This window comes from Cimex lectularius, unplaced genomic scaffold (assembly GCF_000648675.2).
Source record: "Cimex lectularius strain Harlan isolate CLEC.00 unplaced genomic scaffold, Clec_2.1 scaffold278, whole genome shotgun sequence".
Taxonomy (NCBI): Eukaryota; Metazoa; Arthropoda; class Insecta; order Hemiptera; family Cimicidae; genus Cimex; species Cimex lectularius.
In genome coordinates, this window is record NW_019392792.1 from 134,654 (window position 1) to 206,742 (window position 72,089).

A 72,089-nucleotide genomic window follows, 5' to 3' on the forward strand; every position below is an offset into this window, starting at 1 on the left:
TTTAAACAAAGACCAAATAAAAATTTTATAAGAAAAAATCCCACATATCGGCAACATCCGGGATAATAGTCTAATGTAGAGGACACAATTATAATTAATTTCGGCAGAAATTTTTTTAAATTCGAATGCAGTTTTAATCATGAGATGAACCGTCATTAATATACGTTTTTTGATTATGGAATTAACAACTGGCCTAATCAGGACCATCGAATTGCGATACATAATAGAAATTTACCTATTTGTTTTAATGGTTTCTGGTTTAATGATTTCATCAATTCAAATGAAATATTATATGCGTGTTTGTAAATTTTTGACGAAAAGTTATGGCACGTAATCTGTACCTAAAGTTCGTAGATTTGATTTACGAAGAATGTCAAGTTCGAAAACAAAATAAACAATAATAGTAAAAAAAAAATTGTAAGCAATAAGTATTCTAAAAACAAACACGTAATGATATTAAAAAAATATTATCACATCGTTTAGAAAATTAGGAAAACCTTCTTTCAATTAATTAATATTTTTATGTAAGGTCTTGGTTGAAATGAGCTAGTCAATCGGGATACGAACCCACGACCTTCAGCTTAATACGCGCTGCTCTAACCACTTTGGCTATCGTGACTCCCGATCGTGACAGTAGCTTTTTCATTTCAATCAAGACCTTACATAAAATGATTAATTAATTGAAAGAAGTAATTTGGTCTATCAGACCACTAAATATAATGGATTAAGAAAACCTTTACTTTCATGCGTGCAAACTTGATTTTTTATGATAGGCAAAAAGTGAAAAATTCTTATTTGCCACATGAAAACGATACTATGACGTTTCAATGTGATCATGGACTCTTACAGATGCTTCCGATATTAAGCAACTATCAATCATCACGGTAGAACTTAATAGCACCTTATTTTTGTCGTGTTTGCAATGAAACATTTGCATGGAAATGCATGAACAAGAGTATATAGAATCATATTTTATTTAGATTTTTGAATTTTCTTATTTAGCTTAACATTTTTATGCTAAATATATTACTGATATTATTGTTTTTTCGAAGTTTTGGATCAATGGGCATGTATCTTGGCTTTATGTGATTGAATAACAAGGTACATTGTAATGCAGAATGGGCTAGTGGTAGATTTCTTCCATTCTATTCAGCTAAACTGATACATTGATGACGGTTAAAGCTATTATCTTTCATATTGTGAGTTGGTGTTTGTATTTATTAATGGCGTAAATAATTATAAATTGTTTTAAATAATTGATGAATTAGTTATATTCTTTGAAAGCTTGAAGAAGGAACCGACAGTTATTCTTTCTTTCAAATACGAGTTATCAATGATTTTTTATATACAATTCACCGACTATTACGTTTTCCATTGGCGGATATTTGATTTTTTCCAAATCGGACGAAGCTCAAAAAATATGGACTTGTAACGAATAATCCAAGAAAACTTCACTAAAAAGGCACAAAATTGAGCACCAATGCAATATGGAAGTTAGATGGTATGTATTAAAAAGCTGAAGGTTATGGCGGTTTCAAGTAGCTTTGGAGGAAATAGTAAATAAAACAAATTAGCTTTTTCTATTTCTAAGAATTTCATGAAAAGTTCAAACAAAAAATATTTCGGAGATATAAAATGAAATTATTATCAAAATGACCAAACTGTTGATACTCTCTGTAATCGATTTTTCCAAATGCTGCACTAATTTAACCAAATCTTGAGTTGTAAAATAAGTCCTTATTAACAAAGAATTTTTTAGCATTATTTTTATACATTCTGAAAAATGGCAAGGTATTTAATTTATCAATTTCAGTCAGGTTCTCATATTTTAGAAAGTGTTTTGTTAAAGAAAATAGAGAAGAGTAAGTAAGTTAATTTAACTTACTATCAAAAAATCTTACCGAATAATTTTACGAACAGACACTTCCAAAAATTGAAAAAAATTAACAACTTTAGACGAAGAAAAACCTGTAGATTTTTTAAAAATTTGTTTTTCTTTCCCCCTTTAATGCATCATAAAATAAGGCGAATTTTGCTCTTATAACATGTTCAACGGTTTGAATAACACCATAAATAATCAGGAATAACATGAGCAAGCCCATTTAAAATACATCTCTCTAAAATTAAATGTATTTTAATCAATTGATATTTATTCGTAACTTTTATAATTGGTTTTTTGTTTTCATACGCGTTATATTTACCTTTCCGGGCATAATAAATATTTAACCGTAAGTACTAAACCAGTCTACCCTACAGTGAACATTGACAGTTATTCAAACAGCGACATGACGATAGGCCCTGATGACTATTTCGATACTGTTACCGGTAACAATGACGTGAATATTGCGCGATAAAATGTCACAGGGGGGGGTCTTATCATTTTCTCAGTCGTAACTGTTGCGCTTAACAGGGTTTATAGTTTTGGTTTGACCCGTACTAAATAGAGAAACGGTAACAGTGGAATAAGTTATTCGGCACTGTGTCTGATAGGCGGAAAGGTTATGGGGGCATACGGGATGAATTATAGGCGAGATGTCCTGGCTTACCACGCGCTACAGGGAATAGTTTTATTTTATTGCACATAGATCGGCTGCCGTGAATACGAATTAGAAACGGTACTCCAATATATGCTACAATTGGCCGGTTCACTTTGGCATTTTTATCAAAAATTCCCGTTACATCTGTAACCACTTTATTTTATTTTTGTTACATGGCAAACAATAGACGTTCCGTTTCGATTAAGATAATAAAATATACTAATTAACACCGTAGATAATGTGACGTCCCAACCTCCGAACTGAACTACCGCAATCCGGCCTTCTGACGCTAAAAATGCAACAAAAACATGACTAAAAGAAAATGACAGCGTCAATGGGCCGGATCTACAGAGAGTCTCGCATATCAAAAGCAATGTCAATGGGTGGCCCTCGAAGGATCTAACTCGTAGAAGAATGGTCACCCTCACCCGATTAAATATAGGCCAAGCGAGGTTACATTACATAGCCAAGACTTACTTTTTTGGCCAAAGCCTGCGTATGTGTCAGCATGCAGAGAACGTTTGCTCGATGTGTCCAACTTAATTGAAGGGTGCAATTCCTTGATTGCCATTGACAATAATCCCGTCAATAATAATTCTATAATTGTCGGCCCCTTTCACCTCAAAGAAGCCGACTCCTCTTAGAAAAATTAATTTCTATCCCGACTTCCTTCCCCACCCCTTCAAAATCCAACGTAAGTAAACCAAAAAAAAATATATATACCTCACTAGCATCACAACACGACCCACAACCGTGACACACCTACACAGAAAACACACATTTTGAGTGGGTACAAATAGTTTAGTTAAACCTAAAATTTCTACTTTGTGTATATCATTGTATAAATTCATTTTCCCATCTTACATGTATTCGTATAATGTAACAATTTTTGTAAATCCCAGGCTTGAAGATGATCTAAATAAAGATCGAAACGTTGGCAAAAAAAAAGTTTTTCTAAACCTACATCAAACAAGACCGCATCTCACCATCTCGAAATAATAATTATGTTATTAACTTCGACAACATGGAAATGAGGCTTAATAGGCTGATCGGGGGGGGGGAGGAATCCAAATCATCTAGTGTTTTCCTCTGCTTGGTATTCATCACAATAGACGGGGTGTCATCTGTTGTGCGGAGTATTGCGTTGTATATACGTGTACAGGGTGACGTGCGATAAGTGTCGAAAATTTCAGGAGGTGTTCAGGTTTTGTGTTTTTTATTTATTTTTCGACTTAGGTCCACTAAGTTGCTTATCAACTTCAGAATTACTGATTGTAGAAAAATCTGGTTTGTGCTACCTGAAAGAACGATAAATTTGCTGTAAGGAAACCTAGTTACGTTGCAGAATTGATGAAAAAATTCTGTCCGATTAATTCAAACAACAAAAATGTTGGATTGTAACTGTTAATAACTACAAACTCCTGGAGCTTTACAAATTCCCTCAAAAGTTCTCTATTCAATTAGCTTCCAGCGGTATATTCAGTTTTTTAGATTGCGCTTCTGGAAGGCCCAAAAATTTTGCATTTTATTTAAAAAAAAACTGGTGTCAATGATGGGGCGGTACGCTTAAATTTTCCAGGTAATCCGTCTTGCTCTTGAGTTACGTGTCAATTCTTTATTGTTCAATTCAATCAGTTTGCTTTATGTTATCAGCTGACAACTTCCTCAGGCTGGTGATTTAAATTATGGCCTTGTATCCTAATGCACATCTTGCTGATATGCATTTCATTTACGGTTAGTGCAACGGTACTGCTACTGCTGCAAGGGGAGAATACCGAGCTCGTTTTCCACGTTGAGACATTCCAGCCGATCGCACCTTCCTTCGACTTCATCAGAGGCTGAGGGAAACTGGTTCTTTCACTCGAAGAACGAGGGAAGACAATCAGTGAATTGATGTAGATGAGAAAATTTTGCATTCTGTTAATCGTGATCCCGAAACCAGTACACGTGCGTTATTTTTATTAGTGTGTAGAGATTAGTGACCGTTAATCAATAGTTTTTCGTGATATCTGAATAACTATTTTTATAAGGTTTTTTCATTAATTTCTTTCAACACTTGGAGTAAAATATAAAAGCAATTCTAACCGTTTTTTGGTTCTGATTTCTGCTATTCTACCTGATTCATTAAACAAAATATCCATATAAACAATTGTACAAACTGTGGACTTTTTTTTAATGGCGGACCCTTTATCTGTATTTCAATTCGAGCGGCGGCTTAAGATTCGTCCAAGATTGTCGTCTAGATAGGTTGTCTAGATTTAAACTCTTTTCTTTCCATCATAAAAGCCATCGTGGTAGGGAAGCCGGACGGAAAGACAGCCGTTTTTTGAACGTAATTGAAATACGTCCCTTGAAAGAACAGGATCAAAGGGTCCTCGACAGCCTGTCCTCTACAGTTCCGCCCCTGGTAAGGAATCAATGCGTGTAAGGTCGGTTTAGTCCCCATTTTTATTCAATACTGTATCCGTTTTACATTCATTAATGAATTATTGTTTAACACGGTTTATTCTTCATTTTTTTGGAAGGGATTAATAAGGAAAATCTTTTGTGAAACTTTCCACTCTTCTTCTTCACTCACGTTACCTAGAGAAAAATTAAAAACCGTACAACCCTATAGTTTTAAGATATGTTTGAATTATATAAAATGTTAAGATTGAAAAAGTAAATAAATACTTTGTAATAAATAGATAAAATTGAAATTTGTAGTTCACTCGTTTCCGCATTTTAGATGCGTTTCATTATTTCAAATCTTCAGTGATATGCTTGATCTATTAATCAGTCTGACTGAATGACACTGCAGAAAAGAATAATCAAAAAAACAAACTAAATGTTTATAATCCAAACAACTCAATGAAAAATGGAATGACACACAATGTTAGGGATTTTTATTTCCTGATAAAAATCTCCCTTTCTTCCACTAGTACCTAAAAATCCTATTGTGGAATTAATCCTTCTTTTTTTCTAAGTCTCTAAAGTACACTACTCTTAAGGTTAGCAATTTGTGTAGGCGATAATATCACGTTTAAGAATAGGCTGTACCGGATCCGGGCAAAATTGCATCACAAAGGACATACTCCAATCTCTATGCTTTTTCGGCAGTTTCAAGTTTGCTAAAAAAAATCATAAAACTTGTGTATTTAATGGCTTCAAACGACGTTAATTTGATGTTAAACATTAAACTCTTTGTACTTCAAACATTTGCCAGATACCATGGACATCTCCACTCCATGCGATGCGTAGTGTACCTTCCAGGCAGGCTGTAGTTTGGTGTTGGTTTATAGTGCGTGGCTAAAAATGTATCGTAGTTAGGTCCATTACACACATTGTTCAATGTAACATTACACATTTTTTAAAGCATTTTAATAAAAAACATCCTTTGGTATGATCTTCAGGAGGTCGTGAAGAGAACGTTCTGAAACCGCTTTTTGTTCAATTTATTGTAATGATAGTTCCAGTATTTTAGTTTTAAATGTGCTAAATGATGGGGAAAATACTAGAATAAATCACCCAAACCTTACAAACAAAAGCTGTATTTTACGATTCAATAAGTCCCGAGTTCATTGGCCTACAATTATATAAACTACTGACTAAAAGTGTATACAATTGGTTCCTCTGTACGGTTCATAATATTTCCTTTCCAAATTAGAGAGGTGGGAATAAAGCTTGTAATCCCATTGGGAGCAGCGTGACATTTAACCCATTCGACTCATGTTTTGCATCCGTCGGGCTTAAAGTTTAGTTCCGACAGGATTCCAACACGTGCTCCTCGAAAGACCATTACAGATATGTTATTCCTCAGATTGTACTCTTAAGCCAGATGGATTAATGTTGAAGAATAAATGTGAAAAAGTAAATTTATCCCGAAGGAATTGTTTTTTTAAGCTGTCAGAGTCAACAAGTTCAAAAGATATATCAACTTCAATCTATTTCCCTCGTTACATTATATATTGTGTATGTTGATGTATATTCTTTAGAGATAAATCTATATTCGGACATGAAGAAGAAAAAAAATGGAAAACTAAATGGCGCGATATAATGGGAGTATTTTAATAGAAAATCTAAGGGAATAAGGTCGAAAATGGTGTTTGATTTTGTCCCCTATTTTCCATGATAAATAATCTTATATTTCTTTCGGCTCTAATATCTAATAACTAAAATTGATTTTCTAAAACGCTGTTTTTTAACTTGATGATTATTCTTTACACATATTTTTATACTCTGATTAAACCTTTTCACCCACCCTATTTTCAAAGGTACATTTTTTCACGCTATGACGGATTTACAGCTTATAAAGTTTATAACTAGAAGTATGAGTAATAATATATAACCATAAAATTTAAATTATATATCATATTAAATAATTATTAAATAGAACAATTTGCACAATCAATACAGCAATTAGAATAAAGCTTTATATTTCATTTAGATTGGTCTATCACTTTGAAGAAGAAAGTAAGTTAGTACAGTGTTAATTTGAAAATCAACGGTGGTCTATGCTTAACTTGTCATTCCTGCCTTGATAATAAAAAAATAGTAAAACACTGAATAATATTAATCGTCTGGACTTTTCATATAATCACTGTTTACTCAAAATGTTTGTCGTTTTATCACAAGTATGTCTTTTGGGGGATGGATAACATAAAACCATCGAGCATTAATTGTATCCTGGATAAAAAAGTATTAAAGGGATGACTGCGTAGGAACACAAACGTAAGTATGTTTTTGTTAAATTGAATTTTTTCGCTAATATTAAGAACTGATTGGAGATTTATGCAATTAATAATAAACTACACCGACAAGCAAAAAATTCCACCCAATTGATTTTTTTAAATTTTCTCGATAAAAGAAAATTCTGCCCTTAATTTGACTCATTGTTTTTACCAATAAATATTTGTTAATGCTATGTTTTAAGTTGGGAATATCAATTAGAAGTAAACACTTAATCCTTAATCAGAAACGAGGATAAAGGATTTTTCAATGTTTTGTTTTACGGAATTTAAAATATTTATTCAGTCTCATTTGAATGCTAAAGCAATAAACTTTTTAGCTTTAATCTTTGTTCTCGTAATTGCAATTTTTAAACTTAAAAATACTACTTCATCTGACGATGATGCGCCTGGTGTGGCACTTATTGATGTCGAACGTGCCATCAGGTATGCGGCTATTGACATCGTAGTTCCCTACAAAACTCTGCGAGACGCCGTTCGACGTTTTCAGAAAAACTGTGTCCTACCCTTACCTTACCTCATATCTGGCGCTTTTGCCCAGTGGTTGAATTTTGTTTCTCAAGCCATTTTTCCAGTTCAAACATGAGCAAAATGGGTGTCTCGTGGGAAAGAAGGTTGAACCTTCTTTGGTTATTTGATCAACCTGCTCTTTTCCTTTTGTGCCTAAATGTCCCAGAACACACCTTAAATTATCCTTGTTGTGTTTTCCTAGAGCCATTTAGCACTATAAGAATTTCCGGAATAGTTTGGAGCTAAAAACGAACATAGTCAGTGAGTGCCTGACTATCTGAACATTAGTAAATTAGCTCACTTTTTATTTTCGTTATTATCACCTTCTGGGTAGAGAACTGGATTTTTGTTTCTTAGCAAAGTGTTTAATAGATTAAAACTCTACATGGGCTGATCGGTCGCGCAGGTTTATTATAACTAAAGCCGTTTGTTACGCTAGTTTTCACCTTCGTTACATTTCTTGCTACCAAATTTGATTTTCATCTGATCCATTTATTTAAAATAAAAGGATAACCCATTAAAAATGGAAAATTAAAAATTGGAAAGTTTTAGTTAAAAGAGCAGTTCTGTTTGCGCTAGATATCACTCCGTACAAAAATCTCCTATTAGTATGTAAACTTTTTTCGTGTAAACGGTGGCAGTTTCCCAGAGTTTCTCCCGAATTAAATAGAACTGGAGAGATTTTGCAATTTGTACCACGCATAAAAAACCATAACATGAAAAGAGGGCGTATTTATGGTAATTTGTGGTTTGTAAGAGGTTGTAGGACAGAGGTGCTGGTTTCGACACGGGTTCCGAGGGGGAATGAGGCTATTGAAACATCAACCTGCCTGTTACTTGGCCAAGCAACCCTTCCATTAGATATTCACCAACGCAAATCCTTACCATTAAAGGAAGCCATCAACCATCCTTCAGTTTGTTACCATTATGCGATTAGAAACCGATTAACTCTTAACGTCTCGAAAGAATCTGTACTGGATGAAAACATATAAGGGTTAGACACTATTTCGAAACAGTAAACGTCAACATAAATCACCATGAGAATTTCTAACAGCCTTTAAATCAATAGCTCATCAAGAATTAGGATAAACGACAATTCAATGATAATAATGAGTAGGTCATCTATCATCGGTATCCATCTGTATTTGTGATTTTCATTGAATTTGTTATAATACAACATCAACCTGATTATTAAGAGTATTTACCAGAAGTTGAGTAAATGTTTATTGAGTCAGTTACTCCTTGTTCACTGAAAAGATTAAATGTTTACCTAGTATCTTCTACTATCGTCATACATTAATTATCTAAAGATGTTTTACTGTCGGTCATGCATTAATAATAAATCGTTATGAAATTATTTATAGGTATAAAATTGAAGTTCCGCAAAAATGTACTAACTAATACCTACCCGTGCATAATCACTTTAATTTAGATTTATCAATATTTTTTGGGCTAAATATATAATTTTTTACGTGTTTCTGAGAATAGACAGTGCATATGAGCTAGGTATGGTTAGGTTTTTCGATCAACCGCCAGGAAGCCGGTGTTTTTGAATAAAAGTTCATTTGTAAGGGCGTTAGGGTAAGAAGGAGAGGTTAAAAGAAATTTGAATTTAATGCTTTTATCTTTCAAGTAGCCAGGCTAAACTTGCGCTCCGTCCTCACACATTTTCTTCTCTTTACGATCAAAACGTTAAATTGTGCATATTAAAAATTGTAAATTCCTAACATTCTTCGACATACAATTTAAAAGTATAAAATATTTTGTTTGACTTATAAACCTTTTATCGAATAAAACATACTTAAAAACAATCTATACTTTAGTTATGCGAAATCTAACAGTTAGAAAAGATAACATAATTCGTTAATTTATAAAACATCTAGAAGGTAAGAACGTAGCACCCGTTAAAAAAAAAAAACAAAAAAAAAACCATTCAATTTTTTACATATGAGTTTGTTTAACTCCACTTCCTCTTGAATTTAATCAGCATCAAACTGTTAAATATTACCGTATTTAGGCAATTTGTCATGATCATTTAGGTATTCAAATTGTCATTTTTGGTACAATTTCATCAAAATCTATGTAGTCTATTACCACCTATCTTTTTGTCTCACTTCTCTAGGTATACCTGCTTTCCGTCATATTGAACATTTTTAATTTCAAATTAACCTTTTTCAACTACAGTTTAACTTTTCAAAATTCGATTCGACCCTTTCTTTGAAGCATTAAAGAAACCTAGAAGAGAAAAATAATTATAAAAGTAAAGAATTCTTCTTTGATTTGACGATTTAAAAAATATTAAATGGGTACTTAACACACCACATGAAAATTCATTACAATTAAAATTAAGGTCATATTAATATCACCCATGGACACCTTCTAATGAGGTTGAGATCATGATTTTTTATTGGAGATTTTTTTCTTTAATATAAAATTATTAGGTTCTTAAGGACCACATTTTTTAATATAATTTTATATATATAATTTTTAATTTTAAGTGTAATTAATATTCCTATGGTCTTCTAAGGGCCCACTCATTTTATATTTTAAAAAATCAAAATTCCATAATTTTTGGATTTGGATTTATAGAGGGTTCAAATCTGATCCTTCAAATCTCAAAAACCACCCACCCCGGGTGTTGGGAATCCGGGGGCAGAACTCCGACTTATCCGTCCTGCCGCCGAGGTTGGGTTCCAGGGCTATCAACAGGTAACTCATTTCTGCCCTCAACACAATCAGTTCCTCGAAACAAAACCCATTCACACTATTACTAACACTGCTCCCTCTGAATTTCGGGCGGCAACACACCCAGTTCGAAGCACAAGTTGGCTAAACTGCTTGTTTCCTACGTGCCAGAGACCGCTCGAAGAACCTGATAGTAGCAATCATAAAACAAGTTCAAGCATAGCAGCGAATCAAATTTTTTCAGGTACGTCTCCCTGCCCGCTCCCCACGTTAATTGACCGACGAACTGTAATAATGTTATCACTTTCCTTCTCTCCACCTCGACGGCGTAGATAGATGGCTCCATCTTAGTATTTGATCAAACGTGAAGCCGAGGAACCTCGCCAATTCTACGTACCTAATTTCAGCGCTTCTCTGGCAGCGATGTAGAGGGATATGAGCCTCCGCCTGTAACAGTAGTTGCACACGGTTTTTGAACAGAGAAGGCGAATCCGGTTTCGTCGGTTCTTCCAGCGACAACGTTTATCGCTGACTGCCCTCCAACCACCACCAGCTCTATCCTCGAATGGAAAAAACAGAGGTTATTGACGTACAATAACCGTCTGATTTCATGTGAGAGACTCCATTCTCTTGAACAACGTCCCTGGAAAGCACGGACTCCGACCTGACACGGAACCTTTGATTCCTCAGGAACGCGTCAAGAAACCAAGGTAATTGCCTATAAATCCGATGTCCCAACATTTCCCGAGTATCGCAATCTTCACGTCGTATCATACGTCTTCTCGAAGTCAAAGAACACGGGCAGAGCGTGCTCTCTATTCAGAAACAATTTCTGAATAACACTCTTGTCTTGAGGAGGCAAGCATGATCGACTGCAGAACGATGCCTTCATGAAACTATGTCAAACGACCGTTTATCATCGACTCAAGGAGTTTGCTCAGGTGCTCAGGCCGGTTGTTAGGGATAACGGTTTGTAACACGTGGCCAAGTTCTGGTCCCGGCCCTCGTTAAGGGCTGGAATGACCAGCGCCTCACGCCAAAGGACGTGTTAGGAGTCTGTATACCATATTTACTTAAAGAATTCCACCAGGCTATGATTCACACCCTGGGGAAGGTTTCGCGAAGAGGATACCGTCGCACCGGGGGCTTGAATTCCAGGTGCGCCCCAACGCAGCCTCCATTTATCCCTCTGTCAGTGGTCGGTTGTTCAACTGAGTCTCACCGCTTTCAAAATCAATCCAGATTCGTTCTGCTTCGGGTTTCATTCTACGAAAGGTGTTGGAGTAACCCGTGTAACTTGACACGACTGCAAAATGTCGTTCCAATTCGGCAGCGACATCCGAAGGGTCGATTACGTTCCCGCCTATCTGCATAGATGAAGTTCTAGTTCGACCTGAAAGAGCCCTGATCGAGATCTCATGACTAGTTAGGGTCGAGAGATTTTTTTTTGATGCCCTGCTTTTTCTTGAGTTCTAGAAATATTTTCCCTTCCTTTGTTTTAGTTATGCTGTCGCCTTGCATATTTTTGATAGTTCGGCGTTCAGGAGGAATGGCCATGTGGACTGAAAAGTACCCTACTTCCGCGCCATCAAATAGTATCTCGTCACATAAGTCTCGGGCAGAGGGGTGATCCCAGCGAATCGAGACCCAATGACGAGTTACCCAATTTTCTCTTTCTCTCTTTTCCGTTCCTATTTACTATGTTCTTTCTTTCTTTTCTTGTGCCCTGAAGACACTGGAGATGTTCGAATATATGGCTCAAGCGTCACAGCCGTCTCACTTTTAGGCGAGGCCGCATTTGCTTGTTTGCTTTTTGAGGAAGCGAGCTTTGTTTCTTCGTTTTCTGTCGTGTTCCCTTGTCGAGTCTCCGTGTCCCTTTTCTCTACTAACGGTGCCATCGTTTATATCGCTACTGGGGGGTTGTTGACTTGCACAGCCCGTGGCTGCCCCCATCATCTGCCCTTTCGGATCTACGACCTTTGTTGGTTTTTTGTAACTTAGTTGTTTCGACGTAAGATAATCCCTGCGGTCTAGCAAGCTGGTGGGCTCACCTGAGAGTGAGCTAGCACACCCCTCACTACTCGCTTTACCCAACCTGGGGTTTTGGCCCATGTTGCGAGAATGGGAGAATAGGGTATTCTAAGGACGGTAACCCTAGTGTGTGTATACTCTTCATATACTTAGGTCTGTGTGAGTGTTTTTAGTGGTATGTATTTTGCCCCCGGTTTGCATGTGGTTATTCTTAAACAGCCAGGAGGGGGTATCCCACCAGGACTGCCTACAATCATAATTTAACATTCTTTAGTATGAGGGTCATTGGGAGAGTTTTGCTTGAGACTGGGATCGATCACACCCCTCAGACTTCCCAAGAGCCAATCGGCTCTCGTAGCAGCCAAGGGGGGGGGGGGTCCGCACGCTTGCCGGAACCATGACATCCTGGACCTGGCTTGCAACTCCCCAGCAACATATGATGCAGATCAGGGTCTCCTAGTGGAGGTAGTCAGTCGTAGGCAAATGATTCTTATATTTTATGGAAGGTAGTATTTTACTAAAAGTAAAATTAATTTTCCACTCCTAGGTTTTCCTTTTAGTGAAATTCTGCTACAATTGTATTGAGCTGGTATTGAGCTAGAAACAAAAAAAATCGTTTCAATTTGAAAAAGGGTTTTGGAGAAATTTGTACCTAAAGGATAGAAATTTTAGGAGTAGCGATTGATGATTGAAATAGTCCCTTGCCGCCAAATTTACGACATAAAAACACCCCGATGCCCCACAATAAAAGAAAATAGTTTTCAAAGAGCGTTGGTTGGTATTGATTAATTCAAGAAGACATCCGTTTAAAACACCTCTAAAGATCGGAATCTTATGAACTTCGCCACCGCTTAAATTTTTTAGTGACGATATAGATTTTCTATTATAGCAAAACTTCAAATCCCCCGAAATACAATTACCGATCTGGCATCGATCTGTCTTTAATGGAGAAACATCACGCTTTTGCAAAAAGGAACGTTTGGATTGGAAAGTATATATAAATCGGCAATGTAAATCAAATTCTTGAGAAAAAGTTAAATACAGAGAATTAGTGAAATTAGGGAAAGATGATGGTGTAACAGGAATTTCCCGGATGTAAAAATGTTTTGTTGTCGTTAAAACAAGTTCATACAACTTCCCTGTCACAGATCAAAATTTGCTTCGTCATTTGATGTCAAATTGTATTCAGAAATAGTATTAATTGCTTCCTCTATAACCTATGACAAGTTTAAAAATCAAACCCTCAACAAATATGGCTTGGATGGGTAGAAGTCATAAAGGGGTTACCACTATTTATCCTTAACCATAACTAGATTGTATAATCATTTTTTTCCGATTCGATCAAAAATATGCGCTAAATAAATCTAATATAAATTTTGTGCTTGCATTGAGTGAAGCATTCGCAATAACTTATAAATAATATAATTGTAAAATATCTTACCTTATACATTCTTACTTATGGCAAACCCATAAGTTTTAAAATTCAAACATACACAATTACCTACAAACGAGGGTATATATTGAAAGTTGACTTGAAAGGGGATTAGAAGGTGGGTCATTGTGTGGCCAATTGTATTGCTAAAGGCTTCCTGCAGGAGTCACATAAAGGCAATTAATAAGAACATGGCTACACTAACTACAGGGTTTCAATTACAATCCTTTTCAGAAAGTTTTTTGTTCAGTAAATAGTCCACGTAGAATCACTTTTGGCGTTGACCAACAAATTCTTCATGCTTACGTTGTAAAAAGCACCTTTTGTTTTGTTATATATTGATTCGCTCAGTGCGGTCGAAGAGCCCCAGTGGACCCTTTAACAAATAAGATAAAAGAACAGTTAAAAGAGATCAACGCAGTTGGGAAGAAGGCCGTGCTGGCATGGGTTGCCGAAAATATAGGGATAGCCGGGAATGAAGAAGCAGCGGCTAAAGAAAACGCCAGAAGATCCCACGACGCTTACCAACCTTACACCTATTGATTTCAAATACAGTAAAAGGTGCATGAAAAAACCGCTATAAAAAAATGAATAATCCTGCCAAACTAGAGCAGGTTAAAAATGATGTCGTCCCTAGAGGAACGGGCGCCTAAAAGGGAAAAAGCCATACTGAGAAGACTGTGAATAGGTCGTTTAAGAATAACTCACGGACACTTTTGGCTGGAAAGTGATCGTTTACGTGCCCATTATGTGAGAAAAAATAACGGTCAAGCACATTTACAATTGTAGAAATTTTGACGTTTATTGACGTCTTGGGGCACAGCTAGCTGTTCCGGTATCTCAGTGTATAAAGATTTTTAAATGTTTATAGCGTTTTTGTTATGTCTGTGTGGAGTTTATGTTTATTTCCTGGACTGTACCTAATTTATTCCCGTAAATGGAATGGGTTCGACCCCGCCCCGGGAATCTCGAGTACTCCGTCGGAGTGAATGTGACCAAACGTCTATGCTTATTTTATGTCTAGTATCTATTCTGTAGTCACAAAAACGGATAATCAGTAACAGATCGAGACACTCAAAGGGCTGGAAGCTGAAAAATACGCGTGAAAGACCAGAAAAAGAAGAACAAACACGCTGAGGGCCGGCGAGCATATATATATATATATATATATATATATATATATATACACGCAAACAATTGCCTTATTGTAAATATCCAGTAAAAACCTGTTTATTATTCAATTGCATTATTATCAATATCAGATTTTATGAAGTGACCATTTAAGCAATAAAAACAAGAAGGCTAATTATAGCGTTTTTCACAGTTAATTTGCAAGTTAGTGGCTCAAATGGCTGTTACCAGCTCTCTTCTTAAATATGATGATAAAAGCTGCAGCATTTGCCGACTTAGTCAATATAAAACTCAGATTATACCTGTTCTGCTATGGAACTTTAATACTAGCTTTTCTACAAAAGCTCCACAAGTAGGTAGGTGGGAACAGTTTTTATCGCAGGGGAAGCGGGAAACGATTTTAACTTCAGTAACAAGCATGAAATATATCATTTTTCTGATTTCATTGGTTATAAACCGTATTGTTTTAATTTGAGGAACACTTTGCCGCCTTTTCATCGTAATGGTTTTAAAATACGTTAAAATTTGAAAATATAATCAAAATTAAAAAATATGACAGATAAATTGAAAATGCTTGTTCGTTTAATAAAATAATTAAAAACGTCTAAATGAAATTGTTTTACTTCTCAGAGGTTTTCATTTTTAAATTGGCTTGGAAATACAGTTTAACAATAAAAATATCCAATCTTGGTCTGCTTTTAGTTGCTGTTTTTTCTGGTCAGGTCCGGCATTAAGGTTACTGCAGTGGTTTCCCTTTGTGTTATTTCATCAAGCATATCGTTTTAATTCGTTTGACCAATTGTTTATTATTTATCACATGAAACAAATGAAAGATCTTGTTTTTCTTAATATTATACATGCACGAGATTGTACTAAACCTTTTCAATCTGCGCACTCTCACAATTGGATACATTTGATCGTCATTATCAAGCAAACTCCTCCAAATCAGACAAACGTGGAATCATAGACGGTAAAACTCGTGTATCATTTTCAATGCTTCAGCACCAAAACCCCGGCATTTGATTGTTTGTGAGAATGTGGTCATTTGTGTGAGTGTGGGAGTGACGTCTAATCGTTGTGGCGACAGAGGTCCATTTCTCCCCGACGAGTGTGTTATGAGAGAATGTGTGTAAGTCAGATAGTGTGTAAATGTAGAGAATGGATCTGTAAGTGAATGATAGTTTATGTGAGTGAGTGAATGTGCGTGTGTGTGGTGTGTGGTGTGTGCGTAAGTGAACGTGTAAGTAAACGTGTGCGAGAAGGAGTGTAAGTAAATGAGTGAGAGAAAATTTGAGTGAATGAAAATGTATGTCAATAAATGAGATTGTTGTGAAGGGGGGTGTCTGATTGGGTGAGAGACCAAGTAAGCGTGTGCAAGAATAATCAAGTGCGATAATAGGTGTGTGATTGAGAAAAAATTTGTGTGGTTGTGTGGTAATTGAAGAATGAGTGATAATGAGTGAATGTGTTGTGGAAGTTGGTAGGTGAGTGTAAGTTGTTGTTTAAATAAACGCATGCGAGAATGAGAGTGAATGAAGTGAGTGAGTAAGTGTGCGTACTATGCCTGTAATTGAGGGAGTGATTGTGTAATGGAGTGCGTATACGTGTGAGTGTGTGTGAGCGTCTGAATTTGAGTGTACGCGCGTGTGTACGTGAGAGTAAGGGGAGAAAATGAGGAAGAGAGAAATTATCCAGAAAGTTCAAGTATAGAACAAAATACACTGTGATGAGACCTGAGACAACTTAGAAATGTTCCTACCCTTGAATTAATAATGTGTCCGGACGAAACAAAGAACACAGGTCGTAATAAAAATTGTCGGGGGTGTTGGCATTTGAGGTAATTTTTATCAACTGGCTTTCGCTGTAATTGGAGTAGAAAGAAAATATAGTACAAACCTGAGAGGGCAATCTCCAATTAATCGTAAGACAAGACCTCTGGAAAACTTTACAACTTCCACCCACCGAAACAACCCAACTCAACTGTCTATCATCTACTTCCAATCAGTCATTGCTTAGTAGGCTAGGACTCACAGCCTAACAAGTCGCGAGGCCACTGCCGCTTTAATCTCCTGGGAGGATTATTGAGAATAGTGCAGGATATTAATGCTAGGACCACAGAATTGGGGTGTAATGAATGGGATTTGTGAAATTTTGTGTACCCGAATTTTCTGACAACTTTCACACAAAGAATGTTAACGTCATTGTGCGTTGTATAAGTGGTTATATAGGAGGGGGCCTATAATATATTTTGGATGATTTTGGTTTGGGAAATTCGTCGAAATCAAAAAAAAAAAAATAAGATCGTAGTTGGAATGTTTGGTTCAACCCCACAGTTCAATGCCGTACGTCCAAAAGGGCTTTATATCGACATTTTATGTCAGCCGTTTGTTGTGAATCGTCAGTTTTGATCTATTGTCTAGTAGTAAGTGAGTGTTGTGTAACGTCTATTGAGTTCCTGCTTTTGTAGTCTTGTAATTGAATTCCGAGTCTTTGTCGATGTACTATCCAAGGTAGCGGACGTGGTTAACTATAGTAAGGGAAATATGATGTTGGTATAGTGGTGGCATTATTACACGTCGGAAGGTAAAATTTATTTATCAACATTTAATTTTATTCTCAAATTTTTTGCCAAGTTTCTACGTGGATGAGTAGGGAATGGCGTGAGAAGACGAAATCTTTATGAGAAGGCAGAAGAGCAGTATCATATGCAAGTGTTGACGTATTGTGTCGTAACGGGTATTACTGGATGTACGTGGATTACAGGATGGACCAAGGGTACTACCTGTGAGACTCCAGTTCAGAGACGGTTGTTCCCGGGATGACTTGAAAGAAGCATCCGGCCAGGTAAGATACGATGATAATGAAGGAAGAGGAGGGGAATGATGCTCTTGAGCTTCCACAGTAAACTCGGATGCCGCTCCTACAAATGCCTTCAACTCAGGAGAGGAAAATATTGCGTCTATAACTCGGAGGCATTTGTAGATTGTGGAGTGTTGTTTGCGGAAGCCAAACTGGTGAAATGGGATAATGTTCTGTTCTTCTGGACTGGGAAGGAATCTTTTCAGAAGGAGCTTTTCAAGGATTTTTTTTCTAGAATAGGTAAGAGGCTTATCGGGTGATAGAATTGAGGTAGGTGGTTGGGTTGGTTGGGCTTTGGCATCATCTTTATGACGCTTAATTTCCATTTTAAGGGAAAATGATTAGTTCTTAGGACAGTATTATAAAGATAAATTTGGAAGAGGAGTGATTTTTTATTGGGAGGAATCTAAGGATTTGAGCTGTAATAAGTATCTTGGAGGTTTCTTTTTGGGAGGCTTTTTGATAATATGCTGGACCTCTGAACGATGAAAAGCTTTTGGTAGAAAGGAAAGAGTTACTGGTTCGATTAGTTCTGTTGTTATGATTTCTGTTTATTCACGACCTATTATGTCAGAATGAAGGCATAATATTTTCACAAAGTGCTGAGCAAAGAGTGAAGTTCAAGTGACTATGTTAAAGTGAAGTTTCAATTTTTGTGAAAAACTGTGATTTTAGCAGCTGCCAGCTGATAACTATAATAAAACAAATCACATTGTTATATCATTATGACAGCTAAACAACATTATTTTTTTATCAAAGGTAGATTAATAACAAAAGCATTCGCTTTCTTATCCCAGAAATTTTATTTATCTAGAGGTATTCCGTAAAGATAATATTTTATAAAATTAACGACAAAAATTAACACAATTGTTAGCATAAACAGAAGACTCTTTTTTTTAGATTATTTAGGCACTGCATATTCACTGTTTGGTTTATTTTTTCCCTCGTCGCTTTTATATGTACCTATTCATGTTTAATTTATAATGAAATATTGTAAACGCATTTGAATTGTCTTGCGGATAACTTTTGATATTTTTCCAAAGATCTCGTTGCAGAAGTTTTCTCATTCTAGTGGTTGAGTTATTCTTATTTGTTCCTCAATGAAATTTGGTTCAGTTAACATCAATATGTTTCCCACGTATGCGCATAAAAAAATTATTTTTTAGTAAGAACAATAATGTTTATACAATCCAAATGGTAGATAACACGGTATTCTAATTCAATAAGGTACAAAACAAGAAACTAACTACTAAATATGGTTTAATTTTTTATTTAATTATTTGTGAATCATGAGAATCGACTACGAGACCGTAGAGTTTGTCCAGTTCGTCCATGGAAGTTTGGTTCCAGATTATCAACAACTATATTTCTCTGTTTCAGCCCCTAGTGGAAAAGGTTACAAACTAATCGGAACTATATACCCAACTTCACAAGGGCGATGGAGTGAGTACTCGATAAAATTGTAAACAACGATCACCTCCTGACAAGGTGGGGAACTCTGATACAACCTGTGTAGAAAATGACATGCCAACTTGCGTCAGGTTCGATCATATTGATCAAATTCATCCATTAATACATATAATCAAACCAAAACATTAAAACTCTACATTTACAATGAAAAACACGATTTCCTTAAAATGAAACAGTTCCAAAGAGGTGTTTGGTACGAGGACAGTAGAAAAATCAGGAGAGAGTCTACTTCCTGTTTATACGATATAAAATGTTAACTACCATACGAGGCGGAAATGAGTGCATTACCGCAAAATTGATTGCCAGGTATTCAGTTTGGAAGAAAGGAAACTACACGATTCTTGAAAGAGATCAGATGTGGTAAACTAACAGAACAACTATGGAACACGGAGGAACGTCGAACGAGGAAATTACTTATGTGACCCTTGACTAAAAGTACAATTTGAGAAAACATTTTGTATAAGGCACGCTAGGAGATAAATCTCTTAAAAAGGAAGGCGAATGAACTCCTCTCTCTCACCAGGCAAGATTTGAGGTTTTTATAGTCCTCTATAACGGACACTGTGTACTTAACAACGACCTAAAAGTAAAGAGAGGCATAGCAGAGGAAAGACTTGATTATCATATTCAATAATATGATCATCATTTATACATTTATATATTTAATTGTTTATAAGTTTTATTTTTAATTGTGATCCAATTTTATTTGGTATTATATAAAAGAACTTTTTTTTTTTTAATATCAAATTATATGAAGAATCCTCTATTTTGATATTAAATGTTATACAATTTTTAATTTTAATTTTCATACTGACTTCAAAGTTTCAAATTATTTTGTATTCAACAAAAATTCATAACATTGCAAATATATTGTATATATGATTTGATGATATATTTCAAATCAACTACTAATTTTTTTAATGCCTGTAGCAATGCGTTAATTTAACATAATAAATAGTTAACGTCAAGTTCAAAAGCGTTAATTTGAAGTTAAAAAGGGTTCATTCAACAGAAAAATATATAATTACGGTAAGGTTGCTCCTAAGTCAGCACTAATGGGGTGGCGTGTTAGACCAACACTTCTGCACCACTCATATGCCTAGCGGGTTTAGTATATATGCTGTCCCGTTTAGACGCCCCATCACAAATATTATCTCTTCAAGTGAAACAGAAACATTTCTTCTTTACTTCTAGGTCATAAATATGTTAATTTTATGTCGTAAAAAAATATATTATAAAATTTTTACCGTTACATTTAATACTGATAAGAATACAAAATTAAACACGTTAACAAAACAGATTTACGCTCACAACTGGATTACAAATGTGTATTTGAGTTCGTTTTTGCATCATTTTTATTCAGCGTCAATTGTCAATTATTTGGTAAACTATTTGTGCAAATTTATTATTTATAACTAGCATTATAAAACAACAGTTTTTGTAATGTGTGGTATTTAGTGACCTAAGTCACATCAGACCGCATCTCACGATCTCCAAATAATCTTGTAATATTCTCTCAAGAATTCTGCGTAAATCTTGTCACTTACAGTGTTAATGTATAATCTTGGGCCACTAGATTAGATTAATGATAGTAATGTTAGTCTGTAGTCAATTATTTTATATTTTATCATTTCAATGGCACAAAATTATTGGATTTTTTAACATGAAATGTCCGATTTTTAGTTTCAAAAATTCAGAAAGTATATAGCGGTTTCTGTTGTTTACTATCAATTCTTTACGTATTATAATTAAGGAGTTATTAATCCTCCACTTTTGTTTATAATGATGAGCTCCCCAATCCCTTACACACTTTTTAGTATACCTCCAAATATGAACATGGAAACACGCGATTTGCGTTTAATATTCCTTTAAGAGATTAAACTGGGACATTCGGCAGCTAAGGCTGCAAGAAACATCAGTAAGGCGTGTGGGGAAGGGAGTGTAAATGAACGCAAGCGCAACTAAATGCAAGTGCAGCTACCGTGTCAAGACAATTAAGGAACACAGGAAAAGTCAAAAAGCTTGATTAATGGTTCCCTCATGAGCTCACAGAGCGACAGCAATTAAAGCGCCTTGAGACATGCCGTTGCTCGCCAGCAAAAAACCGAGCCTTTTCTTGAAAGAATAATCACTGATGAAAACTGGATAGCATAGACAATCAGCGTCGGTCAGTGGTTAAACATCGACGAAAGACTAGGACACATGCCAAAACCAAATTTACACCCACAAAAAAATTGATGGTGGTCCATGGCTGAAATTATTCACTACACCTTTTTGCCAAGAGATGAGACCATTACCTCTTCATCGTATTGCAAGGAAATTGACGAAATGCATAAAATATTACTTAAAAAACAACCTGTATTGGTAAGTCGGAAAGGTCCTTATCCTCCACGACAACAACAGGCCTCATGTTTCAAAACATACTGTAAACAAATTGAAAGAGCTTGGCTACGAAGTTCTTAAGCATCCACCTTATTCTCCAGACTTTCACCTGTTTAGGAATTTCGAAAACTTCGTCAAAGGAAAAATATTTGAAAATGATGTTCAAGTCGAAAAAGCGATTTTAGATTTCGTTTCGTTTGAAAGCTCAAAAGTCTTCAGTTCCGCCATAAAATAGTTTATCACGCGTTGGGAAAAATGTGTAGAAAATGAAAGTAAATACTTCGATTAAAATAATGTTGTTTTTATTTACCTTGGAACTTTACCTTGGAAGCGGACATTTCCTGTGGAACAACCCAATAACATATTTAACAAAGTAAAACTAAAAACGAAAAATTATTAGCTTCGTAGTATTATGTATTTTCTTTCTGTCAAAAGATAGTTGCATTTGGAGCGTCCTAAATGAGACACTTTTTATAATGTTATCAATCGATGAAAATATTTGTACTGTCTTATTAACAACGACACAAATAATATATTTGGTTATGAAGAAAAGGCCAAAAGGTCATATACCTGACAAATTTGGTTTGCTAACAATGTAATTAATTTTTAAGACGTTCGATGTTCTTTATTTCCGCTTTATATTCTATAAAATCATACAATTACCTTAGAAAAAAATTAGCTCTACAAGACTATGGTAGAAGACGATATTCATTATTTAGAATTGTTTGCACATTTTTCAGCACTCTCAGAAAAAGCACATGATATAATCAAAATGAATAAATCACCGACACAATTTATTCAATCAACTTGGTTGTTTCAAAATATAATTAACGAAAGTTAACTCTTTTTCTCTTATAATTAAATTATATTAAAATCAATAACAAGAAATTGTAAAGACTACAGAAAAGGTAAGAAGAATTTTTTATTTTCATATTCGTACCATAGAATAGTGTAAGTGGAAATGTTAATATCAGAAAAAGATTTAGAATTCTAATTTTTTCTTAAAGGAAAGAAATATTAAAATGACGCAACAATTAGTATGGATAAAATAAAAGTTGGAAAACTTCCAGTCATTTAGACATGTAAATGATCTATTTAAAAGGTCGGATTTCCTTCTTTAACTTCATTTGTTATTCATACTTGAAAGCTCTAGAATTTCTGTTTTAAATTTAAATTTTAATGAAAATAGTGTTCCACGTGCTATTGATTAAACCGAGCTTCAAAGGATCCATATCCTAGTTCAGGCCTAATCTTTATGCGAGTTTTTTTCAGGAGACAACCGGCCTTCATAACTTGATAATAAGTTTCCAAACTTCTACCATCAACAAACCTTTTTGTATTAGTGTGGGGAGATAGCCATAACTCAAATTTCTTTGCAACCTAGGCATTATCACGTCAAGTGAAAAGTGTCAAGTAAATTGCATGTTACGTCATTATCGGAATTCATATTTAACGAAGTCTTCTCGACTATTAGGCCTTCTTTATGGCAGTTCGGTTTAATCAATTTTTTAAAAAAATTTCATATTGAAGTAAAGAGATATGCATGCACAGTAGAACAGAATAAACAAAATTATTCGCATAATTTTTTTTATTTAAAGTTAGATTATCAAGATATTGGCAAAAATGTTTTATGTGACTGTTGCTATTGTACATATAATATGTTGTTATTACACATATGTTACTATACAATAAAATATTTACAAAAAATAATCATTCATCGACAGATTTCTTTAATATAGTGCTGAACATTTTCCCAATTCATCATTATATCATAATTTATGATTCCAAATATACATTCCAGATTAAAAATATCGATCAGTATGAGAGACATTGGGAATTAATGGTATCATTATTAAATATTATTTACCAACAACCGTAAGTGTACAAGTTCAATGTGTTTCATGGGTTAATTCAATGTTCTTTTCAGTCAATTTTAACTTTTTGATAGCCCTAGATAGCTATGATTTAAATTATCTTTGTTGTGTTAATTTTTTGTAATAGTGAATCGTTTCAGCAGGGATGATTCAGACCAAATCTTAACTCTCCATGGAAATTAAAAATCACACAAGTTCTACAGAAAGAATATATATGTATAATTTAAAAAAATTATTATAACAGTTTAGAGATAAATACCTTTCGAAGAAATTAACTTTTCAGTCAAAAAGTTTCATTTTCACATTTCTTTCCTCTTACCTGAAACAACATACAAGTATTGAATTATTACGATTGAAGTAACCAGAAAAATCAACATAAATTTGAATAAATTACTTAATGTTCTACGGATTTGCATGTGTAAAAAGCTTAATCTCTATCTTTATAATTCTATGATTATCTTTATAATCCAAACAATTCTATGAAAATTGTTGCACTAAGTTTGAGAAATATCGATTAATTACACTTCTATCAAAGCATTTTTCACATTCGTCCACACGGAGGAAGTTTCGCGGCCATTGGCCCTTTAGGCGTCATAGAAGTTTGTCGGAAAGGGTTTCGGATGAAAGGACACTAGAGGGTTGGGATGAATGTTTCCGGTTTTATGGTTATCTTTTGTCTATGACTTCTGGCGGTTTCAAGGATAAATGGGATTTTGATGTCTATGTATATATAATAACGATGCATACCAAGAAGAGAGCTTGGGCAATGTTTTGAAGGATATGGGGCTAGAGTGACTGGATTCACTGGAAGTTGAAACGGTTGATTGAACCGTACAGTTCAATTCCGTAGAAATTGGTTGCACTACTGTTATGTAAAGAGAGTTTATTTATATTTTAATTTTGATTAGTTGTCATGAAGTGTTTATAATAGTTAATATCGTGAGTTCAATTATATTCTGAATCGAGCGTTGGGTTGCAAGTAAGTCTTTTGTCGACGAAAGTCCCAAATGGTAAACGACATTGACTACTGGGAGAAGAAGGCTGAAGATTGCCAGTTATCTCCTGGGATTTCTGAAAGCTACTAATGGGTCAGGTTTTGCGGAATGCATGACGGTACTGTTTGCATATAGGTGGGTGAGGAATGTCTGCAATGTGTAGTGAATATTGAATGGGACAAAAGTTGCCGCCTTGTGGAACACCCACGTTGGGATACTGGATAGGGAAAAAGGGTGTTTTAATTAATACTTATGTTCTTACATTACTTAATATTTAAATAATAAGTACTAACCGGAAAGGTCGGATTTTAGGATGAGGTAATAATGTAAGCATCGGTGCCACTCTCGATGAAGGGAGTTCATCTTTCACAAACTATAAACATTTTTAGTTTGATAGGATATAAAGATGAAATTTCTTACCCGATATTTAGGATCGAAATGCCATTAAGATCTTATTTATTTACGCGCAGTTTAATACTGTTTCACTTTCGTTAAATGAAAAATGCCAGTCATGAAGGGAAAATATTCACGGTTCATAGCGCCAGAATAACGGCCCATTTCTTAGAGGTTCAACGATGGGGATGAAAATTGGATACCGTATAACAATACAGTTCGGCAGCTATAATGCGGAGAGACAAATGATCATTAACCGTTTCTTATGTGCAGTTTGTGAACGTCCCTGATCGTTCCCGTCCGCCAATTCTCTAGAATGTTTGTGTGAGATCCTTCCACTTGAAAAAATTCATTATTGACTTAAAACCAAATGGTAAACATAGCACTATTTTCAAATGGTGTTCGTCATTTTGTACAATATCGAATAAACTTGACGAATCTTAGGTTGCGCTGTTTGAACAAGGCTAATAAACAATCCTTTCATGAATTAAACAAATACCCACAGAACATTTTTCTTGTATTAAAGATTACACGTAGAAACAATAAGACATAAATATATTTTTAATTAAATATATTTAAAAAATATATTTTTTCTTATATCATCGATTCTTTGTCTAAAGTTAAACTTCAAGTGATAGGATAACGTTCATTTAGCACAAGAAATTGACCGACCGGTCCGCTATATATATTACGGTGAGCAAGTTATGAATCACTGGAAAGAGGGGACGTTGGTCGGAGTTCATGTTCATTAAAGTAGGAGTACTGATAAATGACACTGTACAGTGATTGATAGCCAATGGAAAATGAAGAGGGAAACTAAATCGGGCAGCAGAGGTGGAAGCACGCTCAGGCTTTGCCATGGGATCGCCAATGAATCATAAACAATGTATGAGGACAAGTTGTCAACCTAAAGCCCATTTCACACCTCGCATAAAAGAAATTACTTATCTTCCACCATTACGGATTCTCCGGTCTAGACTAGAGATTAATTTCGCAGACTTAATGTTACGAACGGCAATCCATTTTGTTTAAATGTTTGATACAATTGTTATTATATATTAAACGAATGCGACCACCAATTTTATTGAAAATTATTTTCAAACGCTTGTTCAAATTTTTTTTTAGAAACGTGTCAGTATGTCCTTGCCAATGGACACTAGGGTCCCATGAATTAAAAAACTGTATTTTAAGTAATTTTTGTTAAAATGTATTTTTTTTGTCTTGGTTGCGAGTGTACTTCAATGGTCCTATATATTAATTGCTTTATTATTTTAGTTCGATAAGAAAATGATACAAGATTTTTGAAGTAAAATTAGATATGTTAAAATTTATAATAACCAAAAATGGTAAGGAGAGTAAAAAACAGTTTCGCTAAAAAAAATAATTCAACTTCATTTTCATAACTATTTAAACCTTTTAAACACAAAATTTCATAGAAATAAAGAAAATGACATTTTTGACTGGATCCTGACGTATTCGCTTTCTTTGTATCCGATGTTCAGCTCAGTAACTTAAAACAGAATTGTTTTTATTCAAAATTGAAGGGTTATAAATGCTCGAAAGATGAATGTCTCTTGTTTAAGACTATCTCAACAGGTTTATATTGTATGTCATTATAAGTGAAAAAATAAACAAACTTCATCAAACTTTTTATTTCATATCTACGGTTATAATTTATGAAGGTCAAATTTGTGCTCTTACATGTAGTTCATAGAGTTGTAAATTCATGTATGTCATCTATGTCCTTTAAATAGGAAGAGCCGATTTGCCACGATTTTTCTTATTTGAAAAAAATCTGAGGCATTCGACGGCGAAAATTTGTGAAAAAAATATTTTTTCTTTTCCACAAAAAAGTATTCAGGTTTTTTGTAGGTTCAGAAAACAAATATAAAGCTTGTTTTCATAAAAGATTATTAAAACTTATTATGCTTAAACAAATTAGGGCGAGCAAATTCGGGCTTCCATTGGAACTATACATAATTACTTTGTGACCAAGCGGCGTAACAAAGAAGGTCAATATATTTATATATATATGTATATATATATATATTTTAGCTAGAAACATTTTTGAAGTTGCACTGCATTCAGAAAAACCGCTAAATACAAATTTTTCGGAAAAACGAAACGTAAAATTTTTGCATAAATTCCATCTGAAATCATTTGAATCATCATAATTTTTGATATGTGAGATCTTGGAGAAGCTGGATATGATTGTTGTATTGGGTACCTCATATGTTGACTAACAAGAGAGGCTCCAAACGTGGGATGACCGATTGTAATGAAACGACCAACATGGAAAATCATGAGGGCCTCACATAAACCTCGTTCACGAATCCTTAACAATACAGTAAAGCATGACGCTCCTTCATTATGTACAAAACGTAAGAAAAAATGAAAAAAACTATAAACACACAATTTAACAACAATTCAAATGTCTATTACAAAAACACTGTACCGAATAATTCGGAAAAATGTAAAACAAAACCTTTACCACAACAAAAAAAAATTACAGCAACAAGGGTGATGTGAAATGCCGAAACACGTCATTCCGTCTCGCCCAGTTAGAATAGTCACACCAAGATGATAGGTAAGAGTCAAATTAACTTCAGGGTTAACCAATTGTTTTGTAATTCAAATGTTCAGGATATAAACAAAATTACATATTTACTACCTTTAAGATAATACAAACGGCAAAGGATTCACGCCATTCATAATAAGTAATGAATGACTTTGAAGGTTATCGAATCTCACACCAGCAATAATAAAATATGAAAAAGCAAAATGTAGTAAATTTTATTCATACTGAATTTAAAAAATACATCTTCCCTGAAATCGTAAAGACAGAGATTTTTCCGATTTAAGACTAACCTCCTAGACTAATATCCTGATTATTTTACAATGCATTTCGTATATTTTATTTTTTGATTTAACATCTTTTAGGTTTTACTGTTTTTCCAAATCTATAAATGAAAAAGTGAACATAATCTACCGTTACTGTTAGTTTCCAAAATTAAAATTGGGGCTTGCTCACACTGAAAAGTTTTGTTTTGGTATGTTTTATGAAGAGGTGCTTCTTTCGTAATTTCGCAACTCAATAGATATGAGAATTGATCATTACGCGGCAGCCAGCAGTGCGCTTTTGTGGGTGATAAGAAGCTGACATCTTGGGTTGAATCATGTCGAGCGCAAGGAATTACGGCAGATTTTTAATCCAGCCTAATACCCACATTGCTTGCTGAATAGTTTAGTTGACGTTGTCGAAAGCCTCCAGCCGCGTTCATGAGCCGCTTTAGCGTATTGGAATATTTTATTCCAAGAGGTTTGGTTTTATCCGACAAACGCTGAAAATCCAATGAAATTCTTTACTCCCCCTTGCACGTCATCTAACAATCTCGTTACCCTCATTACCTTTTCATTAATCTCATTTCCTTTTACTTTCTTAATAGTGTAAAAGCATTTGAAAAGGAGAAAAGCTTATCATTTTTTTAATTGCAGTTATTTTAACTACATACAATTCTGTAACAAATAACACTGAGAACTAATTAGTAGTCAGGTTTGTTAAAAACCTGGAATAATAACAACCAGCTCTCTTCCGTAAGTCGAATACATTTCGGGACTCAAATATCCCCTCTTCAGCGATAAATGAAAATTAAAATTTAAAAACTTAGATACATTAAAATGTGAATGTTTTTCAATTGTATAAGAAATTGGATGTTAACCTTTCACCAGCCGGAAAGGATGTGCTCCAAACATGCATCACAACCATGCCGACTAACAAAGCTATTGAACTTATTAACAATAAATCAAACATTGTTTAAAATAGTACTGATTTCATTCTACAATACGTTTTTTTGGTATATTGAAGAAAAGTATAAATAACTCATATTTTGTGTTTGACGAGATGGTGTACAAACAAAAAGGGGACTTCCCAGGGGAGGCAGCATGTCCCCTATGGTGGCTGATATTTATGAGAACGAGCTTCTGCAATAGTTTTTATCAACAACAAAGTTGAAAATACAATTTTTAAAGAAATATGTTGATGAAAACATCTTGTAAATACATAGGAGTGATGTTCTTTGATTTGAGGGAGCTGAGATTAGATTTAAATGTTAAAATTTACAATTGAACATAATAGTTCCATACTTTTCCTTGATAGACCATAATGAAAACAACAAACTCCCTCAAATTTATATAAAAAACAAACAGGTGAAGAATATTTGTTCAATTATTAATTACACCACTACTATCCAAATATCAATTTAGTCACAAATATTATCATTTTTTTTACATTAAGTGATAACATAAAATGTATATCTCATAAAATAAATCTCGAGGAAGGTAGTAACTAATTATATATAAACAACTATCCAGATAATTTGGTCAAAAATAACAGTACGAAACAAAAAACTATTTGTTACAATAATGTAAAGATTGTCAAATTTGGAGATAAGGAAATAGTGGATGGTTGTAGTTATTTTGGCTTCATAAATGTATCAGGTCTTAGCGAATAAATAATAAAAGTAACAAAAGAACATTGCTTTGTTCAAAAACAATAAATATCATTACTATATGGGTAAAAACATTAAAATGTTGATTCCAAGAATAACAAATAAAGTATAAAAGGATGTACTACGAAATGTAGTATACAAAATTATGTGATCATGTAATAAATCATATATTCGTAATACCGTACAATTTGTAAAGAACAGAATGAAACAGCATTTTGCAAGTATTTGCAATAAACAATTAACAACACGGTTATCTCTATATGCTGTACACCAAAACCATAAGTTCATATTCGATGCGGTGGAAATAGTTGCAAAAGAGATTAACACAAAAATGATAATTTGGCTAGAATTGATTATATTAATTTAGAGAAAATAATGTAAATTTACAGCTAGTTAAAGATAAAATAGGCAAACAATATAAGAATATCTTGGATTTTTATAAAAAAAGAAAGCCAAAAGAAAAAAGAAAGGAACAGTTGTTAGTGTTGTTTATGAAATTGGATAATGAAAAAGGAATTGGAACGCCTCAGGTAGTGGTAAGAATCCTCCCACAATGTACCATGATGCATGTTTGGATAACATTCTTCCAGGCTGGCGAAAAGCTAACATCGAATTTCATATATTATTGAAAGATATTCACGTTTTAATATATCAAACTTTTTTAAATTTTTAAATGTTAATTTTTATTTATCGCTGAAGAGGGGACATATGAGACCTGAAATATATTCGATATGTGCAAGAGAACTGGTTGTTATTGTTCCAAGTTTTGAACAAATCTGACCAGACCAAACCATCATATTTGAACAACAACTTTAATGAAAAAAATGGATACATCTACAACTGAAAAATAAAATATATTATATAATATAATAATAAAATATATTATTAAAATATATTATATATTTTAATATTACAATTAAGAACCAGAGAGAAACTACACATTGCGAGAACTCCATCAATTCTACAATGTGGTATAATTAATTATAGTGCTATAATTAATAATAACTATAAGAAGTAAATAATAAGTAATAAAAATTAAATTTAAAATTTATAAAGGATAGGACCAAGTATGCTTCCTTTTGGGACGGCGCCAGTAGGCCAGATTGCGATATTTGAGGAAGTAAATGGAATCCTGTATAAAAATATTGACATTTTGAGAAAAAATTAAACTTTGGGTAAAAATATTAGGGCTAAATACAGTTTTTAAAATATTTCAGGTTTGAACCATTAGTAAAAACCTAGAAAGAAAGCTTCTTTTTTTAATCCTTGTGGTTTTTGCTTTAAAACGGTTGCATTATTTGACAAAACCTGCTTTTCTGCACCGTAATGTTTTTTTACAAAAGACATGGCCGGATTTTTTTAAAAAATCCTTCCCAAATATTTGGGTGTTGAAAAAGCTAGAAACTTAAAAATACCGCTTAGTCACGATTTATTCCTTCCCACTTTTCCTTTTGCATGTTACCGCAGGAAATTAAGTGTGTGTGTGTGTGTGTGTGTGTGTGTGTGTGTGTGTAAACATAAGAATTTTTATAAACACTGAATATGCGTTAATCTTTCAAAATATTGGTGCATCATTTGTTGTATGTTTTTCGTTCTTAGCAATGAAATGTTCTTTGAGATTTATTCAACAATGAAGTTCATAAATTGCAAACGTTTAACTCCTTATGTTTGCGCCGGAATAAATAGTTTTAAGAACTAAAAAATGTACTTGTTTAATATTAGAGATATTTAAATGTAATCATTATTTTGTTCCGTTTTGTTTATAAATCTATTTTCAACATTTGTTAAAAGAATCATAAAATTAATACAACTGACATTAAAATGCGGTTGGCCCTGCAGACAAACAATATCAAGTAGGCCCGTTTTTTCGCTTCGAGGCAGTGGCAGTGTTTATACAATAGAACCTTTGAACTGTGTGCACATACGTTGTTTTCGTTCCGTTCCCTAACGGATTAACCGTCTGTCGCGAAGTGAACACCTATTGGAAAAAATTGAAAACCTCAGCGAAAGCATCACGCACGTCACCTGATACCCGACCATCTGACGACCACCGAGTGGCTACCTCGATCTGAACCAGTTCGAATAAATGAAGATTTGCTACCTCCCTCAAAATATTAGCTGAGTAAATATTTAAAAAAAACTTCTGTTTTAGCTTTTAATAATATTGTGTTTAGTTTACTTTGTTAAGATAATTTTAATATTCCCCTGGCCCATTGTTTATGTTTAAGAATTTAATTGTAAATGTAACAACACCACAATTGCATGTATAAGTACAATTATAGTATTGATTGTTCCCAAATTATTTTTTTTACTAAATTATCTCCTCCAATTCACCTTCAAGTAAAGAACCCTTACATTCAAATTTGTGGGAACGGATTGGGAGGTACGCTAATAATTGCCGTAAAGCCCCTCCACCAACACCTTACTTTTGACATTTAACGCTATCTCTCCCCCGTTTTGGAAATGTAAAAAATTTTCACGTCCTTTAGACGCCGAGGTTCTGGTTGAAAAATGCTACCCTAACTTTATTCTTCATAATTGAAAAGGATACTCGAATAAAGAGAAAAAGTGCAGAATTTTAATTGTCAGAGGTTTTTGTTGGTGACAGCGGACAGTAATTAACTCAGCGTGTTCAAAGAAATATTTTGAAATTATGATTCTTTATATGTTTAACCAATTTACAGGTCTTGTGGTAGTTTATTTCCAGGAATGTTTTACCTTGCGTGTGGGGTGGGGGTGTTTGTCAAGCCTGAAATTCTTTTGTTGCATTCAGTGAGTGTGGTCAATTAATCTCGCGTTTTCCGCCGAAGGCAACTAATGTTTTGGTTAGCTTGCATGGACGGCCGTTTCCTTATTCAAGCATCATCGACAAAAATGGACAAATTAGCACAGAAGCCCATTTTAGCCTGAGTAATATTTTTCGGTCATCGTGTCAAACTAGTGTTTACTAGTTTACTAACTAAGAACTAACGATTCGACCAAAGTAGATACTTAATACTAAAGATTTTTATTATTTTTTTATTTATTTACGTAATAAAAGAAATACTGATCTATGATAATTTCATAGTTGATAAAAAGTAATTCCCGTCATACAGGAGAGTTTAACGTTGGGTGTCGTGAACGAGACGTCAAAAATAACAACTGAAAAGGCTGACGATGAAATGATTGGCGTTTAATTGATAAAATAGCAGTAGCAGTATTTGAATTACTTGGTAAAACAAAACAATTCGGTTGGCTGCAATACACTTATATCTTAAAAAAAGATTGAATTCTGAGTGGAGGATCCAACAATACAGGTCATTATGATCAACAAAACAGTAACAAATTTAGTACGGACATCAAATCAAAAACAATTAAACTCGGTGTTGGTGATGCGATAATCCAGGTCCATATCACGAAAAATAAGTAGCAAACATTTTGGTGCTAAAAATATATGGAAAGTAATATTTCTCTTCCAACTGATAAATAAGCAACAATATTTGATTTACGTGATAAAAAACAATTCCCTTGGCCGAAATCACTTTTGGCTTCACGGAAAAAAAGATTAAATTCTGAGTGAACGATCCAATAATTCAAGACATTATGACCAATAAAATGTAGCAACTTTATCCGTGTTGAAAAAAAATCAAAATACTACTAATAAACTTCTTTTTTTTTGTAGTAAATACTTGCAGTCGTTATAATTTTTATGTTTTGTTATATATGGATATTTTTAAAGACAAATTTAAGATATTGTTTAATTTTAAAAAACTGAGTCAAACAAACTTAGCAAAAATGTAGCTATGGAAACATTGTTGAAAATATTCAATTCAATACGGCGCATTTCTTCCTCTTGCGTTGATGACTGCTTGCATTCAACGTGCCATCAATTTTATGAGGTTTTTAATGTAGTACTGAGTAGTATTTTCATACTCTTCCAACAGCGCCATTCTTCGCCATCACTGGATATGACTGGGTACCTTTTTACCTGATTTGACAACTCAGGTATTCGATAGGGTTTATGCTTGCTCCAAACTTTGGATTGAATCCCGTTCCAAGTAGTCACCAATGACCCTAATTGTGTGGGCCCTTCCATTGTCACGCATAAAACTGAAACCCTCGCCAATTAGTCGCATATAAGGAACAACTTCTTCTGATAAAACATCTTCAATGCATCGCGCTGAAGTTAGAAAACCCTCAATAAAGATCAAGTTTGTGCGACAGTCCATAGAAATGCCTGCCCAAATATAACACCACCACCTCCATAACCTCTTCGGATGAAAATGTTGCGGAGATATCTCACTCTTTTGTTCTTCTCCACACCATCCCTCATCGTCAAAAGACCTCACCAAAATCTTGACTTATCCGAAAACAAGATTTTAGTCCAATCTTGCTCAGATCAATTGATGATATGTTGCTAAACTAACTGAACTGTCAATGTTCTGGAACAGTGGCAGGCAGTCCGAATGCAATCCTGCTTCTGAAAGGCTTCGCCTTAAAACGCGTAAACTGACATTAACATTTCTAACTTGTTGAAGAAACTGAACTATAAGATGCGACAACCTGATCCTTCGTGAGTAATCTCTAGTATCTTGGTAGCGATGGAAGACCTTTCGGTCAGTGGTTCTGGGAATGTTAAGCACCGTAACACATTCGCATGACTTCTTCCATTTTCCCACAATGTTATGATTCTAGCGGAATCTGTATTACATAAAACCATCAACCAAACAAATTTGAAACTTACAAATGGTACAACTTAAAAAAACCAAACCATCAGAACGCAAGAAAGAAGCTTCACAGAAAGAACAACAAAGAAGAGATGTACTATTCAATGAATTATTCAAAAAATCCAATGCGAAACACAAATGAGAGATTTTAACTGCGTTTTATTTACTTTTAATCCTTTCAAATTGGCCAAATATTGTTGTAAAATAATCAATGGAGGATTGTCCAAGAGATAATTTAAAATATTAAGGGTGGCCATTTTTTACTTCTAGTAGTTAATTGTGAGTTGGTCTGCGAGTACGTGAAAAATTTTGGCCTGTCAACTCTCGTGAGTGTGATAAACATGAAGCTAGAAAAATTGTTTGAGAAAGAAAAACCTAAATCTTGAACAAAAACGCCAGGTATGAGGCTATCTAAGAGATTCAAATATATTTTTCAAAGGAAATCGAGCGGCCTTCTCTCTCACTCACTCTCTCTCTCTCTCTCTCTCTCTCTCTCTCTCTCTCTCTCTCCGCAGGCAAAATTTCCAAATTACAGGTTCTATCTGTTGAATAAATAAAAGGTCATGGAGTCTATTTATATATCAATTGTTGAGTCTTACGTTTTATGATTTTTTGAAAGCTGTGATTTAAATATTTCGTTATAAGTAAGAAAGAAGAAAAAAATTGAAGTTAAGGCACTACCACATAGTCATAGATTAATTTGAAAAGTCTCGATCAAATATTTTAACGAGTGAATTTATAGTACAGGCGCAAAAGAAATTATTCCTCCAATAGCTATAAACCTGCTTCAAAGGATTCAATAAAAGGTAGTTCAAGGATCGAAGTACTGACTATACAGAACTAGTGTTGTGTGACTATACAGAATGTGTTGCTCTACTAAAAAGTCACTTCATTCTTTCCCAGTCAATTTCTTTATTAATTTTATTTACAAAGTCCTGACATATTTAATACCATAGAACAATTTCGCTTTAGTACACAAATCTGTATTTATCTTATTTTTCTGAAATGTTTTATTTTTGTTGGTGTCCATCAAAGTTTCAGCATACTTTGTCCAAAAAAGGTAAAAATTTTCAACTAGAGTAAAAATTATTAAAGACATATTTTTTTAAATAGCGACATTGGTTCAAGAGAATTCAGGTCCATATCACCAAAAAAATAGAAGGAAAATTTATTCGTGCAGAAAAATGATCAAAAATGGATAATTTTAAATGGAAGAAAAATAATGCTTTCATTATCACCTAAAATAAGTAGCAAATTTATTCGTGTTAAAAACGAATATTAAATTCTGAGTGGGGGATGCATCAATCCAGGTCATTATCGCCAAGAAAATAAGTACAACATTTATTCGTGCAGAAAAAATGAAAAATAACTGATTCTAAATGGGGAATGCAGTAATCCTGGCCATTATCTCCAACAAAATGTAGCAATATTTTGTGTTGCTGAAAAAAATCAAAAACGATTAAATTCTAGTGGGAGATCTTACAATCCAGGTCATTATCGATCAGTCTAGAGATATTTTTAACAGTAAAGCTAACAAATAAATTTCATTCTTGCATTTTGTTTTAAGTTTAATATTTTGTACCAGCATTGAGGGAATGTGTCATAGACTATAAAGATTTATATGGAATTGTTGGTATGGTTCTGAAATTTGATTATTTGGTATCAAGTATGAAATATTTATTGCACCAGAACGAACAACTCAACGTCACGTTTAAGTTTAGCCGTGTAAAAGAAGGGGCGGGCAAAATAATATAGAAGTCCCTGAGTACCCATCTGAAGTAATCCACTTTTCCCCTTTTATCCTCAGTACGTCGGGGTCTTAGAGAGACAATTTTTTCTAAGAGAAAAAACGTAATATTTCAAGAACGGTTTTAGTGTATATCACTATATAATGTTTACTTGATTTGGAAATAGCTATTTCCTAGGTCCAACATCAAAACGGGTGCCAGATATGTTATTCTAATTATGGATCGCCACGCCTTTGTACACGCGCGGGAGAATATTTTAATTTCTTGGACCTTCCTTGAACAACCAAAATCCACTGACAATTGGAAATTCCCAATTGCTGACTTAAAATAACCTATAATTTTTCAATTAACTACTTGAAACTCCTTTGAAATTATTTTTTAAAACATGTTTTCATTGAATAAGAAGTTGAATAATTACTTTGAAATATGAAAAATTTACACTACAATCAATGCAAAAATTTGGGCAGTCAACATCACCCGAACGGCAGGAAACCTTCTATAGGAGTTTAAATGTAAAAAAGAAACAATTGCCGACTAGTTCAAGTTAAATAACCCCACTTGGTGGAATTACCCCAAAGAAGAGAAGCCGGTTGGTAGTCTCGTATAAATTTACTACAGACAACCGGTCACAATTACGTAAGTTCTTTTTAATAAATAGCCCTAAGTAATAATCCTAAATAAGAGGTAATTTCCTGATTCATCCTGGTCGTCACGGACATCAATAATTTTTGTTTCCACATCAATTTTATAAAGAAAAGATGAAAAAATATTATCCAAATTGCATAAACACAAATGTTTTTGGATAACAACAAGTCTAGCGAGGCATAGACAGGTAGCACGATGATCCACGCTAAGTTAGTGTCCTTTTTTAGCGATATTTAAATGAGTGGGGACCAACTAGAAATTGAAAAATCCGCTCTTTCTAGGGGTCGGACCTTAATCGAACACTCGGTGAAATGAATCAGTTTTTTTTCATCGCTCACCGCTTTATTCACCAAATTTATCTTACGAATTTTCGTTCTGCTAGCGCCCGGGTCAATGAAAAGTTTGACTGTCTTAATTACAGGGTTGCTATATGAAAGAAATAACGACTGTTCAATATTTGTCCGTTTTGCAATTAATAAATTTTAATTGCAAAAAGTAGAATTTTGAACAGTTCTTCATTTCTTATTTCGCATTTTTATGCAAAAACGGTTGAAAACAAAAATTAGCGCCACGAGCGGGACTCGAACCCACGACCTTCTCGGCTCAATACGCTGTTCCTCTAACGTCTTGATTTATCCTGATCTCAACTCCCCGAGACTTTTCCTTTCAACGGTATTTCCACTTTACCGCCAACATTCAAACCTTGTAGCATCATTACGATGTATGACTAGCAACGGGAATTGTTAACAATTAAGGGTAACATACAAAAATGGGAAATAATAATTAATAATAAACAGATAACTAATTAAACAGATCCATTTAATTTTATTCTCTTTTTTGTGAAAGAATGAATAGAATAGAAATTAAAATATATAACTGAATAATAGTGCATATATAATGTAAACAAATATTTCTATTAAATAGAAAATAAAAAATAATAAATTTAAAACGCGCATAGCTCTTCTGTAAATATCATTATTTTTTGTAACTGCATATAAACTGCAAATGAAGAAAACATTAGGGTAAGGGTAATAAGCTCAATGCTGGGAGGGGATCGCGGAACGTTGAAACTTGAACGGAGAGCTGCTGGAGCGGAGATCGTTTGGCATAGTGAGACTGGCTGGAGAAGAAAACGAGCTGAAATCACTTCTCAAATGCCTGAGTGGTGGTAAAGTCAAAATTCAAAATTAACTTGTACGTGTTGGCAACCAACCCAAGATATGGGTGCCGGTAGCTCGGTGGTGGATTTGTTGGGGGCTGTACCAATAAATAACGGGCGCCACCCTATTTTTCCCGGAAATAGTGACCCGATGAAATAACCAGTCTGGTTGGTATCACAAAACCATAAGATTTGAATGAAAATTCGAAAGACAAAATAAAATTAACAGAAACTTGTATTAATTAAATAATAATAGATATATCTTGCTAAAATAAACAAAATCTGACATGTAGAAAAACAGCCAAATAGAAGTCTTTCCCCCGTCGTACTAGACATTCGGGATCCTCTGTTGCTCCACGTCGATTTCTCCGGTTTCCTCTGGTTTTCGCGGACTCCCTCGAGTTCCTCTGGAGTCCCACGACCCGACGAAAAAGTTTAGAAGTCCGGAAAACGATTTTTTTTCCTCTCGCAAGCTCCTCTCCGTGCCTGTTCTGCCGTCCCTTGCCTGTCCTTGCCGGCCAGCCCCTCTCCTCTCGACGAACTTTCTGGTGGGCTTCTCGGTTTCAAGCGGCCCCTGTTTCCCGCCGTCGCGAATTTTTTTTCTGTTTCATCGTCTCGTTACAATCTTTGAAGACTTGTTATCGCAGTGGATAACATGACCGGTTCATCGCTCTCTCAATAAACTCTTTTGATCAGCTCGCGAGTGGAACCCCATCAGTAAGTATCAAGGTTAAAGTTCACTGACGTCTAAACTTATATCAGACATATTTGTTTTATAATTGTCTATACGAGAAAAAACGACATTATTTTGTAACGTTTCACCTCAACAAGCAGTAATAAGCATTTTAAACATAAAAGTTCTTAATCACTCACATAATAAAATGTGACGGAGAATTGTATTTACCCTTTTTCGACGTACATGCAATGTTATCATTGATGTTATGTTAATGTAGCACTAGTTATATCTCCGTTATTTAACTTATTGGATTTGCTTTGTTATTGTTGGGATCAAAATGGGGGATGGTTGGAAGGGTTGGGCTTGTAGTATTGTTTTGCCCGCATCCCTTATCTGTCCCTATGTCAGACCAAGCTTAACTCCTTTGTTTCATATAAATATGCACCGGATACTCCTAAACCTATAATGTATTAATCGCTAAAACTAATACCATATGTTTAATAGGGGGAAAGCTTCGCAATAACAATTGAAACTGCTTTTTTCTTCAAGACGTTACCTTGATGTGGAGAATTCATGAGTGAAAAAGTGGTCGACATTTCTAACGTTGAAAAGAAAAAAATATGTTGGTGACTCGTTCCTAATTGTAAAAAAGAGCGAGTTGGTGGACATTTTCATCATTACAATTCACAAAGGAACTAAACGGGGATTGGAAGCTTCCTTTTCTAGATTTGCTTGTGATTAGGGAAGGAAAAAATCGATAACCAATATACAAACAATTATTTAAAACCAACAAATAAGGTGTTACAATATTCGTCTGTTCATTCATTCAAAATGAAAATTAATATAGCATATAACCTGTGATGTGGTACTAAAATATAGTGATATTTGCTTCCATAAGGAAAACATAATAAAGTCGATGCTAATAAATGTCCGAAATCATTAATAAACAAGTAAATGAACAACAGAAGGAGAGTAACTACAAAATAAGCCCCATCAGAGGAAAATTTTTTTATCAACCTAGAAACATCAACCTAGAATACAAATTAAACCGCTTATTCGATACAAAAATCATTAATAGAGTATGTAAATTTAAAAGCAAGACAGGAAAGACTTCTATACTAAACTGAAATGTAAAGAACCTCTGTTAAAAAAATCTATTGTTGTGTATTGCATAAAATGTACTAAATGTCCCATTAATTATTGTGGCCAAAGCAATCAGTACGTCTCAGAGCGTATTAGGCTACATCTGTATGACTGTAATGATGTTGAAAGGCCAGGAACTTCAATATCAAAACATAAGAATACTTCGATTGTGATAAAATTGATATTAAAAGAAATAAATTGTACAATCATCAAGATAATAAGTTTGTAATCTAATTGTAAGTGTAATTTATAGTAGGAGTTTGGAAGAAGATAAGCCCCTCTCCTAAAATCTGAACAATACACATTTGTAAAAAAATAAAGATATGAACTGAAAATTATTTATATATTTATTTAATTAATAAAAACAGGCTGTGATGGAACATTAGCATTTAAGGGGAAAAAGAGGTGCATCCATTGTGGCAGTGTTGTCCCACAAATGAAAAACCTTACAAATATTTTCTTTCTTTAAATATTTACAATTTTGTAGCATGTTACAAAATAGAATTTGGAAAAATTACAATGAGATTGTTCAGACTCAATCTATGTATTGTTTAAAATTTGAAGGATTTACAAACCCAAATGTCGTTTTAAAAACAGGTTTTTTTTTTACTAATTTTATTAATTAATTGCACTGCATTGGGAATATTTCATGCATTCCTTTGATCCGGATCGGGTGAACTCTCAAAGATCCAGTTCGTGATTTTCAATCACGTTATTATTTTGGATTGATAAATAAGTTAGTTTTTATTGTTAAATTTACTTTTATTTGATTTTTGATTTAGATCTATTAACATTTACTCTGTTGAAGTTTTGTTTCAAATTATCCTTTATCTAGTAAACAGGGCGGTTTGCTATTGTATAAAAAAAGAATTGGGTGAAAGTAGACTGTAAATGGAACAGAATACTGCAAAAATGGTTTTCGAACCTATTTCGAATCGACCTCACGGAGAAAGGATGTTAATTTTTTTAAATGATTTTAACACAGAAAAACAAATGGTCTCTTTAACCTAAGCTATTACTTAAGCATTTTTAAAAATCAAAATTGTGGTCGCTTATGAAATCTACGTATGTCTAAAAAAAGAGTCATCTAATGAACCCTTTCAGTCTTTTCCAGCCGTTTCGCCAAATTATTATATTAAACACAACTTCAACCATAGCAAAAGTTATTTAAATGCACGACAAAAAAGAAAAGACAATTTAGGGAGGAATGTGATAATTTAAAATTTTCTCTGGACAAAACAAAACGGCTTTTGGTAAAACTAGGTTGGAGAATGAGTGGTAGTTTAAGGAAGATAGCCCTGCTTTTAAGCCGCGCTTCTAAGACGTTTACTTACTATTGAATCACAATTGTAAAAGCTATTAGGATGGAAAAAGGAAAAGGCGAGGGAAATCCACATAAAAAAAAGAAAATCTTTTTAGGGTAAGGGGGCCTATTGGGCCTAAGCTTTCACCTCTGTCTCCTCATCCTTAGAAACCGCCGTCCCCCACGTGCCCACAAAAATTTGCATTTTTTCTTTCACATCCTAAAAAAATAAACACAGATGACAAAGTCCCATATTTAAATATTTGCTTTCCTTGGTCTAATTTGATCTCTGATAGTCTGCCTTCCTTCAAAATTGTTGCCTTTTCGTTTTCTGTCAGGTAAAAGTACACAAATAAATTTTGATCCTGTTTTATATCAGATAGAGCGAAATGTTTAATATCATTTTCAAAATCAGAGAATAGAGCAACAAACATTTCATGTCAAAAAGGTAAAATATATTTTTTAACTCGTTGTAAGTTAAATAGGGCGATTACCTGTATTCGTTTTTAAAACGAGTGTTTTACACAGAGTTCCAAAAATCTATAGGAATTTCAGGCTGTGAATAATGGGACAAAAACGCGTTAGAGATTATTTTTCAAATTGACGAATGAGGATCCATAAATATAACTGTACTTTTACAATAAAAAATCGGCAGTTTTTCAGTTAGTAATTCTTTCGGGACATTGCTTGAGCGTTTCTAGGCACGCTGAACACTTACAATTAATAAGCCCGATAAGCCTAGCTGCTTTGCCGGGCTTTTGACTAACCCAGACTAGATCAGCACCTCTATTAAATAAATAAAGCACCAGCACTAAGCTAACTTAGGAGGATATCGCCCATGATCATATTGTCTGATTTAGTTTGAATAACATTAAGAAACATAAAATGTTGAAATTATCCATAAAAAATATAGAGAATAAAAATTTCATTACTGTTTATGTCCATTTATTTGATAAACATGTTAATGAGCACGCTTCCGACTCAAGTGGAACGTGCACCTCTCGGAACGTTGTTATATGAAATTTATCTATGTCCACGTAAAATAAATTCCTAGAACATGTGTAAGCATTGTTAAGTCGCACTTTCTCCCCCTCCAGGAACAACAGTAAATTATAAAAGATTAGTTGCATCGAGATATCTTGGTTGTTCATACTTTTCATTCTCAGTATCATTACGTCTCCATTGTAATTCACAGTTGCAGTTAAATAAAATTGTTTTTAAAAAGACTTTCGTTGAGTACGAAGAGTTAATTGGCCCAGTCGGTAGGACGGCTAACATTTGGAACGAAGATCGAATTGTCTGTTTAATAATAATAATAATTATTCAGAAATCGTGAGATGCGGTCTGGTGTGATGTAGGTTTCAGAAAAACATTTTCTTTATCGTGCCAACGTTTCGATCTTTATTGAGATCATCTTCAGGGCTCAAAGTGTTTGTCTTCTGTGTAATTGTACCATTCTTGCGTGTCGTGTTGAGAGTGCCGCACTATAGAAGAGAATATTTACAAATGGTGCCAGAATTTACTGGTGAACCAGCAGTTTTAAAGAGATTTCTAGAAATCTCTCAATTAATTAGATCGTTGGTAGATTTAAACAGACCTAATCGGTTTCAAAATGAGTACATATAATCCTGCATTAGGAATACAAGTAAAGGCGAGGCATCAAACATATTAGAGTATTCTAGAATTACCAGTTGGGCAGATTTAAAAAACGCGCTCCTAGATGGTTTTTTATTTTTTCTCCTTATAAGTAACCCTTTTTGTTTATTCAACCTGCTCCCATTGAAGTCGTATTATTTGCTTTAACAATTAATTATTATTATTATTATTAATTATTATTTACTCATAAACACCTGCTAGATGCTTATTTCGATCAAAGAGATGGATTTTCTCTTCAAATTGAAATAACCCAATTAGTCTAACAATCAACCGAATCACCGTTTGCTGTTTTCAAAATATCCACAATTTATTAAATCTACAAATTCTGGGTTGAAAGTGGGCCTTATCAACAAAGAAAACATCTAAATAATAATGTTGGAAGTAGAATTCGCTCCGGCAAAAACAAAAATTGTACATTTATTTAATAAACCCCAAAAAAAATCTATAAAAACAATTTGAAAAGTCGTATAATTCAAAAGTCCAATATTACCTATACTTTGTACATGTCATAAATGACATATATGAAAAAAAAACTTTCGGTAGTTTTGAAAAATTTTGAACATTCTGAAATAGACCACTAAATAATCACAAAAGTTTATTGGGCGTTGAAGAAATAGAAGATATAAAAAAACACAATTGAAAATTATCACATAAATAAAAGAAATCATAGAGGTCTAGAGGAAAAATTTAATAGAACAAATAACCTGTACTATTGGCCAAATTTGAAAAACTCCATGCAAACCTTCAACAATACTTGTGAAACTTGTCTATTAGCAAAATACGATAGAACTCCCCTAAAGCTAACCTTTAATAAAACTCTTACACCTAACAAACCATTCAAAACCAGTGTACCCAAGCATATTTATTTAAATCGAGTCAAGGTATTGAAATTGTAGATGCAGGTTAGCAGTAGGTTTTATGACCACTATCCGTTTCCTACTCCAATCGTGCACACAAGAAATTCAATTACGATACGTACCCCTTTTGAAATTGTTTATATTTTGTGGTAAAAATGAACACCGGTTTCCCGACGTCCTTCTGTTGCTTGAAAAAGCTCAAATCGTCATTATTAAGTAAGACAAAATAGAAATACAATATCACATGAGAGATTATAACAACAAATATCACAGCACAGACACCAAGGACTAAAACTGTAAAAAATAAACAAAAGCCATGTGAAACTTGATGAAACATTGTTACTACCAAAGAAACGGTTCTACATCGACGATAAAATATTTTTTATGACACTAGTTGCCGATATAGGTATACTATGTTACATAAATTTCATTATACAATATACAAAATCGCGTTTTGCCGAAAGCTGTGTCTTTTCAAAATTTTGACCTGTTTTTTCTCAATTCACTTGACATATTTTAATAATTTTTTTCCTTTTACGTATACACATAGTACTACTGTAGGCTGACGGGATGTTAACAAACTTTGACAGAAAACATGATTTATTAAAACCCTTTTATTCATCAGAAAAATGAAATTTTCCTCCTGTCGATTTGTGTCTAATGATGTTAGATAACAACCATAAAAAGTTGTTTAGACTACCTTTTACGCTTTCTGAGAGTATGGGCCGAATATACTTTTTTGGATGGTTGTTCGGAAGAACCGCTGATTCTTCAACGAAAAACCTAAAATTCGCTTTCACCACTATCAATGCATCAGGAATGTAATATTTGAATAATAGCTAAAGTTTGAACTGGTTTGAACCAACGGTCTATTATTAATGGAATTAAATATATGTCAAAGAACCTCTGAAGGCAAAGCCCGAAAGGCTTAGCAAACGCTTTAAATATGAATGGATTCTGGTTCTTCAACTTCATTTAAAATTAATAAAAAATGTAGAAACTATTTCCAGTAATAGTGTTGTTTGAAATACAATTTTCTTTCTAACAACTATTGATTTCGTAGCAACGTACTTATTATAGGATTTGAAGGACTCCTAGTCACACGTTTTTGTCCAAGTAACATTTTCGACTGAGATCTTTAATTTTTAGAATTTTAAACAAGAACAAAATTAGTGCAATTTAATTTAAATAATTATCGCAAGTGTAAGAATCCAAAATTTATTTGAAAGTTTAACAACTTTTTACTCCTTGTTTCAAAAAGTTTTAATTTGATAAATACATTTAATTACTTAAAAAAAGCTGTTTATTTATGAAGCACTGGTGTATTTAGACGTTTATAAAGAAGGGTATTTACATCACATCCCAAAGGAAAATCCTTTGAGTTGGGTTCATTTTTTAACCTCATTTTTCCCCCTTTCCTTTTAAGGGAACGTAATAAAAAAATTGATGAGTGGACGGCAAATGCGTGACGGTTGGATAATTCTGATTTATCATAGCCTATTCTGCTCAATAAAGCACTTGTTCTGAGTCCTCTTAACTCTCCTCCGGTTCATTATCTATTTACACAAGGGTTACTCTCTATTTATTATCCCTATAAGGTTTCAGAACGGTTAGAGGTTCTTTTTATTTAAAAAAACGTTACCTATTTTAAACTCTTTATTGCCTCTCTTTTCCTTTTTTTATGTCAAACGCCTTTGATTTTTGCACTACGATTGCATTGATACATTTTGTTCATATGCTGGTTAAGAATATATGAACAAATATATCAAAGGTTCAAAAGCCAAAGTTTATTTTTTAGATGAAAAATCTCTTCCTTTTCTTTCCCTTTGTACTCATTGTTACTCATTGAATACTGCTTAAATATATTTTTTAAAGCTGCATACAATCGTACTTCTTACAAATATACATTTTTTCCATTCACTAACAATTGGGCATCATTTTAACTTTTTTAATGTGGAAATAATTGACAAAGAATCTCGCTTACTCGGAAGAATATTAAAAGAGGTTCTAATACTAAAATGGAAAATAATAATTGTAACATTCAAACAGATACTATGGGGTTAAGTCCAACTTATGAAGATTGCAGTCCTTAGCTTGTGAGACTCAGTCTATGTTCAAAGAAATTTGTAACCATTTATTAATATCTTAATATGTAAATTTATCGACGTCTTTAAGCTAGTTTGGAAGATCTATACAAATAGTTACATGAATTGTTGTATTATATATACTAATAAACACTGTATTCATGATATGTAATTAATGTAGGCCCTGATGCTGTTCTTAAAATTAGGTCGAAAGGCTGGCAGATAACAATTCGATTTGTTTTTTCATCCACTTAAACGCGATGCAGATTACTTGTGAGCAAAAGAATACATCTATCAGTTTAAATGGGTGCTATGATTTTCACCAGGTCACTGGCGCTACGCTAAGCACTGCTCCCGGAGGACACTTGCCTTGAGATACCATCCTAGTCACTCTCTCTGCTGAATGAATAGGGACGACTTGGAGGACTGAGAGAAAATGAGATAGTATAAATAGCTTGAACGAATGAAATAGATGGAGGATTGAAACGAAGGTAATGTTGAGGTCTTTGTGGATGATAAGAGATGTAATAGGGTGCTTGGAGAATTCTCCCGAGGGTTTTTGATTTGAATGGTTGGATATTCAATTCGTGGTACACTAGTACTCCGTTTGCCCAAATATGTCGAAATAAAGTTTGTTCAGTGAAGTATGATTTTAATCCAAGTAAACTTTTTAGTAGTATAAGTCTTCTGTTCAGCTTTCAGGTCTTCTCGCTTGAGTTTCTTAGAGATAGAACACAAATGGTCTCCATAAACAATGTACAATCGGAACCAATAAAAGTCTCATCTGGAGTATCTCAAGACGGGCATCTCTCCCCGCTATTATTTATCATTTTTATAAATATTATATCTCAGTGTTTGTCTCATTGCAAATTTCAACTTTTTCCTGATGACTTAAAAATGTATAAAGTCATAAAAACTGCAGCGGACTGCGATAAAGTACAATGTGATATTAATGAACAAGTCAACTGGTGTAATAATAACAATATGTACCTTATGTAAATGTCAAGTAATGCGTTTCCACAGAAACGTAAATCCAATTGTCTGTGATTATTATATATCTACCGTGGGACTTGGGCGGTGAACCGCGGGAAGGTAACACGTTCAATATAGCCACGTGCTAACCGGCGTTTTAATAATCACGTCTTTTACTCGATTCAACCGAAGTTTTCCACTCTGATGAGTGGAAAACAAGAGTCTAACCCTGTGAAGGAGTTAGAGAAGGAGAGGAGGCGGAATAAGGACGAGATGGAGCAGACAACGACGAAGAAGAAGAAGACTGCTGAAATAGTGGAGAGTACTCCTTTATCCACCGGCTGCACCGCTTTGGAGCGCTGTGAAGGAGATAAGGATGCTCTCTGTAAGGTACAGGGTGATCCGGATGAAGGATTCACCCTGGTAAAAAGAGGGAAGAGAGGCGTGAGATCCAGAAATACACACAGCAGGGGTCGCCTCAACCCTCGTAGGAGTGGGCCCACATCGACCGTCCAACCACAATTCAAGGACAGGTTCAAGTATAAAAGGGGCTCACAGGTGAGTACAACCCCAGCCCAAAAGAGACTGGGGAACTGTACTAAAAGAAGCAGGGCGGAGTACTCCAATACCCCTCCTTCTGCCTCAGGACCTGCCAAAAAACAAAGGCAGGGTCAGGTAAGCGAACAGGTAACAACTTCTAAACCTACTTATAAAGTTGTTTTCAGGAAGGTTAATAAGGATTTCTTCACTAACGAAGAGGCTCTGAAGCTGAGATCATTGATCTGCAACAGTGCCTTGGACTTAATTGAAGAAGAGGACGAAGACCAAGGCGTAGACTTTGTAAATTCAGGCCTGGTAAAAGGTGGCTCCATGTTCCTGATAAGCTGTGGCGATGAAGCTACAGTCAAGTTTGTCAGGGACACACTAGAGAAATTATGGATAGAGAGGGAATACGTGGTGTGTGACATCAATGACCTACCAAGGAAGGCCAAAGTGTCCACGTATGCAGTAGGACTGGAAACTAAGAAAGAGTCCATAAACAAACTACTAAGGATCTCAAACAGGAAAGCAGGTTTGAGTATCAAGGACTGGGAGTTGACTGCCTACAACAGAGAACCCCATACAGGTCACGGGACTTACCTCTCTTGGGAAGTACCGGAAGAGGATGCTAAGACACTCCAGAAAAACCCTATGCTTACACTGGAGTTAAATCGCATAAGGGTGAAGGTCTCCATACCCTCCATTCATGAAAATATGGAGATCGAGAAAGAGACACCTCTACCAACTAAGGACGAGGATGGTAAGGTAAACCCCGCAATTGTTGCGAAAGGTAAGGGAGATGATGAGGCGGGTAGTCCCAGACGGGGGGAGCTGATGGCCGAACTTTCCAGTGAGGCCGAAGACTCCCTCTTAGAAAGGGGCTAACCTTACGCCCACATCTAGGCGACCTACCCTAAGGGTACCATGAGCAAGTCATGAGACCTCTCAGGGTGTCACAGATAAATATGCAGCATAGCAAAACCGCCACTGCCGAAATCGGTAGTGACATGGCGAAGCTGCAAACAATGATTTATCTAATACAGGAACCCTATACATATAGGGGACAAGTAATTGGTTTAAAGAATAATAGCTTTGAACTGTTTCAGGACCTAAGACAGGACAAGCCAAGAGCGTGTGTTGTGGCTCACAAGGAACTAAAACCAATTCTCATAACTAGGTTTTGTTCTAGGGATATCATAACGATCTCTATTGATTTCAGGAGAAGGGGTAGTCGACATAACCTCTACATAGCGAGTGCCTACCTACCCCACGATGAGGACTGTCCAACCGAGATAGTCAGGGAACTCACAACATATTGTGAGGATAATAATATAGGACTTATACTGGGCTGTGATGTAAATGCACATAACATAGCATGGGGCAGCTCAGATAATAATACAAGAGGTGATACATTCCTGGAATTTACAGTGAGTAAAAATCTATCAATCCTGAATGTAGGCAATACTCCCACATTTATAACAAAAAATAGAAGGGAGGTCTTGGATATCTCACTAGCCACCATGCCTTGTGCCAATTGGGTAAAGGGGTGGAAGGTGACACCAGGTAAGATCTCTTCAGATCATTGTTTAATAGATTTTTGGATCTCAGGTGAAGTTGAAAAAATAAGGTTTAGGAATCCAAAACAGACAAATTGGGATTCCTACATCAATAATATTAATAATAATATTACAGGTACACCTGCTCCTACCAATATAACAGAGCTGGAGCAGGCTGCTAACAAAATCATACAGGTCATTAACTCTGCATATACGGAGGCATGCCCTGAAAAAATACTACGCCAGAATCGACATCATTGGTGGAACAGAGCTCTGGCTAGTGCGAGGAAAAGGGTCAGAGTCTTACACAAGAAAGCCCTGCAGGAGAACTCTGAACTGTCTTGGAGAGAATATCTCTCCAAGAAAAAAGAATACAAAAAAGAGTTGAGGAAAACCAAACGAAAGGCCTGGAGGGAATATTGTCTGAAGACAGAGAATATTAAGGAAAGTGCTCGAATTTTTAAACTTTTGGAAAAGGATTATATTAATCCACTAGGTCTATTGCAGGACGAAAACGGGGTGTACTGCACAACAAGCGAGGAGACACTGAACCTAATGGCAAGGGCCCACTTCCCAAGTTCAGGCTCCTCCGACACCCAAACCATGAATAATACACCTATGCCGAATTGGAGGAAGGCATATGAAGTGATCTCTTGGGACGCATACAAATGGGCGGTATGGTCCTTCAAGAAGTTCAAGGCTGCAGGGATGGATGGAATATTTCCTGCCCTCTTACAACAGGATACACCTGGTTTATCCAGTGCTGTATGGGATCTCTTAAGGAGTAGTCTGGCGTTGGGGTACATACCAAAACGCTGGAAGGAAACAAGGGTAATTTTCTTACCCAAACCAGGTAAGGTCTCTTATCAATTACCTAAATCATACAGACCTATAAGTATATCTTCTATTTTCATTAAAATAATAGAGAAAATTTTAGATAAATATATTAGACATGACTGTGGTATCAATACCTTGATACATCCTAATCAGCATGCCTATTTACCAGGAAGATCAGTGGAAACTGCTCTGCATACACTTGTAGGAAGGATTGAAAAATCATTATACAATAATGAGTACACCTTAGGATGCTTCTTTGATATCCAAGGAGCGTTTGATAATGCAGATACCTCATGCATTATAGCAGCACTAAATAAATATAACATTCACCAACACCTCATAGGATGGGTGAAAACATACCTAGAGGGTCGGATGGTAAATATGTGCTTAGGTAACAGTACTCTGAGAATCAGGGTCACTGGAGGCTGTCCACAAGGAGGATGTTTATCTCCTCTATTGTGGTTAATCACAGTAAACAGCTTATTAGAGCTTCTGAATAACTCAGGCTTTTATAGCCAATTATATTCAGACGATGGTACCATAGTGATCACGGGTAAGGACCCTCTGACTCTATCACTACTGATGAAGGAGGCGATGGGGTTGCTAACCGGATGGTGTAGCGACAAAGGTCTTTTGATAAATACTGCTAAACTGGAACTGATAATGTTCAGCAGGAGAAGATCAATAGGTAATTTTAAAAACCCAAAATGTCAGGGCATTGAATTAAAATTAAAGGATACAATCAAGTTCCTAGGGATAACGCTAGATAGGAAACTTGATTGGAAAGGCCACATTAAAAACATACATAGGAAAGGCACTATATCCATGGTGCAGTGTAGGAGAATCGTTGGTAGAACATGGGGTATTAAACCATGGGTGGCCAAATGGATATACACCGCGATCATACTACCAAGATTTCTATTTGCAGCCCTAGTTTGGTGGAATGGGCTAGAAAACAAAGGGGCTATTAACAAGCTAAGGTCATTCCAAAGACTAGGTTGTATGATGATGACGGGAGCTTTTCCCACTACACCAACCCTAGCTTTGGAAGTGATAACAAACACCACACCTCTACACATTGAGGTCAAGGTTAAAGCACTAACCAGCTGCTATAGATTAATTAGTGAAGGCAGCTGGAACCATAAGGGAAATAATATAGGACACTCGAAAATTTTACATTTATTGAGTAAGGTCAACAACCAACTACTGGGTGTAAGCGATAAAAAGGTGAAAACACCTTTAGGGAAAAAATACTTTCAGGTAGTCACTCCCTGTGACTATAACTATAGGTCTGATGATGACCATCGTAGTCTAGATTGCTACACCGATGGCTCACTCATTAAGGATAAGGGAAGTGGTGCTGGAATACACATACCTAAATTAGGGATCAGCATCTCCTATCCTCTTGGTAATAACACCTCGGTCTTTCAGGCAGAGGTCTGGGCCATTAATGTCTGCTGTAGAACACTGATGGATAACAAGATTAAGGGAAAAGATATTAAAATTTTTTCCGACAGTCAGGCCAGTCTAAAATCATTACAAAAAGAACTATCAACATCTAGACTGGTAGAGGAAACCGTTGAACTCATTAATAGGACTATCACCAGGTATGAGAATAGGGTAACCCTCGTATGGATACCTGCTCATAAGGGGCACTATGGCAATGAGGAGGCGGACAGCCTGGCCAAGGAAGGTTCAAATACTGAGTTCGTCGGACCACAACCGGTATTACCCCACTCTTTAAGCACAGCAAAAGAGAGTATAGGTAGCTGGGGCATGAAACAATTCCTAAAGGAATGGAATATGTCCCCAGGATGCAGACAATCGAAGGAGTTTCTGAAGGAAATCAAACCTAAAGAATCGAAATGGCTATTCTCTAACTCTAGGAGGGGAATAAGGAGGCTGATAGGTATCCTAACGGGCCATTGCCCCTTGAGAAGACACCTCTTCATAATGGGTACTCTACCAGACCCCTTCTGCCGCTTCTGCGAAACAAAAGAAGAAACGGCCCGACACTACCTCGCAGAATGCGATAGGTATGCTAGGGAAAGATTTAATACTTTCGAAGGAGAGGACATAACCAAAACACTCCCCAGGATAAAATGGTCCACAATCCTGGGGTTTGTGAATAGGTCCAATAGGTTTATACAGGACTCGTGAGCCGACCAGGTCCCGGACCTTCTAGGGATGGGGTACGGGCCTACTCAGGCTTTTAACCCCTCGGGTCCTGGTCGCCCGCCCTGTGTAATATATATATATATCTACCGTAAGATTAAGCGCTGTGAGTTCCAATAAGGATTTAGGGATTTTATATGACAAAACCCTCTCCTTCAAGGAACATACAGAATTAATTATTAACAATGCTTTAAAACTCATTGGATTCATAAGAAGAAATACATCAGAATTTAAAAATATAAATTGTATTAAAATGCTATACATCTCATTAGTCAGGTCCATTCTTGACTACAACTCGACAATCTGGCCATACTATAAGATATATATTGATAATACTGGATGAGTACAAAACAAATTTTTAAAATACTTTGCCTATAAAATGAAAATAAATTTAAAAATTGTTACTTATGACAATGTAAGAGATATGGTTTGCTCTATAATCTCTGAAATGTAGACGAGATATAAATAATGCTTTATTTTCATTTAAATTGCTAAATTACATAATAGTACGTTCTGAAATGTTATCGAAAATTATGTTCAATGTTCCAAAAAAGGTAACTAGATATCAAAATCTATTCTATATCGACTTCTGTCGAACTATTTGCAATCAGCACCAGTTATGAGCATGTGTCATTTTGTAAATACTTTGCAAGTGGAACCATTTTCAAACTCAATTCATGTGTTTAAGAAAAAGCTGCATAAGCAATTATATCATAATATGTAATGATGTACAAATGTATGTTGTTATTGGCATTGTATGCCGTAAATAAAGATTATTATTATTAATAATTCCCAAATAAGTGTGGGAATCCCACGTCATTTTGCTGTCTAAGAATTTACAGAACAAAGCTATTTATTACTTAAGGTAAAGTGTTTTGGGTACATTTATTCTCGTATAGTTTCATGGTCCACACTTTGCACCATTTTTCGATGAGCTCAAGATGCTCGTGGATATTGGAAAAGGCTTGAATAAGATTGGGTTTAGGTGGTAAAAATGCGTTATCGTTATCGGGTATATCGGCAAGTCTGCAGTGTAATTTTTTTTTTAGTTTTTCGATATCTACTAAATCTATAATTCAAGAAGCAATCGATACTTCAGAGTTCATATTCTTTACGATCGCTACTTCAGATGATAGATTGTTTAAGTTCGATATTGCAGGATATACATAGGACCGTTACATCAGGATTTATTCTTTACGTCCAATTCTGCAGGTATTAAATTTTAAGTTAAATACTTCAAAGGTTTGTTTCTTTAGGTTTGATACTACACGTTATAGATTCTTTAGAAGCGATTCGATATTACAAAGGATCTGTTCTTTACGGTTAATTCTTCAGGTTATACTTTGTTTCGGAGCGATGCTTTAGACGAACAGGTCTTTAGGTTTGACACTTAAAGATACATATTCCTTAAAATCGATACTTCAAAGGCATAAATAGCTGCGTATAGATCACTACAGATGGATTCTGTAGATGTGATAGTTCAGGCTATAGATTCAGTAGGACTGATACTTCAAAGGGTAGATTCTTTACTTCCTCTTCTTTACATTTTAATCTTTAGGAACGGTATTTCAATGGATTGACTGTTTGATTCAATATTTCACGGTATAGATTCTTTAGGACGGAAACTTCGGAGGATCTTTTTCTTTCGGTTTGATATTTCAAAGTACAAATAAAAATACGTTTTTTCAAACTTTCTGCCATAACTTTGTCATTTTTTGACCAATTTAAAGCCCCATTGCATCATTGTTTTCAGCGTAAAAAATCGATGTATAGGGTCGTATTTGAAATTTTGAAGTTGAATTGGGCCTGAGGTTCTCTGTACAATTTTTGTCCAAAAAAGGTAAAAATTTGAAATTATTTTAAAAATTATGAAGCATGTATTTTTTATAGCGTCATTAGTTCAAGAGAAATTCAGCCGGGACATCTAAAACCCTGTATATACTTCAGGCTATAGTTTCTTGAGGATGGATTGTTTAGGTTCGATAATGCGAGGGATCGATATTTTAGGTTTGATACATTAGAACATAATTCTTTAAGAACGATACTTTATGTGAATATGTCTTTAGTTTCAATACTTAAGGAGATCGATTGTTCAGGACTGATACTTCAAAGGGTAGATTCTTTAGGATTGGTATTTCAGAGGATAGATTTTTTAACGCTGACTTGGATGAACTTTATCTCAGAGAACTACATGCCGTGCAAACAGATGAAAGCGATCGTTTATGTAGGATTTCCAAATTATGTAATCACTCTGTAGAACGTTCAGTAAACCGGACAATATGGCATATACAACTCTAGAGCATAGTTGTATTGCGGAGTGAAAACCTCCTTGTGTTGATGCACAGTAAAAAGCAGTACTGTCTTTTTTTGTACAACATGTACATTCTTCGTTTTTCAGTCCTACTTTTTACATCAGCTTTTGGATAAGCTAAAGGTGTTCTTAGATGTTAGTGATTACTTGGTTGAGATTCAGTTTAGTAGCCATAATAGTGGTGTTACCCGAATAATGCAATGTTTTTACGCATGGGATGAAATGGAAGGTCAGCAGCTTAAATGGTGAAAAGGATTGGACTTAGAACGCTAACTTGAGACGCCGACGTGAATTGGTCTGACATCTAAGCATTCGTTGCAGCATGTCTGTTAAATCGGAATCAAGATAATAACTGTTGTGCACGAAGCGTTAGTAAGGTTCTGGGTGCAAAAGTCTTGGTCGTTGCCTAACTCTTCTGTTAAGTTTTTAAGTTTCTTAATTCACGAGTGGGTATTACCAGTCAGTCTGCTTTTTACTCACCCTAAGAAGATGACATGAGTGGAAGTCGGCAGCTCCTTTCTGTTGTTGTACAATAGAGGGCAAGTCTACTTTTTTATAGTAAATGTACAGTGTGTACATGTTTCCTCATTCACATAGATAAACTCCAAGTATTCTTCGATAAATTGGGTGGATAAGATTAAGATATATAAATTGCATTCAGGATTGGATCAAGAATGCTTCATTGTGGGGTGCTGGTGTGTATTGGTCTGGTATCTTGGTGTTCGTTGCTGCACCTCCCTCTGAAGCAGGACTCAATTAAAAAGGATTCTGGGATAAGATAATAGTGGGTGTGGACAAAGTGTTTAGATTCATGATGGATGCGTGCCCTTTCCTATCATAAGCCTGGTACACATTCAAGAACGAACCCTAGCATTTGATCCCATTGCGGTAGAGGGAATGATGTAAAATGATCTGAAGCCTTGCTGGATCCTGGAATCATCAAAGCCAAATTAGAGAGCAGAAATGATTTTCTGCGATTGTGAGGAGTCTTTCGAGGATTTTTGACATCACGGGACGAATAAAATTGATAATTAAACAATTAATTTAATTTAAAAGTCTTACTACAAATCCAGTAAAAACATTAAGTTAAAACTTTCCGTAAAAAAAAAATCATTATCACTGCTCCTTATAACTTGCAAAACTTTCAGAAAACGTATAAATTTCAGTCACGTTTATTTGTTTATTAAACGAAGCACTTCCATATCGAGCCCTTCTCCCTTTAAACGCACGTTTACTGACAAAGGGCCCATATTTCGCCCGAGCTGCTGTCTAACGTTAACATCGCTATTGGCAGGAGTTTAATCGAAATTGATCATCTCCGGTCCTCCTATCTTCACTATAGTCAGTGGAAATCTGACAAAACTTCATCAGACTGTAGACGGCTGACGGCCCAGACAGGCGGGCCTGAAGGATGATCGATTTCGATCAACACGATGTCCAAATTTGAAAAAAGATTCCACTCCATCAGTTTAAACTCTAACATTTTTGTGTTTCAGTTAAAAATTTAAAAAAAGATAATTCAATCTGTTGATCTGAAAAAATAAAATTTTAAATAATTTGTCAAAAATTATTAACATTTAATTTGACAATGCAATAAGCTTATTTGTTTTAGTCGCTGATTATTTTGATTTCACTAAACTACGAAGTTAGAAAATTTTTCATGTATATTTATTTATTGTTGCCACAAAGATTTACAACAACGCCAGAAATTTTGAAAAACTTTTGCAAAAAAAGCGCATTTGTAAAAACTTTGTATTGGCCCCAAGTTTCAAAAAGAGGCCCTAATATGGTGCACAGATGGATGAAAGTTGGAACAGGGAGTAGGTATAGAGATGAAAAGGCCGAATTATATTACAATTATAATTAATTCCCTAGTTTTCGTGATCCGTTTGATCAATTAATATCATTCAATTAATTATTTTTAGTTGAGATAAAAAAGTCAGTGTCACGAGCGAATTCGAACCCACGACCTTCGGCTAGATACGCCGCTGCTCTACCACTTGAGGATATCGTGACTACGATCCACTCGGACACTAACTTACATAAAGATTAATTAATTGAAAGATGCTATTTGGTCAATCGGACCACGAAATCTAATGAATTTAATAAGTTAAACGAAGTATATCTTCACTAATGNAGATGGGAAGTTAGTGTCCGAGTGGATCGAAGTCACGATAGCTCAAGTGGTAGAGTAGCGGCGTATCTAGCCGAAGGTCGTGGGTTCGAATCCCGCTCGGGACACTGACTTTTTATCTTAACTAAAAACCTTAATTAATTGAAATTATAATTAGTATTAAAAACCCTACTACGGACTTATTTTTTTACCCGCATAAAAAATAAAAATAAAAAACAATCCTACAGCGTCGTTCGTTTATACAGAAAAAAATAAGCCTATAGCGTCCAGCTACTTTAAAATATATATAAGACAAAAATTTCCTTAAAGCTAGGAAAAGAGAAAATATAGGTTACTCACCGAGTACCCCAGCTGGGTTACAAGACGGTATCGCCTTACTGAAAACAACTGCATATTTAAGTCTAGTAACATCAGCACTCCGCACATGTTACATCAAATCGGGAAGCACGCCTTAAATTTAAATTAACAAGAACTTATAAAATTTAAATTTTTTAAAACGTTACGATTCTCTTTATAATGTATTGCCAAGAAGTTTTGCACAGTTTAATTTTTTTTCTTCTCAAAGTAAGCAAGATGAACGACTATCGCCTGTCATAATTTTTACATAAATCAGCACCTCGACAGTCTTCTCGTCTTAGAAAGTAAGCTGATTTTGACAACCATTAAAATCTTACGAAATTAATGTGTTGTTACCTACGACAAAAAGTGTGGAAATAGTTTACGTTTTGTCACACAGCGTTGATAACAAAATTGTCTGCTGGAGGTCGTGGCCGACGGAAATTCACTGGAATAGAAAATGTACACTTCAAAGCATAAAATAATTATGTCAAACTATTGTATCTTCTTAGAATAAATTTAAAACTTAAACTACTCCATGAGCTCAGTACGGTAATCGAGTGCAGTTTTTACAAAACCAACCAGATCAGAACAATTCGGAGAATTAAACTTTGCAATCAAAGATAGTCTCATAAAATTAGTAGTTTTCACAAAGATAACCAAAATCACTGAAAGAGCTCAAAAACAAAACAGTACTTTGCAGAGGAATTACACAAAGAGCACTCAACCTAATCTACAAATCAATTTGGTTCCACAGCCTGGAACGAATGGACAATGTCAATGAATAAGGTAGCATAATTTACGAATATAAAAAAACGACGAAACTATTTGACTAGATCAATGATATTTTGAATTTAAAAAAGGGTTCAAGTTAATATTTAAAAAATGATTGAAATTAGGTTTTCGTAGCTTCAAACGAAACGAGTGTGAAGAGTGTTAACCGTTTCATAAATTTTATGTAATTCCTTCCAAAAATTCTTTTCCTTATACTCTTTTTAAATTTATTAAAGATATTGCAAAACAATAAAACCTATTTGTTTTATTTATCAATTATTTTCATTTTTAAATTATTTTAGAACGTTCCAGCTTTATTTTAAAGTCAAACGTTCTCGTACGTATCTTGTAACTTAGGATTGACTTTACTGCTCGAATTTTCATGCTTGAACCCATTCCAACACCTTAACCTTTGGGCCAATCCATCATGCTTTTCTCCCCCTAATGGTTTTTTCACAAACAAATCTGGCGCCGTAATTATTTTTTTAAATTATTGTATTGGTTTTCTATTTCTTATTTGCATTATCTTTAAATTTCTTATGGCTAATAAGCAAATTGCAACAAGTTTTTTAATTGAATATTTATTTAGTATTTATTTTAAAAACAACTTTCTTAGACTTCTTCTCCAACTTCCTTTTAGTGCTTGATTTTCGTTCTTTTTTCGGCAGTTCAGTATTTTTTTTCTAATTCGTATGAAAATGTTAGCGCTATTACATGCAAACGAGATAAAAAAGGAGCTGAAAAGTGCTTCTTAGTGACGTTCTACATGATAATGATGATGAACGTTTCAAAGTATTACTAGTAGTCAACTTAAACGAGTTTTGTAGAGACACCCTATATTTATTATTGAAGGAACAAATGTTATTGATTGCACGTACTTCTTCTATTTTGCCATTTCTTTACGAAAGGTAGCGTTATGTAAGAACCATGGTCTTTATTACCTACAAAATACACCTACACTTTGTAATTCTTTATATATTGTGAATTTTTGGTGGATGTGGAAATAAATTGTTTAATCTGTGCTTTAATCATAAACTGAGAGTAAAAAGAAAAAAATTAACATATTCAAATCTTCCTTTTTAGTTTAGTTTTTAAAATTTATCAGATATAAACATATTTTATAAAATGAATTATTATTTAATAACATCCGCTGAATAATAAGAAATATTTACTACCTACAATGTTCGACTGTTGATCAAAGTTGGGCCGTTTGAAATGGGAGAAAGCAGCCACTTGCAAAAACGTGATGTTCATATCGTTTTGCATCAAAGGAGGGGTGAACGGCATGTGGAGGCCACTACACAAAATCTTATCGTCGTCTGAGTTTCGACACGGTAGAATGATCCGCCGAAGTAATCCTTTAACCCCGACAAAGAAATCACGTGTATTTCGATATTTACATTTATCGTTTCTCTACCACTCCCTCAACATATATTTTCGATAGGGGACCAACTCACACCCGGAAGTGAAATCAACTGTAAAAAATATCTCAAAAGCACGGTGAGATTGGTGCCCTAAAAGGAAGTGGCTCTCAAAAGAATGTACTATTTTCACAGAGGAATTCTGACTCATTGAAAGGAGCGGCGTCCCATTTGTCATCTCCCTCGTCCGAGATTCCGTCTTTTTGGTTTAAGTGGGAAATTTCCAAGAAAATCCTACATACATCTACCACCGTCTCACATTTATTCACACTTTCCACACTGTACCTGATTGAGTAACATCGAGGCATCCAAATGCAGAGCATATTTTTTGAATTATGGCCTTTGTGAGGATTAAAGTAAGGAATGTAAAATTTTGTGTACAAATTCGTACTAAAACACTTATTAATTTGCAATTTTGGATATGGAAATCATCTATTGATCTAGACAAGAAAAAAGTTTACAAAATCAGCCCACCTGTAAACCAACAAGTTTATGTTACAAATAAATCATTATCACAAGAGATACTTGCTAAATTCGATCGATCTCTGGGCGGAATTATTTTCGTATCTTTATAAAATGCACCAGTTAATTTTGCAAGACATATTTCAGACAAAAATGATCTTTCAATGTCGGCAATTCTATTGCTGCAATCACGAGGATTTATATACTTTTGTAACGAATAAAGCTTATATTAACTCTAAGGTTTGCAGAATTGTGAGCAGATGCTATTATCTAATATATAGGGTGTCAATTTGCTGGTGTACCTAGAACATTGCTCCACTTTCATGTCATACACTTTTTTTAACGAAAAACCTTATAATTTTTATTTATTTATTTTTGCTTTCAGGGGCGAAACCCATACAAACAGAATCAGGCTCATCATAGTTATAGATTTAAAATAAAATAGAAAATCATACAAATGGAATCATAAGATCAAATTAATCCTTTACATTTCGAAATAATATAGATTAATATTGTACAATTAAAAAATTGTACAAAACATATTAGAAAAGTAAGCATAATATACTAATAGTTAACAATATATATATTTTGTAGGCTGAGATTATGATATTAGAGTTAACCAGATCTTAATTATTCTGTTATTTTACTAATTATTCATTCAATGAAAATAATCTCAGTTTTAATGTATGCAAAACATAGTGAGAGCAGTTTAATTTGCTGTTCATTGCTAGAGGACATTTTCGGCAGTTGATCCAGGGGTTATATAATTGACAAACGGGATATAATGGTTACGAAAAGGAGATTACCGTGCAGATGACGATTATGTGACACATGTCTTCCAAAACATTACAATTACATACGGAACATATTTCTTGTGGGTTAATAATATATACGGAATTTTTATATGAAATTTTGATTTGGTGTACACAAGTAAGTGTAAGGTCAAAATATTATGGCAAGGAAGGGGGACATATTGAGCTGATGAATGTTTCTACAAAGAGAATTATAAATTGATTGATTAAACTCGGTGTCGTGAAATTTTAACTATTCGTTTTATTTGGAAATAGTTTCACTGATTTGTTTGTGTAAATTAAGAGAATCAAAAATTTGTAGAATAGAACCAAAAATTTTCTCGAGTAAATTAATCACTTGGATAAATCAGTTATATTTTTGGGATGTTTTTTGTACTGCATCTCTTTTAATCTAAGGAAACATTGAGGAGGCATCCTTGAATCATTCATAAGAAGCATCTTAACTAGATAATTCAGAGTTTCTTTTATTACCTTGTTGTCGGAATGGTCAATACTTAATTCAGCTTTAATTAGACCGAAGAGTGTATCTTTGTTTAAGGAAAATAGTATTTTGTAGAAGCAAAGAAAAGGTTTCTCAATGATGTTAAGACATCGAAATCGCCATACTTCAATACCATAAAATAGAGAACGTGCTACACTTGAATCATTAAGTTTCTTTTCGGCTGGTTATAGAAGTTATTCTGGATTTCCAACAAATATCCAGTACTGTGACTGTTGCTGATGATGCCTTTGATTCAGTAATTTTTGTTGTAACATTAAAGACACCAGGGCCGGAAAATTTCACATAAGTTGGCACCATCTCTATTTCCCTATCTATGTACTAGAACTTGCTCACCTTGCAATTGGGTTTTATGTAACTTTAATTTGAATTGTGATTAATTTCCTTATGTAATCTCAAATCCCAATTATTTTATATTTCAAAACAAATATACGGGATTTTTACTTTACATGGTTCAATTTATTTTTTACCATCCCTTAAGATTTGACTATTGCTTTAAAGAAAGAGCTAATTGGAAATTAAATGCATTGTGGACATTAAATAACTTAGTAAAGTTTAAATTAAATAAAGATAATTTAAAGTTAAAAAGAGATCATTTTGAATTTTAAAATAAGCTAATTTAAAGTTAAAAATAGTTAATTTGAAGTTAAAAAAGGTAAATTATACAAAAATCTATAAATCCCCAGCAGTACTCCTCACATATACCGTCAATACCGTCGTTCTCTCAGTCTGTAGTGGCCTTCAGAAACCTCCAGGAACATCAAACCTGTATAACGTTGACCAAGGTTTCAGAAATGGCGGATCAGACTCAAAACCAAATGTTAGCAAATAACCTATGTATCATCAGCTTTCTTCCAATCTACTACAATTATGTTGTTCCTATCCCAGGACAATTGCCAACTACTATTTGGGACGTTACATCGACAAAAGACCTACTTAGAACCTCCATTCTCGACTCAAAATAGAACTGAACAGTCGGTATTACAACTTGTCTCCTGAAGCCTTCTCTATAACCTTCTAACACGCCTAAATCGCCAATGGCCATTCGATTTCATCCGCAGAGAAGAAAGAACTAAATACTAACAAAAAATATTCAATAAAATATAATAATAAAACTATTAAAATGGGTTAACCAAAAATTACAGTAGCGAGTAAACATAATAATTATAGAAGCAAATACATAAGCAGCATTACTTATCCCCCAATTATCATGAATGAACATGATTAGGCCGTAGGACCGAAATAAATCAGTATTTGTTCTTCCACAGAACAAGATCAAGGGCTGTACAAAATTTCAATGGGGGCTGGAAAGAGGTTTACGATTTAAAATTAATTGACAGTCTTAAGAGATAACAAAACGGAAGTTACTGAGAGAAATGGCTTCGTCCATATTTCATCTGTGTTAAAGAGTCATTCTCCAAAAGAAATTGGTTTACCTTTTCGTACCTGTTATTTTATAATCGGCTTAGAATTTTCTTCAGTAATGTGATACTATCAGTTTTCAGAGATCCTCAAGTGAAATTGAGATAAAATTTTATATTCTATGTATCCTACTCAATCACACTAATGATCACATTAAGTCAGAAATATTTTCGCAAGTGCTGATTGAGCTAAAATAAAACCTTAATTAAGTGTAATGATTTAATTGGTCAAGCGGACCACGAAATTAGTGAATTTAAAGAATTAATATGAAGTACACTTCACTAAAGGTCTCCGTGGCCATTTCAATTGTCGTCGAGAATCCAAACCGATTACACGACATTTGAAAAATGGCAAAAAGGAGGGAAAACTCATAAGGTGGGGTTGAGATGGGGAGTTGATGTCCGAGTGGATCGAGGTCACGATAGCTGAAGTGGTAGAGCAGGGGCGTATCTAGTCGAAGATCGTGGGTTCGAATCCCGCTCGTGCCATTAACTTTTTTCATCTCAACTAAAAACCTTAATTAATTGTAATATTTAACTGGTCAAGCGGACCACGAAAGCGATAAAAAATTAAATGGTTCTAATGACAGAAACGTGTTTGAAAATAACGCCAATCGGAATACTTCCTTCTATAATTACTTGCTTCAAAAATTCCTCTATTATTCGGTGAATGTAATTCTTATCATTTGTAAAAGAATTATTTAAAACAGTTGAAATGTAATTTACAATTTTTATGAAAGTTATAGATTTTTTGTTTATACACTTTGATCTATCAGGTTTAAAGATGAATTGTTTTAATATTAGAGATTAATAAAATAAGTATGTACATTCCTTGTTTTTGGGTCTTAAAGGCACGCTTTTACATATTTTGAGTCCTCTATTTGACAAACATGCAATCTTTACTTCTAATCAATCTTGTAAAACCAATGTACCAAATCAAAATTGTAAATGTAAAATGAACGGAACTGAAAATGAAAATGTAGGTTGCCATTTGAAAGAAAAAGTTTTATCTTTTTAGAATGCAAAGAAATATTAATTATGGAACTGTTTGAAAGACAAGCTCATAGTGATACAACACATGTTAATTATTTTTCTACTAGCTGGAACACCTTTAAATTGACACTCTGCATATAATCAAAAACCTAATTGAATAAAATAAAGAAAATAATCTAAGATATGTATTAAGATAAAGTAATCGAATGAAATATTTTTTGGTATGGGAATTGAAATTAGAAAATGAAAGTCATTATTTTTTAAGATTTATAATGAAATTTTACAAATACTTACAAGTAATTTACAAGTAATTCTAAAACTTTTGTATGCTTATTGTAAGTAGCAAGTTTGACAAAATTGCAAGTAAAGTCTTGAGCGTCACAAAACAAAGAACTCCCATTTGAATGGACAAAATTACATAAAAATGAACCAATGCGCTAGATAAATAAAATTTCACATATTGATCTTTTTAACTGTTAAAGATGGATCCTTTTTTGGATTTTAACTACGATTTTTCATAATAATAAATTAATTAGATCGACGAATTTCTTTGTGTAAATGGTGAGTTTTTATCTTGACAGTTTTGTTGCCTGAATTTTATCTTTTTTTATGTTTACAACTTAATTATGATTCCTTGGCTCTTCCCATGGATTGAAGTTTCAATTAACCAATAATTCCTTAAGAATTGAGATCTAATCAACCTCTTATCCTTCGTAAATAACCCATGTCACTCCAAAGAACAATCAACATAACTAAAATGCAAAGATGGAATGTTTTCTGTTCTGAATTTTATCTGCAATTGGTGAGTGTGTACATTTTTTTGTACTTTTTGACTCTATTGATCTATTATACCCTTGTAATAAAAAATCCATGGCCAATTTGAACTCAGTTCCCTACTAATTTTTTTCTAATTTAAGAGAAGAAATTCACTTACAAAATGCACTTACAAATTACATATTTATTCACAATTCTTACAGCTTTGCATATAAGTGGGTTGATAGACCGTTTAGTCAGGTGGTGCATTGCTTTTCCTACAAACGCACCACCTTGTATACAGTTGTGCTAAATTTTTGATAGAATAAGGTACTACAGTTCAATCAGTTGATCTAAATCCCCTTGTTGGCTTTTCAATATAGAAACGTTTGCGCCTATAAACACGTTCAAATATAATAAAATATACTTTATCGTTTGAACATGTGAATTATTTTAATCTGGATTTCTTCCATGACAATTATTTTTATGCGTTATTTTGACAACACAATGCGTATGTCAACAAGTTTAGCAGACCAATTTCAGATATAGTAGGTAATTGTGATATGTTTTTGTTTAATAATTGATAAGAATGAATCATTTTCGATTTGCAAGGAATTATCTGTGTTTTATATCACAGTATCTAACTTTTATGTACCGTTAATTATCCACGGGATGTTAACGGCACAATTAAATTGCCAATCAATTTAATTTAATCCGTTTTTGTGAAAATAACTTATTTGAATGGTCTGAGCAAAGATAGACAACGATAATTAATATAATTGGATATAACAAATACAATAAGGTATTGACTTTTCCGAGGCGATCGTTATAGTGAAAAGGGGTCAGGAGAGCCGAGGGCATTGTTGGATTGGAGCACTGGGACTCAGAGGCTCCGACTCCTAATGTTTTGTGAAACTATACAGCGGCCCTCCCATTTTTTGCCCCAGTAAAGGCATAGTCGGATTTTTATATGAATGATAACTTAGATCTGCAGGATTACGCCGGCAATATAGAGGGAAAAACGGATCAGAATCCACGTTTCTCTCTTTTTTTTATATGCATACAATCATGGAATGTTTTTGCATTAAAACAAAGTTGATTACAATATCTGAAGCGCAAAACAGAAAAAAATTCCCCTACCTCTCTTTTCATACGTTCTGTTTGTAACATGAAATTTAAAAAAAGAACATATTTTTGTTCATTATACCTTTCACGGGCAAAATATAACATTCGCCATTCAACTAATTTGGTATTAAAGATCAGGGAGAAGGCCGATTTGAAAGAAAATAAAAGAATCGGTTCCTTTGTTTACCCTTCCAGGAATCATCGGGATTTATGAAGAAATATAGTCATTGGAGTATTCAGATGAGAATGAACGAACGAGCTTTTGCTCCACAAATTCACTTTTTATAACTATTATTTATATATATTTGGTAATAAATGTTTTACAGACCCGATTATTACTGGAAATCTTGACGAAATCACTGAAATTTTCCTATTCTTACAAATAGGCAAATGTTCACATAGACCTGATTTTTTAATATAAAACTATAGTATTTCATGTTGACATTAATTCTATAGAATTAATTAATAAACTGTTCTTTTCATGTTAATTATTTTGCTTGTGTTTAGAAATACTGATTAATAAATGCTAAAATCTGCACACCCATATACGTACATACATCGTGAACAGAGTTGAGCCTATCACTTCTCCCTGTCCTCCGACAATTCGAGTTTTTTAATTTAGAATAATTTACAGGCAGGCCTCGAGAATCACCCACCACTGGTGTTGGCAGACTGGGGCCAGAGCTCGGTCTATCCGTCCTGCCCTGTGCTCTGGGTGCTGTCAATAGGTAGGTCATTTCAGAACAGTTCGAAATCCATCATACTCCTACTGTAATACTCTTAAATAATTCTTGCATATTGACACTTCACTCAGTTAGGGTGGTGGAGTACTGATATTCCGCCATTGTCTTTCTCACACTACATATTCACGCTATTAAATATACTCACTCTCAACACACGCTACGGATACAAAACAATTAGTATAATATACAATGAATCTGTTTCCTCCAAAAAACGGAAAAGGAGACCTAGATCATCGCTGACGTGCTCAAGCACGATTCTCACATTGGTTATTTTGGTCGGCGTTCCTGTAAGTCCTCCATTGGATCCCTCCACTCATCAATTAAGTGGGACACATCAAGCAACCTTTCTCTTCATGCCGGACCCATAGGCGGGCTTTGGCCCAAAAGTACGTGTGTCGACCTGGCCCATTCTTAATCGGGTCAAGATTACTACTCTTCCAAGAGTCAGATCCTCCGAAGGCCAACTATAGACAATTCTCTTGACAAGTGTTAGTTTTTGGAAATAAATGGTTAATAAATTTACGAAGATTATTAACCCTAGACCCATTAGAGACCTGTTCTGATAAGGTTGATATGGCCTTTTTTCTCAATTTTAATCTTGTCCATTTATATTTCAATAGACTTTGTGGAGATCCAATGAGTAATACATAGTTTTTTTTTAATTTCTTTAAAAATAAGATGTGAAAGAGATCAATGATTTCTTTTAGAATTTTATTTTCCATAAAATGCAGAACATAAAACGTTCAAAATGGAAAATACTAACGATTTAATAAAAGGGTGATAAATCAATTTAGATTATTTATTATAAAATCTATAGAGGGAAAATTTATTTGGGCAGTGAGAAGGCCCAATACGTGACAATTTTTTTCCATCATTTTACCATTGCATCTCTCAGTGAATATTCAGATATTTCATATTTTTAACCAATTATGAGATCTACCGTGGAATCACAAATAAAAACAAATGTAAACATTCCAAAATTGCAGTTACAATTCAGAACAAAATACATTCAGTGTAACTGCTTTGTGTGTTCGATACACAAAACGTCCATTGATCAATTGTTTTTTTAATATTATTTTTTGCCTACCGTCAATGGAGTCATATCAGCCTCCAAGCCTCCAACGCACTCTTGGGGTCGATAGAGAATGCCCTAATATTCCGTCATCGGCCCTCGCACATACTCATTTACACAAACAAAACAATTATATACACCAACAAACAAACATACACGTATATACACACTGTAGAGCTACACATTTTTATATGATATTTACAATATTTTCAGATGGGGAAATATCTCCGTTTCCATTAAAAATCGTTACAAGGGACCCAACAAACCACTGTCGCGCTAAAGGACTGTCTTTATGTCGGGTGACATGCCTAATCACTCCTTGCAAGGGGCCAAGGCGTTGGCGCTCCTCGACCAGTAATCAATTTATAACACCAAGGACACACTGAGATATGTTTATTACAATCATCATTATCTTTATATTATTTTATATCCAGAATTCAAATTATTTTATTTATTACCTTTATGATTTTTAAGAAAATTGATTGTATAACAGTTTGTCCAATATGATTTTTGGGCATATGCAGAGTCTCAACTAATAGTGTTAATCCTGGTTATCTCAAAAACTTCTCAACCTAAAAAAAATGAACATGTTTTTCCATTAGTTTTCACAATAACTTTCTGGAGTATCAGTGATTAATTTCCATTTAATGCATGATAATTACCCCAATTAAATATCACGTAAATTGTCAATAAATATATCAATAAAAAATAAACAGCCAATGAAAATAAACAATCAGAATTCGCCCTACGAAACAAATTTTCAATATTTTCGGCAGAGGTTGTGGTAGTGTTAAAATCACTGGAATATATTGAGAACCGGGATATAGAAAAAGCGTTCATTATAACAGACTGCCTTATCATTATAGACCAGCTCCGAGACTTCTCCATAAATACTAAGTGCGAATATTTCATAATTGAGGTTGTTAGAAAGCTAAAGAAATTGCTAGTGGAAAATTAAAAAGTCCTCCTATGCTAGGTGAGATGGCACTCAGGCATACTGCACAATGACGCAGTGGATAAGCTGGCAAAGTTCGCAACGACAAGCAGTACACGGTTAAATATTCAGCCTCACAATGGAGATTATAAAAATCATGCCTACCAGCAGATCATAAGCAAATGGCAATCAGCCTACAAAACGTCGGAAGTAGGAAAATACCACAAATCCCTCTTTCCCGCTCTCAAAAAGTAACCATGGTTTGCTGAAGGTGGTAAAACCAAAAGATTTTACGCCACTACAATGCGGCTTAGGACCAGACATGGAATATGTGGAGCCTACCTCCCCAAAATAAACCTTAGGCCAACCGCCAATTCTTTAACATGCAATGAGGTTGAAGATCTGAGGCACATCATTCTGCTTTGTAAAAAATAAACGCCTAAAAAAAATAAAGGATGTATCAGGATATCATAAAGTCCTCCTTAATAGAACATCCTTACAATCTAAACACATTACTGGCATCAGAAGACAGTAATATTTACGATAGTCTATGTAAATTTATAACGTCATGTGCGATCACAGAGTAAATATTTATAACTTAATTCTTCAGTTAAATACACACATTGATATATAATTATTTAATTTTTATTATTTGTTATTTGTTAAAGTTAATTTACACATATTTATTATTCTATTTGTTTTATTTATAATAATATTTATTGCTCTTCCAAAATATAAATAGGTATATGTGTGTATGTATGTGTGCTTGTGTATATATGTATGTGTATGTGTGTATGGGTATATGCATACGTATGTATTTACAAATAACCTATGGCCAATAAACAAATTTTAAGGCCATTAAAAAAATCAAAATATATGTTTTTTTCCTAAATGAATAAAAATTTTAGAACAAAGAATTTTGTGTCCAATTACAATCCATCTTGTAATTTTAGCAAACTGTAAAATTTTACTTCTCTCATTTGAAATCTGTCTTTAGCTCTTCCCTTTTCGAGGAGTCAGGCGTAGTGATGCCGAGCAATAGTTATTCACTATCCCCTTTCCTCTAATAAAACAAATGTTCGAACGTTTTACCTTTTCTTAGATTCTCCTCAGTCCAATATGACAAAGTTTTAAAACATGGCCAATTTGAAACAACTGTTTCGAAAGATATCAATGTCTTTGATTTCATTGATATAGAAATTCAACTTTGAATAAAAGGATTTTATTGATATTGAATTTTTTACCGGCGTTTCAACGTGTAAATAATTAATTAATGTCTGTTCCGCCGACCAATCAGTCATGACCGGAGGTGGTTCCATCCCTCACGCTTTCAATGCCATGGTCCGTTAATGTTCCGGTAATCTGGATCAACATCCCAATGAAAGCTCATTTCCATTGCTCATCCTATTCACGTAATTAATGGACCTTTAGAAACTGTAACTTAAATGGACTTAATGATATAGAAGGAACACTAATTAAAAAATGTTAAAAGGTGTTACAATATTATTTAACTGTTTTTGAAAAAAAGATCTATCTTTATTAAAACGAGAATAGTAAATAGAAAACGTTAATAAATAAAATGACAGGCAACAAATTTCACCCAACTGATTTTTTTTTCATTATCTCGATAACAGATAATTCTGCCCGTAATTTGTCTCATTGTTTTTACCAACAAATATTTGTTTGTGCTATGTTTTAAATTGGGAATATCAATTAGACGTAAACATACTTAATCCTTAATCCAAAACAAGAATAAAGGATTTTTCAGTGTTTAATTTTTACGGAATTTAAAATGTTTTTTTCGGTCTCATTCGAATTCAGAAGCAATAAACTGTTCAGTTTTCATCGTATTTATCTTAATTTTAATTTTTAAACTTAGTGCCACTTAATGCTGAGAATGTTGACCTTGATGTGGCACTTACCGATGATGGACGTTCCATCAGGTATGCGGCTATTGCCATCGGAGTTCTACTACCCTAAACTCTGCGAGACGCCGATAGAAGTTTTCGAGAAACTGGGTCCTACCTTCGAAGGCCCGGTTCTGGTCGCCCTAGGGTCACAGAACCCCAGGATGACCGTTTTTTACTTCGAGAATTAATTTTACGAAGCTGGCACCTTACTGTTTTTCAAGCAAATCATCAGCTCCAGAAAGTTCGTGGTGTCCAAGTTTCTGAACGCCCTGCTGGAGGAAGTTTAAATCAGTATGGACTTATGGCTTTTTTTCACGAATTTCAATGAAGAGTCGTACAGAGTTGGTTGTCGTTCGTGGAGGGTCTTTGACTGCCCCTCGCTATGAGGATGAAATATTGAAACAGCGTTGCCTACCTCGATGAAATCAGCGACATCCTAATCTAATACACGTTAATGCCCGTCCACATGTCGCTCGCATAGTACAAAGGTAATTTCAATAGCGTAACATCAAGTGTTAGCCTGGCTGCCCTGTACTCTAGACCCATCGAACATTAATGAGATAACCTCAAAAGACCAATAAGAGCACGTCCATCACTTCCTGATACACTCTACGATCTTGGAAGTACTCTTCGAGAAGAACGGGCCTGCCGGAAAAAAGAATTTCCAGATGGGTAGAAAGTATGCCGAGACGTCTTCGAGATGTAATTAAAGCAAGAGGAGGAAATACGCGTTATTGAAATGCTAATTGAAAATCTAAAACAAATTTTATCTGTCCGTCTTTTTAATTTTTTTTCCTTAGCAATTTACATTTTTTCAACTTTTTTAGACGAAGACTCAATTATTAAACGTTAAAAAACGTGAAACTTTGATTAATATATAAAAATATATACAAATGAAGTTATGTTACAAGTGGGCGGAAATTTTTGCCGGTCAATGTAATTCTCAAAAGCTTAAAGCAACTGAACTTCTAAATTTCCCAAGTAAATTTCTATACGTGTACTACTCTGTCTGTTTTATTGTTAAACGAAGTAAGGTTCCGAGAGTACTTTTCCCGCAAAATTTGCTCGTGCAATTAGAATTTTAATAAGGTGGCGCGTAGGTTAAGTGTATTCTATAGTTGACAACCTGAGGTATAAATGAGACGTTAGCATTTTAGGATATCAACTTAGTTGTTATATACACTCAGAGTATCAGTTACAGGCCGAGACGCTCAAATGACTGCAGCTGTGTGTGTGTGTTTATTGTGTGTTTTTGTGAGTATATATATATACTGTATATTAACATTATATTTTCCGTATTAATAAAGTTTATTTTCCTTAAAGATCCATTGTTAAGAGATTGGGCCGAGTTTCCAACTAACAAGTTTGAAGCTTAATGAATTATAAACGGATACTCAAGATGTTTACTTTCCGAAAGTGTTTTCTACGCCTACTAAAATATACATAGAAAGACAGGTTCTGCAGCAGAACCGCCACGTGACCAAGTAACCGAGACGAAACTCTCAACACCGCCGCTCCAAAAAGCTACACTTACATCTGAGATCAGAACCTTTTACGGTGTACGTTTAATATTATTTAATAGCTAGAAATTTGACCGAAGGTAGTCGTGGTGCCTTTAAGTCTAATTTCTCCGTCTTATGAGCAGACATGATGTGTCACTGGTTATATCCAAATATTTTTTGGTTTTATAGAAAACCTCTTGATTTAAAAACAAAATAAATGGAATGGTTTTTAAGTTCATGTTTATAGTTTTGATTATCATTTATGTTCGAATTTGGGAAAACGATCAAAATATGAAGGTAAATAAATAATACCAAAAAAGCCAAAAATTATACAGGTTATTCGGACAATCCCAATATAATTATATTAAAAAAAGATCGGGGATAGGCGAATTGTGAAGACAGTAAACATGCAGTACTTTCATCAAGCATTCGAGGACTATTCCCCTTGCTTGACAGAGACATTCTAATAATATATATTTATAAAACTATCCTTGGTTGGTACGATGCATGGGGTATTGTATTCGGCCTCAGAGACACCCACACATACATAAAAATTCAATCTCATAAATACATTCATCAATTTGTACAGATAAAATTTGGAAATTCAATGAAATGTTTAGTATTACGCCCTAAAAAAGGAACTAGATTTGGGGGGGGTCTGTAAGTTACTCCAACCGTGGGGTATTGTATTTTGCCTCACACACACACACACACACACTCACATACAGGTGTTCGGCTACTCGTGGTACAAACTTTGCCAGTAGATTCTACATTCAAAAAGGAACCAAAAATTCCTAAATAACTATTGTCCGAATCTCAACAGTTTAAGAGTTATTTTAATTTTTCTGATTTTTTTATGATTTCACGACCTTGTTTCAAATAAACAATGATAACTCCAAAACTAAAAGGTTTTCAACAAATCCGTTGATACCATGGAAAACTACGTTAAATTTTCAATAAGATGTATTCAATACTAAATTTGTAAACCTTCGTGAAATAAGTGTTTTAGTAACTAGAACATGGAAAAATATTTTTTTTTTCAAAGTTGAAAACATACTATTGTGATGCTAAGCTACTATTTCCACACCTAGAGACAAGCAAATTTCAGAAAACGTACCGCATTTAATATCCCTTATAGTGGTGCAATTGCTTTTTTAATTACTTTTTTCAAAGATGAAGAAATTGATGAAGGAAAAGAAACATATATATATATATATAACTAGGCAGAACTAGAAAAAGGCAGGAACAGGAATTGATCAGACACGGACCGATACATAATATTGTTTAAATTTTACA